This window comes from Lactuca serriola, chromosome 8 (assembly GCF_051521515.1).
Source record: "Lactuca serriola cultivar US96UC23 chromosome 8, Lser_US96UC23_V15, whole genome shotgun sequence".
Taxonomy (NCBI): domain Eukaryota; kingdom Viridiplantae; phylum Streptophyta; class Magnoliopsida; order Asterales; family Asteraceae; genus Lactuca; species Lactuca serriola.
Genome location: NC_136415.1, coordinates 60,607,236 through 60,679,324, shown reverse-complemented (window position 1 = coordinate 60,679,324; position 72,089 = coordinate 60,607,236). Strand labels below are relative to the sequence as shown.

Sequence of the window (72,089 nt, the reverse complement as noted above, 5' to 3'; positions counted from 1 at the left end):
CTTGAGGACGCGTGTGCAATGTCGAAGCGTCATATCTCTGAAGTTACAGGCGCGTGTGGAAATGGAAACGATTTCTCTCTCTGAACCGGCGCTTATTGGGCGGCGTGATCCTAGGAATCTGACACTCTCTCTCCTACGTGATCATCGCACGTCTCAACTGTCATCAATCAGTCACTCCAAAAACACCCGTTTCGTATTTCCATAAGAGATTTGAAACGATCTTTCTCTCTCCTATCACCTACTATAAAAACCCATCAACACCACCTTTTACCTCTTTACTGCCCCATAATTTCCAAAGCAAAAATACTTCCAAACTCTCTCCCGGTTATCTTCTTCTCCAAACCTGCAACAATGGCTGAATCCTCTTCCGTCCATGCTACTTCTCAGATTCTTCCAATCCGTCCTCAGCAATGCCTCGTGATTGATCTCAACCCACTGGCGTATGATTCTTATATGTCGCCAGTCATCGAGTGTCTCAAATACTCCCAGCTCGCTCCTGCACTGTCACGGATTGAAACGGTGCCAATGGTGGCCTTATCTCAGGTCTACGCAACGGCTTACTACGACAAGGCCGTCGACAGGGTCTTTTTCGAAGTGGCGGAACACAAGACGTCGATTTCTCGTCCCCGCTTCTGCACCATGCTTGGGTTTGCTGTTGACCCATCGCGTGTTCACCCGGAGACGATTCCGGTTGGTATGCTCTACAACATGTTCTACAACATGGGCTACACGGAAGTTCTTACCTCTGTCGCAAGGTTCAAGAAGTCCTGCCTACCGCCCCAGTGGAATGGATTATTTACAGTTCTCTTCAAGGGACTGTCAGAAAGGAGCTCAGGATCGGACGGGGCCAGTCGTCTTTTCCTGTCGATTATGTATGGGGTGTACAACGGGATCAATCTGGACTATGGGTTTGTCCTTTGGCAACAACTGATTCAGAGCCTCTCTTCCTCTTCCCGACACTCCGAGGTGTCGCTGGCCCGGTTCTGGATCTTGATCACCAGATGGGCTATGGACAAGTTTAACGTTCCCACAGCCAACGGTGCACCGATGTCTTCTATTGGTACCTTTCATACCAAGAAGATCATCGTATCCGATGCATCGAAATTCTCCTTCATTGGCTCTATCCCGGAGTCGATGTATGCTGATGTGCCAGCAGATAGCAGATTGATCAGAACGATCAAGGAGTTTCACCAAACTGGTCCGAGGGAACTGACACCGGACATGCTGCGATCGATTCATGATTCCGACAAACCGGTGGCCAGGGGCAAAAAGGGTGACAAGGGAAAGCAAGTGTCCAAAGCTCCAAAGGGACCTTCTCCAAAGAAGCGTAAACAACAGAAACCTGCTTCATCCCCACAACCGAAAAGGAGGAAGACCCAACAGAAGCGAAAGCTCGTCCTTCCCTCCTCATCAAGCGAATCTGACGGTGGGAGTTCGGACTCTGAGGGCTCACAAGGAGATGAATCTCCTTTACGAGGCAACACACCCCCTCGGTCCCCAACCCCGGAGATGGAACTTCACCAATCCCCAGTTCCTTCCCCTCCACCCACAATACCTATTTCCATTCCCACCATAAACCCTACTATACCACCAACCTCATTCCCTATACCACCACCCATATTCACCACATCAACCGAAACACCACCTGTAACCGAAACCCCTCCCATAACCGAACCTCCACAAACCGAAACTCATATACCACCACCACCCGAAACTAACCACCCACCCACTCAACCTGAACCAACCAAACCCACAACACCCCCAGCTTCACCACCACCTCAATCTCCAGAAGCCGCCTCCGATGGCGATGATCAATACCTTGGTGGTGATCACATGAACTTTGATTCGGTCTACTATAGTCCGTTTCAAGTTCAGAGTGATGAGGAGGATGATGCTCCAGTGACAAAGAAGCATCTCCGCGATCTTAACGAGAAGGTTGATCAACTTCTCGCCTCCTCCTCCAACCAGCAGTCATCCTTATCTGAAGCTGCCCTTCAGAAGATAGTTGATGCCTTCTCCAGGGCTCAACATGACTCAGTGGCCTCAGCTACTGCTGCGATAGACGCCTCCACCCGAGCCTGTGAGGCTGCGACCGAAAAAGTCGATAAACTATTCTCCGACGCTTCTGACCTGCTGAAGTCTCTGCAGGAAAGCGCCAATGCCACAAAGACAACTCTGGAACCGATTGTTCAGCAATTGGCCAAGTTCGTCTCGACGGAGTTGACTTCGTTCGCTACCCTCCGACAAAATATCAGCGACGACAACTCGGCACTCCGTGCCTCCATCGATGCCCGTCTGGCAAAACTACAAGAGGATCTTGCGGCAGAGAACTCTCTGATGGACGTTCTGGCAAGTAAAACAACTGCCCTAAAGGTCAAGAGCACGCAGCTTTCCAACTCCGAACAACAATTGGAAGCTCTTCGACCCGAGAGGGAAGTCATCAAGACGTGTGTTTCGGATGTCCACGCGGCTCTATCCAACATCCTGGAAGCACACGACCCCATCCTTAATCATTCGGTGAGGCGCACCCTCGCTGAAAAGCTCTCCCCGGCCATGGACCTCTTAAGCAAAATTGAAGGCCTTCCGAGTTTCGTGTCCATTCCGAAACAAGGGGGAGAAGAGAAGAAAGGATCGAAACCACCTCCGTCCTCCAAAGATACTCACACAACCGAACCACCCCCAACTGGTCATGCCTCGGGTTCGGGTGTGAAGGACAAGGGCAAACATATAGAAGAGGATGGAGATGAAGATGAAGATGAAGACAAGGAGACCATTACGGACATGTTAAAAAGAAAGAACAGTCGCAATGCTGAAGACGATGCCAGTCGTGTGGCGCGTGAGGCTGAAGAAGCCGAACGAAAGCAAAAAGAAGCCCACGATCTCCTTGAGAGCCGAAAGTTGCTCTTCCCTGCCTGGACCAGGGATCGTTTGATAAAAGAGGCCATAGAGACTCCAAGCATACTATGGCTCGAGCCGGTGATATCGTTCGACTGCAACAACACCATCGATTCGCAGTTCGATATGCCACTGACTCGAAAGGCGTTCATCTTCCACGCCTTCTCCAACATCTTTGAAGTCCCGCATCCGAACGATGAGCTTGACAGGGAGCTCATTGACTTCTACCTGGAGGCCGCTCGCCCTCAATACCTTACATGGAGCGCCCAGAAGATTGTCAATGTTCGGGTGATGAAGCCTTTTGCCGTGGGGAGATTCACAAACGTCAAGTTCAAGCTTATCCGAGGATCTGCAAGAACTGCTCACATGATCTCTCTGGCGGATCTGCCCAATCTGAACCCTCATGATTGGATAGTCTTGTACAATATCCTGCTGACAAACGAAGCCGAATATGGTCCCATCTTAGACCATGTCAAAAGGATGCTGGCATGCTATATCATGGAGGTGGCCCTAATGGATCAGGAGGTTGCCACAGTTTTTAAGAAGAAACCGAAAGTCAAGCCTGTGGGATCGGCCAGTGATCTGAATCAAATGCAAATGGGCAAGATAGATTCGGGGCGAAACTCTGTGATGTTCACTAGAGCCGAAGGACAGAAATGTCTCTTCGCTTTAGCTGACAAACATCTTTACACTACAACTTGCTTGGAGCACATCTTATTCATCATCAAGCAGTGTAAAGACAATTCGGCTGATGATATCAAGTACTTCAATGATATGATCAATTGGTACATCCGGTTTAGACAGACTATCCTTTCCATAACCAAGTGTCTGTTTAGTACCGTGAAGAAGAAGGTACCAGCTTCAGCCGCCGGCCCAAGTAGGAAGTGAAAGTCTCGCTCCAAATTGACGCAAAGGGGGAGATTGTTGGGCTGAAAAGAGTTTTGATGTTGCGTCTTTTGGGCTCGTTAGATTAGCCTTTTATTCTCCGGTTTGGGCCTGTCCAACCGAGAGCCTTTTATGTATTGTATATAAGTTAAATGCTTGCATGCATATTAGGTTAAGATTCTAGAGATTATCGAAATAGCGATTGATCAAGAGCACTAATAATTTTTCTGTAATCGTTCTTGTAATCTTCTAATCCTTTACAGTTGATGTTCTTAATCGAGCTCTTCTAAGGATTTTATTTAATCATTCGACTCGTTTGATTCAAGCTGTTTGTTCTTATTATTGCGTTTTTACTGTTTTAAATTCATATACTTGTTCAAGATCTAATCGATCTTCTTAGATTAAAAGTTGTTTTAATCCCATCATGGTATGTGGTATTTTGGGGAACCCACTAAGCTTTGTGCTTACGGTTTATGTTTATGTTTCAGATGCTTCTGGTTCCAAAAGGAAGAGCTCGACATTATTTCATCGCATCCACCGGTGTTCTGCATTTTATGACTTTTTTGTACTTTAATAACTATTTGATATATTTCTATACTTTGAAGGGCTTTTAGAATGAATGAATGGTTGTTTTGGTTGTCTTAAGAACATTTTTTTATTTATGGTTTTTGGGATGTTACTAGTTGGTATCAGAGCCTTGGTTTACGAGATTTGGGCACACTCTCGAGTGTATCTAAACTCAAACTGAGGAATTGGTAAATTTTCAAAAGATTATGATTTTCTAAAAGGGTTTTTACAAAAGAAAGGGGTGTGATGCATGTAATCAACGGAGCTCAAGTAATTATTTCACAAAATAGCCATATGTGTTTATTTATTTAAGTATGTGTATATGTGTATGATGGGATGTCAAGACCACCAAGCAAATTACACCCTTTGATTGCTAAATAAACGTAATATAATGGTAAAAAGGAGTATCGATCCTCGGAGAAATGGTTGTATTCAATCACCAATGCAGTTCAATAGAACTAGTGAAATTAAACTAATTAACTACAATTAAACTAAAAGGGGGGTTGTTTGATTACTTGAAAACTAAAATAATTGAATAACTAAAAACCTTGCAATTAAGAAAGTTGATGAGATACTCAAAGGTTGGAAATAATTAGTTAACTAAGGCGATTCAACACAATGAACATTTGTGTGTTTATCATTAGGATCTAATACAAAGCTTATCCTTCATCCCAAATTGGTTATAACAATCATGAAGCATGATATGCCAAGATTCCTCATAGGTAGTATGGAGGTTGGGGAAGCCCACAACACACCTTCTTAATTAAGATCAAGGGTCAATTGAAGCAATTAATTCCAAGAAATCAATTAGCCTTAAGAATGAAGGAATCCCCAATTCCTAGAGGATGTCAAATGCTTACACATCCATAAAGGAGATATGATTCATAAGCTAGAGATGATTTCTACCATCATAAAGCCTTTATTCTAGATAAATTCAACGATCCAATGCAATATCAATGAAATAAATCAACCATTGCTCAATCAAATACTAAGCTCATGATCAAAGCATCAAATAAGCATAAGAATTGCAAACTAGAATCATAAACATGGAATAAATTGATAATCAATATAAATCCTTCAAAACCCACAAACATTCATTGGTTTTCAGCCAAAGTCAACCAAATAAGAGTATTAGCCACTCATGGCAACAAAGTAACAAGAATAATAATCTAATTGCATAAAGAAACTACCTAAGATTTGGAAAGATGAAAGGAAATGATTTCTAGCTCCCAAAATCGCCTCTTGCAGGTCTCCAATGGTGGAAAAACGTGAATGAGCCTCTAGATCTGATCCCTAAGAGTTATGGTGAGCCAAATGACCAAAATGCCCAAACTGGGCAGTTGCGCGGGTACCCGCACGGCGAAAATTCTACCCGCGCAAATGTTGTTGTGTTGCCATTGGTCCACCAAGCCACTCCACCCTTCCACTACCAAAGATTCCTTTGCTCACCCCTTGTCCATGTAATTTGAAATGCACTAATCATCATTTAGCCACCAAATGGATGTTCTAAGCCCAAAATTAGAAATTTATGATCCATCTTCACAAGCCCAAATCCAAGCCAATAACTTTCAAAGCCCAATTCTTCTTCTTTGATTCCGCCAAGCCCAATAATGCCTCGGGAGCCCACTAAGCTCGTCTCTAATCAACCCGCAACCGCAACAAGCACCGAAAAACCTACAAAATATCTCATGCAACATAACAAGCACCCGGTACGATCCATACTAAAGAAAAATAAATAAAATGCAATGCATTAATGATAAAAAGATCTAAAAATCTGAAATAAACTAATAAAAATAAGGAAATAAAATAAGCTATCAAATCACCCCAAGCTTAAACCTAACTTGTCCTCCAGTTAGAACAAGACTAAAAATGAGCTTGAGATGAACTATCTAAAAAGGAAAAAGAAAGATACCATAGAACTTGGTCAACATCAGTCAACATGGTCAGAATTAGTCCTTCAATGGACCCTACGCATCTTCAAAATGTTCCCCGCTTTAGAACCATAAACCACAATCTTAACCACTTGATGGGCGAATGGATCACGGCTGGATGCGGTCGCGGTGTGCAAGACAAAGGAAACAGAGATGCGCCCAGTGGGGGCACTTTAAATCACCAATGTAAACCATAGTGCACGAAGGAAAGGCGCCTCTTCACACACTGTGATTCCTACATTTGTCAGGCCAAAGTGTATAATAATGAAATAGGGTTTTGCAGCATGGCCTCCGGGCAAACATCCGGTTTCAGAGGCTTCTCCCTTGTACTGTCCTTTACTGTCTACCGTCTCATCGTCGGGGCCTTTTCTCACCAAAAATCAAAAATAAAATAAAATAAAATAATAAAAACTCTACTTAACCAAAATCTAAACCTAACAACCTAAATCTTCAATCTTGAACTTCTATTATTGGGTCTTCAATCACATTTGCTGCTTGACATCCAGTTTTTTTTTTTTAATCATATATATAACATGAGTCTTGAACTTGGAATCTTGTTCTTCTTTTTGTGTTGCTCTTTTTCTTCATTTTTCTTCTTTGCTTTTGTTGCTTTTCTTGAATCATCTTTAATAGGCTCTTATTGTCTTCACTTTTTCAAATTTCTTCATTCTTTGTGTTGCTTCTTGGAAGGTCTAAGGAATTTCACCAAGTAACATAGGACTCCAATAGTGAAAATTGAGTGATAGATAGAGGCTAATATGAACACCTAATGATCATCGACAATGTGCCAAGATCAACTAAAAAGGGGTGGGATATGACTCAAAAATGGGTGTTACCGAAAAAATTTGGTCCCAAAAGATGTGAATTGGGGGACCCACTTCAAAGTTCATCAAGCACCTCAATGCAAGGTGTGATAAACAAAATCTATCTAACTATCTACTCTAGACTCCTAAAAAAATAACCTATCTTAAAAAGGTGGTGAGAATCTAACTAAGCAAGGCTCGGACAAGACTCGGGAGTACTAAGGAGTACTCCCTCCAAAACCAAGATGCGAGTCTTCAATATCTTCAATGTCTTCAAAATACCTTACCGGGCTAGTCTTTGCTCGCACACATTGGCATGACCAACCACATCCCTCCGCACCTAGACCCAATCAAGCTACCTGCATCTGACCCCCACACAAGCGGTCTCAAAGTGGTCTGTGAGCCTCAAAATGTGTCCCATTCATCAAATACAAGGAATTCCATATCAAGACCCGGGACCAATGTATGATTCAATACTTATGACTCAGCGCTATGGTATCTGTAGGGATGAGAAGACAAGAGAGAACAAAAATTCATGAACCTAACCTAGAATGCATCTAAAAAGTATGAAAATTAGAAAAGAAAGAAACAAAATATGCAATATTTTTATTTTATTTTTTGGATTTTTTATGCAATTTTTTATGAATGCCCTAAATGACAAACTCTAAATGCAACTATATACAACCTAAATGCAATAAAAATAAAATATTAAATTACCTCACCCCAAGCTTAAAATTAAGCATTGTCCTCAATGCTTAGGATGAGAGTAAGGAAGGATCATACCGGGATCAAGGTGGAGGAGGCCCGCAAGGACGGTATGGAAGCAACACATGGGTCGCATAATGATATATGCTTGGATGGAGTTCTTGGCTGCCTAAATACACATGGATGAAAGCTTGGTCGCGCAAAGGATGCATATGAAATGGCTCGAAATTTTTTTATGAAATGACATATTTGCACGGGTACCCTCGCAAACTTTGCGCGGGTGGGGGGCAGCCGCGCGCATATGTCAGAATACATCCCATGTTGGGGTAATTTGGAACTCAGAATCTGCGCGGCTGGGGGTCGGTCGCGCAAATTCTGTGCGGGCACCCACGTGCAGCAATCAGAGAGCATCCCATGTTGGGGTAATTTGGAACTCGGGACCTGCGCGGCTAGGGTCGGTCGCGCAAAGTCTGCGCGGGCACCCGCTCAAAGGTCAAATTTTTGGAATTTTTCAAACTTCACCAAATCACTACAAGACTTCTATATGCTTATTTTTATGACAACTTCAAGTTTAGAAACACCCAAAACTTCAAGTGGAGATTATTTATTCACAATGCATTTATTTAACGTCTTTGCCAAGACATAGCCCCGCTTCCGTCAACCTTCGTAAATCGGTGTTTCCATTGTTACGTTGTCGAATTCTCCCATGTCAAAGCCTTCATAAAATAGTTTCAAATGGTGCCCATTTACTTTGAAGATTTGGCTTGTTTCCAAACTCTTGATTTCAACCACACTAGGATCAAACACTTTTATAACAATAAAAGGTCCATGCCATCGAGATCGCAATTTTCCCGGGAATAGCTTTAAGCGTCAATGACAAAGAAGAACTTTTTGACCCGGAATAAAGTGTTTTTGGGTTATGTGCTTGTCATGAAATGCCTTTTTCTTCTCTTTGCACCTTTTGAACCTTTTAATTATCTTCTTCTTGACCACTTCCATCATTGGAGGATCCAATCTTCTTTGAGGTTCCCTCTTAGGATTACAATCATATTCCATGATTATCTTGTCTGTGCATACATTAGGTCTTATCCTATTTATTGGCTCAATCACATCAACCCGATACAATGGAGAAATGTTGCTAGGGTACCTCATTCCTTCAAAGATGTTGAAGTGAATGGTTTCTCCATCAAACTCCATAGTTATCTTTCCTTTATGGACATCAATGATTGTGTGAGCGGTATGCATGAAAGGTCTTCCAAGGAGGATCATAGATGATTTGGAAGGAGTCTTCTCTTCAAGATCAATGACATAAAAATCCGCCGGAAAAACAAGTTGATTAACTTGTACTAACACATCCTCCAACACTCCTCTTGGAGACACACTTGACTTGTCTGCTAATTGAATGATGACTCCCATTTCTTCCAAAGGTCCAACATTGAGAGATTGAAAAACCGAATATGGCATCACATTAATCGAGGCTCCAAGATCTAGCATGGCACTTTCGACATGAAAATCACCAATGGTACAAGGGATAGAAAATATTCTCGGATCCTTGCATTTGGGAGGTAACTTCTTTTGGATAACCGCAGACACATTTGCATTCACTTGAATCTTTTCATTTTCCTTGAGTTTTCTCTTCGTGGTGCATAAATCCTTGAGGAATTTTGCATAACTTGGAATTTGCTTAATAGCATTCAATAATGGAATGTTGATTTGGACCTTGCGAAAAGTTTCAAATAATTCATTTTCTTCCTCTATCTTCTTGGAAAAGGCTAACCGGGAAGGGAAGGGAGGTGGTATGACCAATGGTTTGATGGGTTTGTTGGAAGAGTCGGGTTGATCAACGTTTGGCACAACCGGTTCCTTTGGAGGAACTACAAATTTTGGAGATTCACAATGATAACTTCATATTTGACTTCTCTTGAAACTCTTTTAGGTTGACTTTCTCCAAGTGTTTTCCCACTTCACAAGGTGATGGCACTCACATTGGGGTTCTTCTCGGTTTGTCATGGAAGTTTACCCCTTTGTTCTATCTTGTTGAGAGCGGTTGCCAAGTCTCCAATTTGTGCTTGAATGTTGAAGAAAGTATTCTTGGTTTCTTGTTGAAATTGGGTTTGGCTTTGAGCAAGAGAAGTGACAAGTTCTTGAAGGCTCATTTGATGGGTACCACTTGATTGGCCTTGTTATGGAGGTTGTTGGTAATTAGAAGGGTTATAAGAATTTTGTGGATATGGAGGTTTTTGGGATTGGTATTGTGGATGTTGGGGTCTCATCAAAAGATTTGGTGGATTTTGCTTTGGTGGATAAGGGTTTTTTTGGTTATTCCTCCAATTTGGGTTGAAATTGTTTTGAAATCCCGTGGGTCTTAGTTGACCTTGATATCTGCCCATTGCATTCACATCTTCCGGTTCACTTCCAAGTGTGGGACACTTATCCGTATAATGGCCCGCAATTGCACAAATACCACATACCATCAATTGTTGACCACTTCCCACCACCATTTGACTTAACACATTAGCCAAATCCAAGAGCTTTGATTCCAAGTGTTGAGTGTTGCTAACTTCACCAACCACTTGTGTAGAATTTCTCTTCATGTCATTTCGAGTCCCAAAATTCCTTTGATTTTGAGAAATGGTACCAAAAAGTAATCGGATCTCGTGAGGGGTTTTGTTGAAGATGTCACCACCACTTGAAGCATCAATCATCCTCCGATCTTTTTCATTCATACCCTCATAAAATTGTTGAAGAAGTAGTTGTTCAGGTATATTGTGTTGAGGACAACTTGTACACAAATTGTTGAAGTGCTCCCAAAAATCATGAAATGTTTCATTTTCCCCTTGACGAATCCCCAAAATGTCACTTCTTTGACTTGAAATGCGGGAGGTGGGATAGAATTTGCTATTGAAGGCCTTGAGTAGCTCTTCCCATGTGTAAATAGACCCAGTGGTAAGTTGAATAACCACTCTCTAGCTTTGTCTTCCAAGGTGAGCGGGAATGCAGTTAACTTGAAATCATCCAATGTCACATTGTCGGGCAACATGCTAACACATATAATATGAAAGGACTTCAAATGCTTTTGAGGGTCTTCTCTATCCAACCCATGGAATTTGGTTAGTTGATGGATGAAACTTGACTTCAATTCAATCCCTCAGCGGTTTGCGGAATAAACAATAGCAAGAGGTGTATGAGTAACATCCGTTTCCATCATTTGTCTAAGTGTAAACTCTTGTGGGGGATTGGGTGGATTGGGGTTGTTGGGATTTTGTTGCAAGTAATTGGGTGGTTGATGATAAGGTGGATATGGGTATTTTTGGGGATTGTAGATTGGTGGTGGATAAGGTTGGTAGTTAGGGTATTGGTTGTAAGGAGGTTGTTGTTGTGGGTACATTGGGTTTTGGTACATTGGAGGGTGTTGGTAATTGGGTTGATTTGGGTAATGTACTTGTTGAACTTGAAAAGCATTGTTTTGAGGTTGGTTTGTTTTGGTGGAAGTGTTGGTTTTGTAGTTGTGGTGGTGGTTGATAATTGGGTTGGTTGTGAGGAGGGGCTTGATTCCAAGGTGGCATATCAATGACAGGTTCTTGTGGTTGTTGTCTTGGTTGATGGGGTGGGGTATTGGCATCTTGATTGATTGGGTTTGGGTTGGGAATGTGAGGTGGAGTGTGATTCATGGCTATGTGGTTTTCAAACAGAATGTCTTCAAAGGAATGACCAACAATTGGAGAACTCGGTTCGGTGTTGGTATCACTTGAAGTATGAACTTGATCTTCTATGTTGATTAGTGGAGAAGAGGAAGAAGCTTGAACTAGTTGTTGTTGCTTTACTTGTTTGGCTAACTTTTTCAACCTTTTTGCTTCTCTTTCAATTTTCGGATTGTAGAGTAGTTCACCGGTTCTTGTAGACCTAGGCATAAACAATCAAATAACAATAACCAATTTCCCCGGCAATGGCGCCAAAACTTGATGGGATGTCAACACCACCAAGCAAATTACACCCTTTGATTGCTAAATAAACGTAATATAATGGTAAAAAGGGGTATCGATCCTCGGAGAAATGGTTGTATTCAATCACCAATGCAGTTCAATAGAACTAGTGAAATTAAACTAATTAACTACAATTAAACTAAAAGGGGGGTTGTTTGATTACTTGAAAACTAAAATAATTGAATAACTAAAAACCTTGCAATTAAGCAAGTTGATGAGATGCTCAAAGGATGGAAATAATTGGTTAACTAAGGCGATTCAACACAATGAACATTTGTGTGTTTATCATTAGGATCTAATACAAAGCTTATCCTTCATCCCAAATTGGTTATAGCAATCATGAAGCATGATATGCCAAGATTCCTCATAGGTAGTATGGAGGTTGGGGAAGCCCACAACACACCTTCTTAATTAAGATCAAGGGTCAATTGAAGCAATTAATCCCAAGAAATCAATTAGCCTTAAGAATGAAGGAATCCCCAATTCCTAGAGGATGTCAAATGCTTACACATCCATAAAGGAGATATGATTCATAAGCTAGAGATGATTTCTACCATCATAAAGCCTTTGTTCTAGATAAATTCAATGATCCAATGCAAAATCAATGAAATAAATCAACCATTACTCAATCAAATACTAAGCTCATGATCAAAGCATCAAATAAGCATAAGAATTGGAAACTAGAATCATAAACATGGAATAAATTGATAATCAATATAAATCCTTCAAAACCCACAAACATTCATTGGTTTTCAGCCAAAGTCAACCAAATAAGAGTATTAGCCACTCATGGCAACAAAGTAACAAGAACAATAATCTAATTACATAAAGAAACTACCTAAGATTTGGAAAGATGAAAGGAAATGATTTCTAGCTCCCAAAATCGCCTCTTGCAGGTCTCCAATGGTGGAAAAACGTGAATGAGCCTCTAGATCTGATCCCTAAGAGTTATGGTGAGCCAAATGACCAAAATGCCCAAACTGGGCAGTTGCGCGGGTACCCGCGCGGCGAAAATTCTACCCGCGCAAATGTTGTTGTGTTGCCATCGGTCCACCAAGCCACTCCACCCTTCCACTACCAAAGATTCCTTTGCTCACCCCTTGTCCATGTAATTTGAAATGCACTAATCATCATTTAGCCACCAAATGGATGTTCTAAGCCCAAAATTAGAAATTTATGATCCATCTTCACAAGCCCAAATCCAAGCCAATAACTTTCAAAACCCAATTCTTCTTCTTTGATTCCGCCAAGCCCAATAATGCCTCGGGAGCCCACTAAGCTCGTCTCTAATCAACCTGCAACCGCAACAAGCACTGAAAAACCTACAAAATATCTCATGCAACATAACAAGCACCCGGTACGATCCATACTAAAGAAAAATAAATAAAATGCAATGCATTAATGATAAAAATATGTGTATAGCAGGCTAGATTAGGGGTAAGGATCTGCTGAAAATTTCTTGATAGAATGATACGAGAGATGACTTTGTATGTCTATTGTATGAGCCTTTAGAATTGCATTGTAACAACGTAAATTTCAAACAAAATTTTCACTTTTTAAAAATGTAATTTCATTCATAAAGATTTTCAATTCTCAATGTATCACATAACAAATCCATAAAATCACATCCCAAGATAAAAATCTATGAAACTCCAATAGTGTGTACTAATCATGTCGGCACCTTCCCGCGATCCTCACTGGTACCTGAAATACATAACACAAACACTGTAAGCACAAGGCTTAGTGAGTTCCCCAAAATACCACATATAACACATATTAGCCACTCGAGGCTATAACTCTGTGGACCCTCCGGTCCTAACTCTGTGGACCCTCTGGTCCTAACTCTGTGAACCTTCCGGTTCTAACTCTGTAAACTCTGGAACATACACGACATAAATCACATAGAAATAATGCAGTGTATCACAATCAGATATATAGCATACAAGATACTCTGTCATATAACTTTAATTACCACTCTAGGTAAAGTATAGTGAGAAGACTCACCTTGGGTAACTCGGTAAATCTCAAACTCGGTAAAAATCTGGTCTAGCCTCCGCCTAATCACATGGAATAAGTACTCTAATCAATACAACTCTCAAGGCTAGACTAAATCCCTCTCTTAACACTCTCAGAAGGGTAAAAGACCATTTTAATCCACTCATGGCTCAAAGACCCAAACATTGACCAAACCCTAAAAGTCAACAAAAGTCAACTCTCCGGGTTACGATGCGCGTACCAAACCTGTACGATGGCCGTACCCGACAACCTCACAGAATCAGGGAACACGACCCCTACGCTGCGCGTATTGGGATTACGCCCCACGTAAATCCCAATTTCATGCTCCTTTGCTTTTGGGGTCTTAAATGGTTAAGACACACATCCAACTCCCATATCTGACTACCCCTAAGCCTCTTAATCCATAAAGTTGGTGACTTTAAGCCTTTGCATGGCTATGAGAGTCACCAACACCCAAAACATTCCACTTCCAACACTTTAAAGCCCATAAGTCAAACATGACTTCATAATGACGACCAAGCTGGGATTTTTATGGACCAACAAAACTTATAACACTGAAATGGGACAGATCTAGGTCCATGGAGCCCCTTTTGCTCATAAAGTCTCCACCTTTGGGACTTAAACCCTAGAAATGGACCATAAAACACCAAACCAAAATAAAGAGGAAAGTTTTGAGCTTTATACCTCTAAGTGAAGATCCTCCCTTAGAAGAACTCAGATCCAAGATTAAACTCCAAACCTTAGCCTCCACAAGCACCCCTCCTTCTTCTTCACTAGCACACAAGAGCACCTTTAGCTCAAAACACTCACACACAAGCTTTAGGATGAAGGAAATACTCTCTTAGGGTTTCACTCTCTCAAATGGTGGCTGAGGACAAGGCCTTAGCATTCTTTTTATCGTGCACAAGCCACAAATTAGGGTTTGCATCTGGAACCGCTACGCCTAGCGTAACCCTGGGTACGCCCAACGTACCTAGGCGAGTCCGCGTCCAACTTAATCGCATGAGTATGTGCAGCGTACTCTTTAGTACGCCCAGCATACTCATTTGCCCTAATACAACATTTAAGGGCTTAACTTGACTATCTTGGAAAAGAGAAGGGTTTAAGAGACACACCTGAAATTCGGGATGTTACAATTCTCCCCCACTAGAACCAGACTTCGCCCTCCAAGTGTCATGCTGCAAACAACTCCAGATGCTACTCCCGCATCTTTGACTCTGGCTCCCAAGTCAGCTCGGACCCTCTCCAATGTTGCCACTGGTCCTGAACCAGGGGCACCTCCTTGTTCTTAAGAACCTTGATCTTCCGGTCCAAGATCGTGATCGCTCTCTCAACATAATTCAGACTCGCGTCCACCTGGATATCCTCCAACGGCACCACTGCCGACTCGTCGGCTATACACTTCCTCAGTTGAGACACGTGGAAGGTATCATGAATCTGGCTCAACTCCGCAAACACATCCAAACGATATGCTACCTTGCCCATCCTCGCGGACACTTTGAATGGATCAATGTACCGGGGCCCTAGCTTGCCCCTCTTCCTGAATCGGATAACTCCTTTCCAAGGAGACTCCTTCAGGAGTACAAAATCTCCAACCTGAAACTTGAGATCGGATCGTCGCCTATCTGCGTAACTCTTCTAGCGACTCTGAGCTGTCAACAACCTCTGCCTGACCTGTGGTATCTGCTTTTTCGTCTGAAGTACTAATTTAGTGCTACCCAACACTCGCTGCTCGACCTCTCCCCAGCAGATGGGAGTCCGACACCTCCTCCCATACAACAACTCAAAGGGAGGCATATCGATACTCGAATGGTGGCTGTTGTTATAAGAAAACTCAGTCGATGGCAGATACGTGTCCCAACTTCCTCTGAAGTCCAACACACATGCCTTAAGCATGTCCTCAAGCGTCTGAATCGTCCGCTCGCTTTGACCGTCTGTCTGTGGGTGGTATGCGGTATTGAAATGCAGCCTCATACCCAACTCCTCGTGGAATTTCTTCCAGAACCTGGAAGTGAAACGCACATCTCGGTCCGACACGATCGAGATCGGTACTCCATGCCACGATACCACCTCTCTCACATACAACTCTGCCAGCCTTTCCGCAGAAGAGCTCTCACTGATAGCAAGAAAATGAGCGCTCTTTGTCATCCGGTCAACGATCACCCAAATTGCATCGACACCTTTCGCAGTCCTCAGCAATTTGGTGATAAAATCCATGGAAATATGTTCCTACTTCCACTGGGGAATCTCAAGTGGCTGCAGCTTGCCATGCGGTCGCTGGTGCTCGGCATTAACCCTGCGACTGGTCAAGCACCTCTCTACAAACCACGCCACATCCCTCTTCATACAAGGCCACCAATAGTCTCTCTTCAGGTCCAAATACATCTTAGTGGCCCGGGATGGATCGAAAACCTCGATCTGTGCGCCTCCTCCATCAAAATGGTACGTGCCCCGCCCTCAAATGGCACCCAAATCCGGCCTTGGAAGGTCATAAGCCCTCGGCTATCGGCAATGAACTCAGATACTTGCCCGATCACCCGTTCTCTCTTGCGGTTCTCCGGTCTCATGGACTCTACCTAGGCCTCTCGAATGGTGTCCAACATAGGAGTCATCACTGTCAACCTCATACAAACATCCCGAATCGGGGCACTCTCCGCCTTACGACTCAAGGCATTGGCTACAACGTTAGCCTTTCACGAGTGGTACAGGATCTCGCACTTATAATCCTTTACCACATCCAACCATCTCCTCTGGCGCATGTTCAGGTTGGGCTGATCCATTAGATACTTCAAGCTCTTGTGGTCCGTGTATATGGTACACCGAACCCCATACAAACAATGACGCCAGATCTTGAGGGCGAACACCACAACCCCCAACTCCAGGTCGTGAGTAGGATACCTCGTCTCATGAGGCTTCAGCTGCCTCGATGCGTATGATATCACATGCCCCCTCTGCATCAGCACCGCACCCAATCCTGATATCGACGCGTCACAATATACCACAAAATCCTCCATCCCCTCCGGAAGGGCTAATACTGGGGCTTCGCATAATATCTGGCGAAGTGTCTCAAATGAGGCCTGCTGCTCCGGGCCCCAACTGAAAGCCACGCCCTTCCGGGTCAACCTGGTGAGAGGAACAACAATCCTGGAGAAATCCTTGATAAATCTCCGATAATAACTGGCCAACCCTAGAAAACTCCTGATCTACGAAGGGGATATCGGCACCTCCCAACTCATCACAGCCTCAATCTTGGCCGGATCGACCAATATCCCATTCTGGTTGATGAGGTGTCCTAAGAACTGGACCTCTCGTAACCAGAAATCGCACTTGGATAATTTGGCATAAAGCCTCTCCGATCTCAGAACTCTGAGGATCTCCCTCAAATGCTCCTCATGCGTCTCTCTGGATCTCGAATACACCAATATATCATCAATGAACACAATCACCGAACGATCCAACATCGGCCTACACACCCTGTTCATGAGATCCATGAATGTCACCGGTGCATTGGTGAGCCCGAAAGGCATCACCACGAACTCGTAATGCCCATAACGAGTCCTGAACACTATCTTCTGGATATCCTCATCACGCACTCTCATCTGATAATATCCAGACCTCAGATCAATCTTGGGGAACCAAGACGCTCCCTGCAACTGATCGAACAAATCGTCGATCCTCGGTAAGGGGTAACGGTTCTTAACTGTTAGCTTGTTCAACTCCCGGTAATCAATGCACATCCGATGTGAACCATCCTTTCCCTTGACAAAAAGGATCGGCGCTCCCCACGGTGAGCTACTCGGCCGAATAAACCCCTTCCCCAGCAGCTCCTGCAATTGTGAGGATAACTCCTGCATCTCTGGTGGTGCAAGGCGATAGGCACTGCCCCCTGAACCAAATCGATATGGAACTCTACCTGCCTCTCGGGAAGCACTCCCGGCAACTCCTTGGGGAAAACGTCTGGGAACTCACACACTATCGGGACCTCATCGACCGACCTCGGTCGCTCTACATCTACTATCGTATCCACCACATAAGCTACAAACCCACTATAGCCCTGCTGTAGGCTCTGCCTCGCTCTAGCGGCCGAACAAAATGCTGACCCAAAACGAGTACCCTCGCCATAAACTGTAAGAACTCCCCCACTAGGGTCTCTTATAGTCACTATCTGTCGCTCACAGTCGATAACCACTCTAAACCTGCTCGACCAGTCCATGCCAATGATGACACAAACATCTCCCATCGCAATCGGGACCAAATCAATCAGAAACTCAACGCCAAAGATCTCGAATACACATCCTTGAATCACATCAGTGGCATACACTTCTTTCTCATCAGCTATAGAAACTCACAAAGGTCAACTCAATGCCTCACGGTAGATACTGATGTGCTGACAAAAGGCTAACGACACAAAAGACCGACTCGCACCTGAGTCAAATAACACCAAAGCAGGTACAGAACTCACAAGAAATGTACCTACGCATATCATAATATAAGCATAATACCGCAAACACAAAATAAATAGATGAAAGAATACATACCAGCCACAACATCGGGCGTTGCGCGGATCTCCTCCGCTGTCAACTGGAAGGCTCTCCCGCGAGCCTTTGGCGCCTCGTCCTTCACCGGCCGACTCTCTGTAGCTTTTACAGTAGCAGGGGCAGATCCATGTGATGCTCCCTGTGCTGACCCCCACAACTGCGGACACTCGGCCTTTCGGTGTCCGGTCTGGTTGCAATGAAAACAGACTGCAAACCCCTTGGAGCAATCCTTGGCTATGTGCCCCTCCTTGCCACACTTGTAGCAAGACCATGCTCTGCAAATCCCCTCATGAATCTTGCCACACATGCCACAAGTGCGGCCCTTTTGGTTCCATGATCTCGAATCGGCGGACTTTGCCCGCTTGGCTGTCGGCTGGGACTATGTCGGTCGCCGATCCCTCCCCTGAGACTCCACCACCTCCCTGGCCTGAGTTTCTAGCTCAATCTCCCTCTTCCGGGCATTTTCTTGAAGCTCAGAAAATGTCCGGTGCGACGAATTCGCCACGAACTCGCAGATTTCTCTCCTCAAAATGCTCAAATACCGACTCATGCGTTCCTGCTCGGAAGACACGTGCTCAGGGCAGAACATCGCCCTCTCATGAAACATCCTGGTGATGACTGTAACAGACCCGGTACCCTGCTTGAGGGTCAAGAACTCCTGAGCCAAACGTTCCCTTTCCATCGGGGGAACGTACTCATCACGAAACATAGCGGTGAACCTCTCCCAGGTCACCACGGCAAGCTCTGCAGAAGAGTAGTGCGCTGTCACAAACTTCCACCAGTCCTTCGCTCCCAAGCGAAGCTAGTTTATCGCGAACTGAACTCTCAGATGCTTCGGACAAGAACACGTATAGAAGCATCCCTCAATATCAGAAATCCATCTCATCGCAGCGATCGGATCCTGCGTCCCGTCAAACTCTGGTGGCTTCGTGTTGCTGAACTCTCGGTACAGCAACGAGCCACCCCCCTGTGGCCTCGCAGCAGCGACGGCTGCGGTGGCCACAACAACAGTAGCATCAGTAAGAGCAGCGTAACGCTCGTCAAAAGTCTCGATCAGAGTGGTCTTGATAGACCTAAACATCTCCGGTATCTTGGCTCGGATGGCAACAGCCACCTCTTCATGAATCAACCTGTGGATCTCCTCATCACTAACACCACTGCTCTTAGGTGTGTGGCGTGTCCCAACCATGATGTCTCTCTGAAATACTACACAAAATATCAGAGACTCGCTCGAGTATGCACACACTCGATATCCCATTCCTACTCGATCCCTGGTACCCTAATGATTCTTACTTGGGATGCGCACTGATCCGGTGTCTTCAGTAGTACGGGCCCAATACTACCGTCTACACCGCATCAGTATTCACCCCAATTCCTCCTCCTAGGCTCCCAAATTTCGAGTACTCTACTCTCACTATGCATAAGTTACTCTCTAGCAGACCTCTCATAAGCTCCTCGTTGCTACCTACTCACTCTCAAGCGTCTCCTAGCAGCATAATCCCTAAGCTAAGGAATCACAAATCAGGCCACTCTAGTCCTAATAAGAATACCTAGCCTACTCTAACATTCACAACATATCATATCATATCTCGTAACACATAATATAAGGGTATTTTGGGGAAATCATTATTCGGGCGCTAGCTGATCGTACACACTGCTTTGCTCTGCTCTTTTTAAAAACTCTTACTCCTTTAGAAAAATTTTGTGGTTTTATTTTGAAAATCTCTCAAATCCTCAGTTTGAGTTTCGATACGCCCGAAGGTGCACCCGAATCCCTCAAACCAAGGCTCGGATACCAACTTGTAACAACGTAAATTTCAAATAAATTTTTCACTTTTTAAAACTGTAATTTCATTCATAAAGATTTTCAAATCTCAATGTATCACATAACAAATCCATAAAACTACATCCCAAGATCAAAATGTATGAAACTCCAATAGCGTGTACTGATCATGCCAGCACCTTCCCATGATCCTCACTGGTACCTGAAACACATAACACAAACACTGTAAGCGCACGGCTTAGTGAGTTCCCCAAAATACAACATATAACACATATTAGCCACTCGAGGCTATAACTCTGTGGACCCTCCGGTCCTAACTCTGTGGACCCTCTGGTCCTAACTCTGTGAACCTTCTAGTTCTAACTCTGTAAACTCTGGAACATACACGACATAAATCACATAGAAATAATGCAAGGTATCATAATCACATATATAGCATACAAGATACTCTGTCATATAACTCTAATTACCACTCTAGGTAAAGTATAGTGAGAAGACTCAAATAGAAATAATGCAGTGTATCACAATCACAAATTAGGGTTTGCATTTGGACCCGCTACGCCCAGCGTAACCCTGGGTATGCCCAACGTACCTATGCGAGTCCGCATCCAACTTAAGCGCATGAGTACGCGCAACGTACTCTTCAGTAAGCCCAGCGTACTCATTTGCCTTAATACAACATTTAAGGGATTAACTTGACAATCTTGGAAAAGAGAAGGGTTTAAGAGACACACCTGAAATTCAGGATGTTACATGCATGCTAGTATGGGCTACAGAGCTAGAAAGATAGGATTGGCAGATTAGGCAATGCACTAGTTTAGATTCTTAGGCCTCGCAGGGTATTATCTGAGATTTATCCCGAATTTCTCCAAGATGACATTGCCTTTGACCCGTTTGACCAAAAAGAATGTGACTTTTCGGTTAGGGGGCCTGATCAGCAGCTAGCTTTTGAGACTCTAAGGCACAAATTGTGTGAGGCCCCTATTCTCGTGCTTCCTAAGGGTTTGGATGATTTCGTGGTTTATTGTGATGCCTCTATTTCAGCTTTGGGAGTCGTTCTTATGCAGAGGGGTCACGTGATTTCTTACGCTTCAAGGCAGTTAAAGCCTCATGAGGCAAACTACCCTACGCACGATTTGGAGCTGAGGGTCGTGGTTTTTTCCCTCAATATTTGGAGACACTATATGTATGGGGTTCGGCCGGTGTACTATCTACACCGACCATAAGAATTTAAGGTACTTGATGGACCAGTCAAATATAAATATACAGCAGCAGAGATGGTTGGATGTGGTAAATGATTATGATTGTGAGATCTTGTGCCATCCTGGGAAGGCCAATGTGGTGCCCGATTCTTTGAGCCGCAAGGCGGTGAGTTCTTCTATCGGTGATTTTTGATTGAGGATGATTGTCACATCGTCTTTGTTGGATTTGATCAAGAAGGCTTGGGTGGAGGGATTGAAAAAGGAGAATTGGAAGGTTGAGCGGATCAGGGACATATTTCATTATTTGTCAGAGACAGTCAAGGGTTGTTGACTCATTGTGGCAGAGTTTAGGTTCAGGCATCAGGTGGGGTGAGACAAACAGTTCTTGAGGAGGATCATAAGTCAAAGTTTTCTATCCATCCGGGGGCCACGAAGATGTACAAGGATCTGAGGTTGAGCTATTGGTGGCCCTATATGAAGAGGTAGATATCTTGGTTTATTGAGCGATACTTGACTTGCATGAAATTCAAGGTCAAGCATCATAGACCCCACGGAAAGATGCAGCCCTTACCCTTTCCCATTTGGAAGTGGGAAGAGATTACCATGGATTTCATCACAAAATTACCAAGAACAGTACGTGGTGTTAATTATATATGGGTCATTGTTGATAGATTGACCAAGAGTGCGCATTTCATACCGATTTCTAAGAGCATATCCACAGAGAAGTTAGCTGACATCTACGTTCGGGAGGTGGTAGTTTGGCACGGGCTGCCAGTTTAGGTAGTTTCAGACCGAGATGTGCGTTTCACCTCCAGGTTTTGGAGGAAGTTTTAGAAGAGTTGGGCACTTAACTACATTTTAGTACAACATACCATCCCCAAACTCGTGGCCAAAACGAGCGAACGATTCAGACACTCAAAGATATGCTCCGGGCTTGTGTGCTAGATTTTGGAGGGAGTTGGGATACTTACCTTACACTAGCAAATTTCTCCTACAACAAAAACTATCATGCTAGTATTAATCGACCTCCATTCGAGATGTTGTATGGAAGAAGGTGCAGGACTCTAATTTGTTAGGGGGAGGTCGGGCATCGGTTCATGGGGAGTACAGAGGTTGTAATCAAGACTACTAAGTTGATTTAATAGGTGTGCGACAGGTTGCAAGTGGAAATTGGTAGAAGGGTTATGCAGATCGGCGACATTTGGACCTCGAGTTTTAGGTAGGAGACTTGGAGCTTTTGAAAGTGTCACCTTGGAAAGGTGTCATATGATTTCTGAAGCGGAGCAAGCTGGGGCCCAACATCATTGGACCTTTCAGGATTTCAGCTAGGGTGGGAAAGGTTGCATAACGGCTGGATTTTCCTGATGATCTCAGCCATATCCATAACACCTTCCATGTCTCTCAGCTTCGGACCTCCTTTCAAACCCTAATCTATTTTGAGTATTTTGAACTTTTGGAGTGATTTTTGGGCTTTCTTGGTTGTGAAGGAAGATCATCAAGGAAGTGGTTTTGCTCTCAAGACTTTGGATCCATCATTTTCTCTTCATTGTGCATCTTGTGGAGGTAATTGATGGGATTTGAGCATAACATCATTCTTATGGTGTACATGCAACCTCAATTGCTTTGGATCTATGTTTTTCTAATTTGAACATACAACTATGAATACCGAAGCAATAACCCTATGATTAGCATACATATATCGAAAATCACATATGACGAGGGTTAGAATCTTTACATCTCTTGTTATGTAGCAATATCAATTTTAATCCTTCTTGATCTTTTCTTCTGAAAGCCTAGTGCCCCAAGTGTTGCACCTCCAATGGAGTCACAAACACCTAATGCAAGGAGAATGACTTAGGAGAAAAGGATTTCGGCTAGAATTTCTATCTTGAATGCTCAGGCCGAAAACCCCCTTGTATGGGGTCTTTTATATAGTTGTGGCTACTAGGGTTTTCAGTTGGAAACCCTAATACCTAACTTAGGCCACAAGCAGCCCATGAACTCCTTCTTTAGAGCCCATGGACGAAATCTTATGGGCTTCCCCATAAATTTCGTCCACTCCACTCTATGGAGTCAATCAACCTAATTATGCAACTATCAATGATTTGCATAACAGTCCCCCCAATTATTTAATCAGTCTCTTTTGAACACTAAATTAATTTCAAATTAATTTCTGATCAATACTAATTAAATAATATGATTTCCAAACAATATATTCATCTTCTAATATATTAACAAAACCATTTTGAGTACCAATTTATTATTCATATAATAAATCCTACTCTCTCTCCTTTTGTCATCCTATCAAGTTACATGAGTGAAGGCAACCCAAAAGGACCATGCTCATAATCAAATCAAGTACATACCAAAAATAGTTATGGGCTTAGACACCTAATCCAACAGTCTTCCACTTGGATAAGTATAATAACTATTATTGCAACTTTGCAAGTACGCCTTTAGAATTTGATTAGCAATCGTAGCTTTCAAAAGCCACTGTCAAACTCTGATCTTATCAGCAACTCGTCTTTTAGTTAATGGATCATATATTCCTCCATTCTAGATATCGTATGAAATGAGACATGGATTATAATCATTCTCTCTGTTCATGTGTTGTTTCCCGATTTCCGATTTATGATGACTGACTAATTGAACAAATCAAATCAGTCTTGGCTTGGTCAAGCGCTTTAGGGTGTCATCACTAAATCATCGAGGGGCCCAAATATATCGCTTTTATCCCTCCTAGGGTAAAAGGAACGGATAAACTTCGACTCATATGCTTGTACTACTTACTCATCAAATCACACACAACAATATGTTTTATAACACCAAGTTACTGATGCGTTTATGCATTATTAATGCACAACTGACTTGTAAACAACAAATCATATGTCTTTGTTTCAAGAATACAAGATATTATCGTCTCACAATCACTCGTGATAAAATCCATGAAGTGATTCACGTGATCGTAGTTTAATCCAATACTCAAATCTTATTTCAGGAGTACTCATGAACACTGCAATAGACTTTTGCTATGTCTAAACACTTCGGACAATCTATAATCAGATTCATGGCAGTCTTACCCCATTACCTACTTCCAAAGTATGATTGATTGTGGATGTTTGAAAAATCATATTATTCAGGAAGTCAAAACATGGGAAGTCAAACATAAGAATAATCGAATCCAATATGGCCTCAACACTTTGAGTATAAATAAAACCCCTTTTTAGTTAATCACCATATCGATTACACATTATTCATTGTAAAATGTTTCAGATAATCAACTTAATACTTGAATTGAAACAATAGTCATCCCATGCTCCAAGCATGCACACTATGTTTACCTATGGTCCTTACTTTGTGAAATAGATCAATTGAACATATTTCCAATGATGCTCATTTCACAATTCCCAATCCTTATCACAAGTGTAAGAATACCAAATTCTTTTCACTATTAGAATATGTTACATTCTAACATTTTACGCAATGATCCATTTGTAACAACGTAACACCAAAGTCACAAAGACTTTTTCAATGATATTAAAAAGCACTCTATTTAATATTGTTACAAGACAACTCCACATATATGAAGTCTCACATTCAAACTACATTCCTTTGAACATCCTTCTTGCATAAAAGTTTCTAATCTACATAGATTCTTAATATCCAACTCTCACTACAGAAACATTTCCATATTTGCCATATGACAATGCATTCTTAATATAATCCTATCTATTCATAATAATGTCAATATGTTACGTTCAATACTTTTCTTCTAATTGCCCACAAGCGACCAATCCTTAGCAAACCTTTGATCGTCCTTAACAGTTGTTTAACTACTTTAGCCATATCCGGTTCTGGTCCTTTTTCCCCTTAACGCCCTAGGCACTTGGAAAATCAGAATGGTCGAATATTATAGCATATACAATCGATCCTATACCCGAAGCGTATGGGATACGATTCATAACGTCTTACATAAAAACATGATACTTTACCAGTCTCCTACTATAACATTGCTATATATAGAATTTCCTTATGTTGAACCTTTTCAACATAACGTTCATATATGTCCTTTGACTAAATTTGATTAAAATTTCTCGATCTAAGCTTTTAGATTTGAAATGAAGTATAAGTTCCTCTCCCTTAATTATAGCAAAACATCTTTTCAACCTTTGCAACTTTGTGAATTGAAACTTTTGTTTTCTATAATTAATATTGCTAACTCGCAACACTTAACATAATAATCATGCTCCCACTAAAATGATAATTATATCCTTACCAGCATAACACTTATGCTCCCACTAGCTTTGACATGTATTCAGAAATCAGCTGGACTTCTAAAAATCAATGCATATTGATTTCCTTAACCAAAGTTCATATTTCTGATATGCGACGCTTCGATAAGTTTTTATCCAAGCTCATACACCTCTTAGAAAGCTCATATGTGTGTCTAAACATTTTTAGAACTTACAGCAGTACGTTCCAAATGTTTAAACGTTTTTCTATTTCTCACAATTCGAACTATGATGAGGGATGTCGTAATCATAATCGAATTTGAGAATGCAATTTACACAATTGCTACCTCCTTAAAATCTTCTTAGTGGAAGTGTTTCCTTACAATCATTTTCATGAAGCAATGAGAAACCTTACCACTTAGATTTTATGGTGTATGCGTTCCTATCCATGTGAATTTGTCATAACCATTATCACAAGACAATTTTTGTGACAAATCCAAACTCATATGGACTGAACTTGTTCAATCTTTATTTCTTGCCATCTGGCAGCACAAGGACCTACAATGTCTTCCAAGTGGTCAAGCAGCTCACCCATACAGATTAATGAACTTTCTCCAATCAAGGTTCTTTGCATTATGCAATCAATTGGAAACTCTTAGGACTCACATGCATAGTTAACTTAACCGGAATGGCACAGAAAACAAGAATATGTCAACACGATAGGTTATAAACCTCAAGTCGTGTGCTAGTGATAGATAATAGGTTTATTCTTGATTAGTTACTGAAGCTATTCAAGACCATTAAGACTCCACTGACCTCTTGACATATAAGATTCTTTTATCAAGAGACATTCATTGACAAACAAATATTCAAGACTTAGTGTGGGTTCTTATCAAGACAAACACTTCACACAATTGGTCTTAGTTGGTCTTTGTCTTATCCAAGACATCACAATTTACAAATTTCAAATGTATAGGAGTAAGAAAATTTTCTACTCCACATTTGATGAGCGTTATAAACCTTCTTAAGATGATATCACTCAATTCACAATCTTGGAGTATGAATCTAAGACTCGATTTTGGAAAGAAGTATGATTCACCTTTTGATTTAACCATTTCAACAATTACCAATTCCTCTTCTTAGCCATACTAGTGCACTAAGGTGTACTTAGAGAATCAACTATGACACGGTTTCATAATCACTAAGTTAATCATAAAACACGCACTACAAGAAAAAGAGCCATTTACGACGCGCAAACAATGACACTCGGAGATTTATGTTACACAAAAGAGAGTGACGTTAATAAAGTGTCATCTCTTTAAAAAATTTAAGGATCTAGGTCGCGCATTATTGCGTGCCCTTAAATTAGTGTCTCATGTAAAAAATTAAAAATACGGAGGGCACTTTATCTAAAAGGTGTGTCGTCTGTGAATGTCGTTTTATATTTTTTTAAGAAACGCGCTTCTCCTTAGAGGGAAAATGAAATCCCCAAATTTTTTAAACCCCCGACTTCTTCTCCCTCGTCTCCACCCCCTAATCGAAGCTACCAGTTGAACAACCCCTAATCGACACCACCACCTTCTCGTCTCTCCTTCTCCACCAGGTTTTCTCTCATCTCTATCCTCCACCTTCTGGATTGTAAAGGCATCGTTTTATAATTCTTTTACCAAACGCACATCCATTATCCTCAATTACAAAAGGCGTCTAAATCTAGGGCTTTTTTTTCATAAAATCTCATTCCACCTTACCTCATACTCACTTCTACAGAATTGACTGTCACCACCATTCCTACCATCCGCCGCCGCCCTACTATCTCTTCCATCACCACCACTTTCATATGGAAAAACTTTCAAGAAGCCTCGTCGTCCATATGAAAAGAACGACTAGATGCAGACTCAAGCAATGTGTAACGTACATATGATCATGCCTCCTCTACAAATCAAATTGTAAGTTTTTATAATTTATGGAATTGGTTGCTCATACTATTTTGAAAAAAAATGTTTTTACCCTATTATCGTTCCTTAGTTTTGCTTGTATCTGGAAAGTATTAATTTCTTGATGGAGTTTTTGCCATTGTGATTGATTTTATTTCCATGGTGTGAATCGTGATGTTGAACTCCAATATTAGGGTTTTATATGCTTAATTTTTTTCAGAATCTTTTGTTTAAGTAGCTCCTCCTTCAACTCCCAAGAGTAGTAAAGTGATAATGGTTTGTGGGAGATCGTATATAGTGAGTCACCATAAAGTGACGTTGAAGGTTTGCAAGAAGGTTCTCAGGTATGGAAAGTGACCCGACCGACACAGTTTCTTCTCCTTGTAATTTGGGTTAAAAATAACATCCTCATGATCCCCATTTACATGTGCACCCAAATATTTACCGCTTCTCCTTCTTTGCATAAATACTCATGGCCCGTATGGTTTTTAACATAAATACTTTAGGTGAAGAAGCTGTTTAACCTTTTCTAAGAATTTGATTGATTTATTGCGAGTAATATTTGAGGTTCTATTAATTGACTATTCTAATAACTGATTGTTCTATTATAAAGGTTCCTATCAATATAATAATTTTAAATAATAAAATGTGGAGCATGTTACTGAAGCAATCAAGATTTTGACATCAGATGAGAAAATGAAAGCAATAACAGTGAACGTTATTTGAGGAATAATGAAAGCAATCTGATCTGAGTATTAATGAAAAACTCATTATATAAACATGTGTGTGTCTGGTTTCCTATTAAAAGAATTTATTAATATTGTTTTTCTTTAGTTGAATTTAAGCTTCAACTTCTATAGTTGACTGATAAATCCGATATTATAGAGGATTGACGTTTAATAATTGATTTTAAGTTGTTCGAACAAATGTATTTGGTCTAACAATCCTAATATTTATATATTATATTATTGATGATTTTAAGATTTCAGGGTCCTCTTGGAATCGGTAGGACTACAATCATATTAGCTCTTGCTATCTTGAACATAAGTACACATTTTTAGAGCTTAATTCATCAAAAAACACACAGGTATCCAGACTGCTGACTTATTTTTTTACAACCTGTCTGTATATTTTTTTAATCTTACAGTTCTTTTCTATTTTTCCTTTCATAAACATTTATTTTGTAAGAAGAAAATCGGAGTACTATCTTATAAGCACATGGATCGAGCGGCGATTTAAGGATGTCGATGAGGGGCTATATGAAAGAAGAATGATGGGTTCAAATGGTAGTTGGTAGGAGGGAAATGGAAACAAGGAAGAGATCATGTGGGTGGGGGTGTTGTTTGGAGAGGTATTAGGAGAATGGACGACTTTACCCTTGGTAACCATATGATCTCATCCACCAGACATAACCAATTTTTATTGTTGTGTACACACCAACAACTCATTGTCGATGCTGGAGCCCTGCCTCATCTTGTTGCTCTCCTTAAGCGACACAGGGATGCAGCGAATGGTGTTATAACGAGAGTAGCAGATGCAATCACAAACGGGAATAGCAGCATCAAGACCCGTCCTTGTTAGGTCAGTACTTTTCTACCCTTTTTCTGTTACAGTTTTGGGTATTTTTGAGATTGTTTGACATCACATTCTTATTCTTATGTTAAGGGTTGAAGGTGGAATCCCTCTTCTTGTTGAATTGCTTGAAGGTGCAGAGAGCTACTGCAGGACCTTAGCTTTCAAAAATGATGAAAACAAAACTCAGGTTGAATGATTGATATAAAATGTGTTTTGGGGATTGTTTAGACAAAGTTTTCTAACATTGGAACCTTGCCATATCTGCAGTAATGCTTTGCCTACTCTTATTCTAATGCTGCAATACACTATGAAGCAGTTAGTTCTAGTTTTTAAATTCGCTTTTTTTTCTTTTCATCTCATAAGATTGCTTGTGAATGGTATATCTCAGGTTGGTGTGATCGGGAATCTTGTCCGTTCATACTTACATATATTTTGTTTTAATATCCAGAATCTCTTTGGTTTTATCAATCTTAGACTCTATAATTCGTTAAATTTGAAATATCCATCTACCCTTGATCCTTGACAGTAAGCTTTGGCTGCAGGTATGAATTTTCTATCACATTCTAAATTATTATTGGATATTTCATATGTTTTATTAACTTTTTAAAATTTATGCAGATTTATAAGCTTTGACAAGTTATGATGATGCTAAAGACTATAAAAATGGAGCAAATAAGCAAATAATGTGGAATCTAATCTTGGATTAACCCAACTTCCTGCTAATGATCTTGGTGCATTAATGCACTGTGACTTTCATGCTTGTCCAATATAATATGGTAAATTCCTATTTTTTTTTACTTACTAATAGTTTATTTATAATTATTTTTTCATATAAAAATATATGCAATTGATGATTGGTATAGAATTAGAATGAAACGATAAATATCGTTTATTTTTGTTGGTATAGAACATAATGCACAAAGGGCCTCTATTTTATTTTTGTTATATTGAAATTTATAATGGCAGTCCATTGTTTTTAGCCTAACGGACTAGTAAAAGGCCCAATAACTAATGTTATCATGCGCCAAAGGAGCGGGAGCGAGATTACCTGCATTGAGATGTAAATTACCGATTTCCAAGACTCATCAATGATTTTTGGAAACTCCAAACACGTCGTAACGCTTCCACTTCTCCAGGAGAGCCAACGTTTACTTTGATTCCTTTCTTATGCGGTTTCTCACTCTTCTTCTTTCTGATTCCTGAATCCCATTATCTCACATTCCCCTCTGGTCGATCTTCCCTAAAATCTCCCAATCTCCACCACAACTGCCCCCATTTCAGACTTTGATATTGTCAACAAAACTATAGGTCTATAGCCATGCCCAGTTTCCCACAGAAGCAGTTAGATGCATTAGAAAAAGATTAGAATCATCAACATCCAGTGATACACGTAGAGAAAGTAAGCATGGTTGTTAATGTTTATGATGTTATCATCAACATCCAGTCAACAAAACTATAGGTCTATAGCCATGCCCAGTTATGGATCACATACAAGACTTCATCCTCACACATATTGATTTTTAGTTGAAGTGTTTGAATATCATGAAGGGAAGGCAACAAGCATTTAATAATGATATACTGACATTAGATGTTGTTGGTTGTTAATGTTTATGATGTTATCACCACTTTGTAAATCAAATAAAAGTTAAAATTCATCGATTAATTTAACAATTCAATATCTTTGTTATCTTATTCTGCCGTAGATCAAATAGCAGCATGTTAGTACCAACAAACCTGTTTAAAACATTGATTCTTGTCTTAAGTAACAGTAGAGAGGATTGAATTGACGTAATCTTTTAGTACGCTAATGTGAAGAGGGTATTTATGATTTTTTTTCTATTCATATGAGGGTATTTTGGGAATATTTCTATTTGCTAATTCATGCACTTACATTGATAATCCACATATTCAAAGAAAAATCTTTACTTTTGGGGGTTAAAACTTAAAATTTAAAAATGATTTTTATTAGTAGGAAAAACACTATGAGTTCATGTGTTCTTGTTCCTTGTAGGGATAATAAAGGCTACTTTCATGTGTTCTTGTTAGGAGTATAGTCAAGATCAAAGGAGCTTCTTGTGTTAACAGAAAGAATACAGTTGTAGCACAAGCTTCTTATGAAAATGGAGGAAAAAATAGTGCCCACAATGCCCCTGAGAAGTTGGAACCTTTGTGGGATGATGGTTATGGGACACAAACCATGAAAGATTACACTAAAATAGCCATGGATTTAAGGGCGAGTTCACCCACTAACAAGAGCCAACTACCTGGCTTCACCTCCCTTGGTTGTAGCTTACGCACTTGTCGGCACGGTATGTGTAAAATTACTCTTCTATCCTCAAAGAAACACACAACACAAATTCATATCATGTTTTGCATGTTGTGTGTTTTAGGTCGACATCGACTTCAAAAACAAACCAACGGGACCACAAAGGACGGAAAGAATGCCTACTTTAGAGACGTTTGGCCAAGCACCGAAGAAATCGCTCAGTTATATATATATATATATATATATATATATATATATATATATATATATATATATATATATATATATATTATAGCTTACAAACTATAGAATGTGTTCAGTAGTGAATCTCATAGGGACAAAATGGTAAATCTGCAGGTGGTTCAATCAATGTCATTTATTAATATTTGGAATTACAGCCTCTGTATGTTTGACTACAACCTTCTGATTTTGTTGACTTTTTAACTTTGTTTTTGGTTTCATTTAGTAATAAAGTATCAAATATCAACAATTATGTGGTAGTAATCCTTCTGAGGGGGTCTTTGTTGGGATGCTTCTTTCAATGTCATTAACAATAGTGGTAAAAAATGTTGAAATGTTACATTTGTCTACTATTGGAATGATTATTTGTATGACATTAACTTTTGTGCAATGTATTGTATTTTTTGTATATGGTATTTTATTTTCTATTATGAGACATGAAATGCAAATTTAATTTGAAAATCAGTAAATCTATAAATAATTTTTTTTTCTGAAAAAAAAATAAAATTACGATACGCAAAAATGTGTGTCGTCTTCATTTATGACATGACCTTTCTTGACAGGGGCTTCCTTGATACGCATTGCGTGTCATAAAAACGCGCATCGTAAGGTTACGACACGCAAATGCGTGTCATCTTCCTTTATGACAGGGCCTTCCTTGATACGCATTGCGTGTCATAACCGCGCGTCGTAAATGCGCGTCATAAATGCGCGTCGTAAATGCGCGTCGTCTATAGACGACGTGCAAAAGCATGTCGCCTCTCTTTATGACATGGCCTTCCTTGACGCGCATTTGCGCGTCGTCTGAGCGTTTTACGACGCGCAATGAGCGTCGTAAAAGGCTGTTTTTCTAGTAGTGACGATACATAAGTACACTCCCTTCCTTTCAGATTAGAGAAACTTTTATCTTTTTGCCTAATTGATTCTTCTTATTCGTTCTGGCATACACTGAAACTTTTCAATGATTCAGAATTACACTTAATCTTGTAAGAATAACCATATTTACTAAACTTTTAGCAAATCATGACGAATATTCTTATCGTTCTTTGTGGTGGACTTGACCTAGTGCACAACAATGCGTACTAGATCCTTTAGTCCTTCACTTGAATCACATACTTATATGAACATGGAATCAGTCTTAATTTCCCAAGTACGAAGGTTCTCATTCATCATACAACACGAGTTACATGATTCCAAGTTTCTGTCCAATTGAAACTTGGGTGATGAGAATCATTCTTTATTTGGTAAATTTTTGACACTACCACAAACTACATAACTAAGAATCACATCCATTTTCAATATTGCTAACAATAGAAACATACAAACATCAATTCTCACAAAAGTCATTGCAAGGATATATAAATAAGACAAAAAAAAACAAAATTTATTTTATTTATAAAAAACACAGAAAAACTTTTCCTTACAACGCAATTACAAATGAAAACTATGTTACAAAATATTCGTTAGAAATCTATCATAACTCCTATGCAGCAGCTAAAACATTCGATCATTGAACCATGTGATCGAAATCTATCTCTTCGGGATCAGACTCAACATACTTTTCCTTTAAGCTTCCTTTCTTTTCTTCAATCCTATAAAACATCAAAATGCAATCTTATCACATCATGCATTAAAAATCTAAAAATAAGAACTTAATAGAGTTAGATAGTGGATTTTACCTGAAGCAGAGTCATATATCTTGACTCTCCCATCCTTGTGATCTTTCAAGTAAGTATCGCAACTTCGCAACCAATGCCCCTTCTTTTGGCAATAGAAACAAACGGACTCTTTCGGAATAGCACACGGGACAATCTCAGACTTAGCCTTTCTCTTTACCAGTTGGTCAAATGATTTGATCTTGGCCGATCCCTTTCCATTGGGAAGAGAATATTTTTCTGGACTTCCAATGTTGCCATTTTTAATATCCATGGAATTTTGGGATGTTGATTTACCAGATGAATTTGCTAGACCAGTGCGCCAAATCATTGCTGATTCAGTAGCAATTAGCAAATAGAATAGATCGATAATGGTCATGTCGTGGTCTTTCATATAGTAATCTTTTATGAACTCATTATATGAGTCAGGAAGTGATTGAAGAACCAAGTCAACAGCCAGCTTCCTTGAGACATTAACACCAAACATTCCCAACTTGTGAATATGCAACTTCATCCCTAAGACGTGAGCACATATAGACTTTCCATCTTCGTGTTTACTTACCAATAGGTCTTGAGTGACCTTGAACTTTTCAAGTCTTCAAACATGTGGGTCATTGAGAACTATTGGCGAAGGTGGAGGAAGTGAAGAATGATTTCCATTTCATGATCCAATCGTGGAACATCATCTTCATGTCGAAAGCCTTCTCTCAAGGATTCGAGAAGACCATAGTTGTTAGAATTTGACATCTACAAAAAGGGAGAAATTCAAGTTAGTTGATTCCATCCTTAATATAACACCCAAATGAAATATCAAGGGTAGGACCCAACACAATATTCTACAACTCAGAAGAGGGATGTTGTAATCTAGTTGCAAAATATTTGAAGGTAGGTAAATGACGATTTACCAATTTGGCAATTTCCACCATGAAAAACGAAAATGAATATTAGGTTTTAAATGAATTAAAATTCCTAGATCTTTTGAGATTCATTGAACTTTTCAATGCTATGTTTAATATCGATTATGCCCTTCAAGTTTTTGACTGGGTTGTCGAGGATCATAAACAAGATGTGAATAACCATGTAAATTAGCTTGGTACTCTCGAAGATATTTATCACCTAATCAATGTGCCGATTAACCACATACGCTCCATTGATCTATGATAATCTACGAGCTACCCATTGATATCCTTCATTAGTCCCATATTAGTGTGTCGATTAACCACACACGCTCCACTAACGACCAACAAGGTGCAATGTGTAATTTCATGGATTAGCACCAAATTCACACTTTTCCTAAAGTAACTAAGATTTGGGAATTTATAAAAGCATTTAGTTACTTCGTATTTCATTATACTTATTAATGATAGTTTGTGTCCTATCATACCTGTTTGGCTAACGACCCTCCACTAGTCAAGGGTGCGGTGGGTAAAAGTGGATACCCAATGGCGGTCATTTTACAAGCCGCTTTCTTAAACACCCCTTATAGACCAACTTCGTGAATGAGGCCTACTAACGGTAAGACTGACCTTCTACTTATACATATAATATATTAAACTTTTTAATTTTATATAGTATAAGGGTGTATTTTATACATTTAAAATACTAAGTGGTTTAATCTATTAATAAATTAGACCTTTAATTTAATTAAAATTAAACCATATAATTATAGATTTATTAATACTATCTTTTAATTAAACTCTAAATTAATTTAATAAAATCCATAAGGGTGTAATTTGAACTTTTCAAAAAACTAGGGTTTTAGAATTTAATATTTCAAAATTAATACCTTTTAATTAAATTATAAATTCCAAAACTTGAGGAAACTTTTTCAAAAAATATTAGGGTTTAACTATTTAAATTTCAAAAAGTATAACTTTTAATTTCAAATTTAAACTATAAAACCTAAAGGGTGTAATTTAAAAGTTTTTCAAAATTACTAGGTTAAATATTTGAATCAAAATAATCCTATATTATTCATATTTAACCAAATACACCAATTTTGATAAGGATATCTCATACCAATCATAAAAATCGAATTTAAGCAAGAAAAACGAGTTTTGGTAATCATCCTAATAAAAAACTGGTCAAAAAATCGAAAATCATGGCAATAGAACCTTGAACTCGTCGACTTCAAGTAACTCGTCGAGTCCATACATGGACTCATCAAGTAGACCTGTTAGACAATAAAGATTTCGACTTTTTGATCCTTTGGCAGTTCGCTTTTGCATCTGTTCAATAGAAAAATGACCTAGGCTTTGATACCACTAATGGGATTTGAGCATAACATCATTCCTATGGTGTACATGAAACCCTAATTGCTTTGGATTTAGGTTTTTGTAATTTGAACATACAACTATAAATACCAAAGCAATAACCCTATGACTAGCATACATATATCGAAAGTCACATATGATTAGGTTTAGAATCTTTACATCTCTTGTTATGTAGCAATATCAATTTTAATCCTTCTTGATCTTTTCTTCTGAAAGCCTAGTGCCCCAAGTGTTGCACCTCCAATGGAGTCACAAACACCTAATGCAAGGAGAATGACTTAGGAGAAAAGGATTTCGGCTAGAATTTCTATCTTGAATGCTCAGGCCGAAAACCCCCTTGTATGGGGTCTTTTATATAGTTGTGGCTACTAGGGTTTTCAGTTGGAAACCCTAATACCTAACTTAGGCCACAAGCAGCCCATGAACTCCTTCTTTAGAGCCCATGGACGAAATCTTATGGGCTTCCCCATAAATTTCGTCCACTCCACTCTATGGAGTCAATCAACCTAATTATGCAACTATCAATGATTTGCATAACAGTCCCCCCAATTATTTAATCAGTCTCTTTTGTCCACTAAATTAATTTCAAATTTATTTCTGATCAATACTAATTAAATAATATGATTTCCAAATAATATATTAATCTTGTAATATATTAACAAAACCATTTTGAGTACCAATTTATTATTCATATAATGAATCCTACTCTCTCTCCTTTTGTCATCCTATCAAGTTGCATGAGTGAAGGAAACCCAAAAGGACCATGTTCATAATCAAATCAAGTACATACCAAAAATAGTTATCGGCTTAGACACCTAATCCAACAGTAACAAGCTTCAATCTTGGTGTATGTTTCTTATGGATCTAGTTTTAGCTCAAACTTATCACTTTTTTGTCCCAAATTTGGTCTTTGTGAGTATGAGATACTCCAAGACGTTTTGAGTTTTCCTTTTAGAGGTTTTAGGGGTGCTAAGTCATATAAATGTGTTTTGGGGCATTAGTTTCTCTCCATGAATGAGCTAGAGTGTCTTAATGGGTAAAGAAGCTAGGGTTTTTGGAGCTAAGGTCTTAATAGCCATGCTAAACCATAAAGTTGGAAACTTTATGGTTAAGGACATCTTTTGGTGCCTAGATCAAGATATTAAACGTAAATGCTTAAGGATTAAGCACTTAATAGGTAAGGTGGTGAGAAGTCGCGTATGCTGGGTGTACCAAGTGGTACGCTACACGTATGTGGTCAACTCTCCGATCCTTGGTCAACCATGCAGTATGCCCCACATATGTAAGGAGTATGCTATAGTACTTATTGATTTAACTCGGTTGAATCAGTTGACTTTGACCTGGATTTTTCTTGGGTTTAACCTAAGGGTGTTTTAGGTATTTTGACCTATATGCTGAGATTGTGTCATTGAATATATTAAGGTGACTGGTAGAGTTAATCTCGAAGCGGAGTGCTATTCAGTTTGCTTATCTGTCTGTGAGATGAGTTTTCTCACTATATCCATGGGTCGAAGGCACCAATGTCGGCCCACTATTTGTTATGTGGAATGCTAGTTGTCTCTGTGATGCTTGCATGAAAGACCAGGATCTGGCCTCTGGAAATTGCATAAAGACCAGAATTTGTCCCTGACACTTATATGTAAGACCAAGATTTGGCCCTCAGCATTTCAAGGGAAGACCATGGGGGTAGCCCATGACACTTGTATGTAAGACCGCGATTTGGCCCTCAACATTGCAAAGATAGACCATGGGGGAGCTGTAACGCCTGTGTTTCTGGGCTTGTCATTAATGTTGATATGATAGTCTAGGTTAACCTTTGTAACCCGTTTTGAAATAATAGAAGTGTATTATTTGAGTATTATGTGTTTTGTGCTTAATTGCTTAATTATGTGGTTTGATTAATTAAGAATAAAAATAAGCGTCAAAATTAAAGTGTAAAATAAACTTGATATCTTTGGATAATGTTGTAGTAGTGGAAACGAGGTTTCCGAATATATAAAGAACGCCCAAATCTGACTTCGTATGAGGAAGTTACGATTTTCTGAAGTTTCGACTTAGCGGTATGCAGCCTGAAATACTCGATTTGTGATCGAGCGGTTTTTAGCCGAAGCAATCTAAACGAGGATCGAAGGTCTCGTTGTTGATATCGAAGCGATAAAAAGTTAGGCGAGAACGGACGTCAAACGAAGAAGTTATGAATTTATAACGAAGTTTTTTTTTGTCCCGGCCTATTAAAAATAAATAATAAAAATAAGGTTAAAATTAGCCGACGGAGTCTAAAAGAAAGTTGTAGAGCATAGTCTCACCTTCGCGTGGATATAAAGAACGTCGAAAACGGAGTTCGTATGAAGAAGATATGAATTTTCGAAGTTTATTAAATAATTAATAATTAAATTTAATTATTAAATCCGGCGTTATCTGAAGAGGAGTCATCAGACTCATCCGAAGTACGCCCAGCGTACTAGCGTACGCCCCGCGTACAGCGAAGCATGACACGCCTTGCACTCGAGTTCTTCGGATACGTAAGCAGTGACGATTTCGGACCAGTACACCCCGCGTACTGTAGTACGCCCCGCGTACTCCGAGGCTCCAGCCTCCTATAAATAGGATCCGAAGGCAGCCGACTCAATTGCTATTTTTCTCTCTTCTCTCTCCCGTTTTGCATCAATTTGCATGCCAGAAGTACCTCGAAGCCCCGGTAATATTCTCGAGCCCCGAAGCAAGTCCCGAGATCCCGAAGATCCCGAGAAGTGCGGTTCCCGAGCCGAAGCTCTGCCCGCGAGAAGTTCGATTTTTGTGAAGATCTTCCAGATCTGCTGAGGATTAGTGCTTCTGCAAGCCGTAGTGCTGTCCGATCATCTTCTGATCAAGTGAGTGTACACTACCTTTCATAAACACGATAATAATACAAGTATGGTTCGAGTGTATTAAGTATATTGTTGTTTATATGTGTGAGTGCGTAGTTACTTTCTTCTAACGCATGATTATGAAGTATTTTATACGAAATACGTGTTATGTGTATAATTTTGTTGTTATGTGTGTGAATGTATATTCATTCTCTTCCATCTCATAGATCTGAATTGCTTTCTATGAAATACGTGTTATGTGGGTGTGCCTCGTCTGTTATGTGGAATATATATATTGAATGAAAATGCTATATAGGTTTTTAAACTATGTATAAAAATATATATTTTTATCTACTAATATGTTGGGTAGAACATGGGTAGATAGTTGGTGTGAAATAAACAGATGAGAGGCCTCGATGTTGTTGTTGTTGATCTAGTTATTCAGCGGAGTATGGATAACGACCACGGACTCTTTCTAGACAGTCCAGTGGAACGCTAGCAGGTTCATAACCTGTAGGTGTTGTGAACGATGTGTTCACCGGTGTACTCTATCCCCCTCATGGTTGCCTTTAGGATATCTATTGTTGAGGAAACCCCTTAGCAGTAATGTCCGTCCCGATGAAAATCCTAGATTAGGTCCCTTGAGATAGATGTTGTTTTAGGGACGTAAAGTGAGGATAACGGGAATGGGTAATCGGGATAGTGATTGGTTGGTGAAATTAAATATAATTTATTTATTGTGGGTTGAAAACCCTATATGCTCACCAGGCTCCCAAGCCTGACCCACTCAGTTTTATTTATATTACAGGAAGTGGCGCAAGGGCGTAAGATGGATGAATCATCGAGTTGTTTTGTTTACAAGTCTGTATATGTATATATTTGTTGAATGACTTGTAATGATATCGTTTATGCTTTATGGTCTGTATCGGAACATGACATCCCGAGTTTTGATTATATAATGAAAATGCATCTCTTGATGAAATGCTTTGATAAATATTATTTTATCATGTTTTGTTTTGGGAACAAATTCCGCAACACTTTTAAATCAAAAGGATTTACTCTGAAATTATTTTAAAAAGCATAAATGAAAATCGGTCTTTTCTGGCCGAGATTTTGGGGATGTCACAGTTGGTATCAGAGCATTAGTTTAAGCGAACTTGGAATTTGTAGGATTTCTAGACTTAAACTTAGGATGCTAAGTGGAGATTGTGACGTGTGTGCTGTTGGATTTTAGACACGAGCACTAGTTTATTTTAGGAAAGTTGCCTAAAATGCTTTTATGTGCTAAATGTTATATGTTGCCATATATGATATTAATTGTTCGGATCTACGGTCTGTTGTCGACCGGATCTGGAAACCTTATGTGTGTAGGATTCTAAGCGTATGTCTACGGTATTAGAACTAGCATGTAAACGTTTCGGAGTAATAAGGATGATTTGAAATCTATTGTGAATGAAGATCTAAATTTCACCTTATTCGGTGTGTAGATAAAAAATGGTGAGAACAAGGAGTGGCGTTGGAAACGCGGATGAAAACAGGAATCAACCGCCAGTGATTGAGCAAATACTTGTTGTAGCAGCAGCACCAGAACCAATAACAATGGCTGGGGTGCAAGCCATGATTCGGGCTATGTTAGCCGAAAAAAGGGATGAGATGCGACAGATGTTGCATGATAATAGGGACGAACCTATCGTACCTATTGAGGAACCCGAATTGATTCCCGAGCAATCGGAGGAAGGGAACAATAGTCGCATTATGAGTCAAGTTGGGACTCAAGGAGAACGAAGGAACGATCCGGAAAGGAGAAACAACAAGGATGGGCGAATGTACAAGAACTTCTTAGGCGCCAAGCCGCCAAGTCTTTCTGGAAGCCCAAGGCCTATTGAGATAATGGATTGGATCTCCGAAATGGAGATGGTATTTGAAAGTTGCGACTGTAGCAACAAACAGAAGACTGTCTTTGCAGTTAGACAATTGAAGACTGGAGTATTGAGTTGGTGGAAGTTGTTGGCAGATACTATGCCACGAGGAGAAGCCCTGAAAATGTCATGGGAGGAGTTCTTGGAACAACTGAGGGTGCAGTATTGTTCAGAGATAGATCTGATTGATCTGAACAATGAGTTCCAAAACTTGAAGAAGGGGAAAATGAGCATAGACGACTATGCTACTGCATTCACTGAGAAAATGAAGTTATTTCCGTACCTAGTGCCAACGGAACTCTCCAAGATTGAGAGGTTTGCTAATGGACTACCTGCCGACTTTGGTCCAACAGTCAAGATGGCAACTACTCTGAAAACAGCTGTTCGTGCAGCTAAGAATATGGAGGCCCAGCAGAAGGAAAAGGGTCTAGAAAGGATAGATGTTGGTGAAAAGAGGAAGTTCGATGGAACTTCAGGGTCCAATAAGAAAAACAAGTTCTTGAAGTCTGGTTCGAGGGGAGGTGGAGGCGAAGCGAAATGGTGCGACAAATGTAAGAAGAAGCATCATGGAAAATGTGAGGTAGTGGCCACATGCTACAAATGTGGAAAGCCAGGGCACTATGCCAATGAATGTACCCTCTCTAAGAAGGTTTGCTATAGTTGTGGTGAGGAGGGACACATGTCGAGGGACTGCCTGAAGAAGAAGGAGGCAGCTAGACCCAACATTCCGCCAAAGCCAAAGGCGAGAGCATTCCAGATGACACTGGAAGCTGCTAAAGATGAAGCTGATGTCGCTTCAGGTACCTTTCTCGTAAACACATTGCCTGCCCAAATTTTATTTGATTCTGGAGCCAACTACTTCTTTATATCGCATGAATTTGGTAGAAAACTAGCTTTGCCTGTTGTTAGACTAGATAATGCCTTATTAGTCGAAGTTGCTAGTGGCAAGTTTGTACCTGTTAGCCATCGTATGAAAAACATCTTAATTGATCTGAATGGGAATAAGTTCCACGAGGAATTATTGCCTATTGAACTTAACGGTTTCGACATTGTTTTGGGAATGGATTGGCTTAGCGCCAATGATGCCAAAATTTTATGCAAGAAGAAGATAGTTAAAGTAAACCCGCCTGGGAAGGAATCGTTTATGGTGTATGGAGATAAACGCAGAGTAATTCTGGAATCATTTCTCTAATGAAAGCCAGAAAATGTTTGACCAAGGGGTGTACATCATACTTAGCATTCGTGATCGATGATAAGAAGGAAAAGAAGGTGATGCAGAATATTCTCGTTGTGTGTGATTATCCGGAAGTATTTCCCGAAGATCTTCCCGGATTACCGCCTGATCGACAAGTGGAATTTCGTATTGACTTGTTGCTCGAAACAACGCCAATTGCAAAAGCACCTTATCGATTAGCACTGACGGAGATGAATGAGCTGATGATGCAACTTCAGGAGTTATTGGACAAATGTTTCATTAGACCTCGTTCATCGCCCTGGGGAGCTCCGGTGTTATTCGTAAAGAAGAAAGATGGAAGTATGAGAATGTTCATCGATTACAGAGAGCTGAACAAGGAAACAATAAGGAATAGATATCCGTTGCCAAGAATTGATGACCTGTTTGATCAATTGCAAGGTTCGAGCTATTTCTCGAAGATCGATCTTAGGTCAGGATATCATCAGCTAAAAGTAAGAGAGCAAGATATCGAGAAAACTGCATTCAGAACTAGATATGGACACTACGAGTTCTTGGTTATGTCGTTTGGACTAACCCATGCTCCGGCAGCATTCATGGATTTAATGAATAGGGTTTGTAATCCTTTCCTAGATAAATCTGTGATAGTGTTCATAGATGACATTCTGATTTATTCGAAAAGCCAAGAGGAGCATGGCAGACACGTGCGAGAAGTGTTAGAAGTCTTGAAGAAGGAGAAGCTGTATGCTAAGTTCTCCAAATGTGATTTTTGGATCTGTGAAGTCCAATTCTTGGGTCACATGGTCAACCAATAAGGGATAATGGTTTATCCAGCAAAGATTGAAGTTGTAATGAAGTGGGAAGAACCGAAAAGTCCTACGGAGATCCGAAGCTTTCTGGGATTAGCCGGATATTACCGAAGGTTTATCCAAGGCTTTTCTTCAATCGCTAGTCCATTGACAGCTTTGAACCACAAAGGAGCTACTTATGCTTGGAGTGATAAGCATAAAGAAGCATTCGAGAAGCTAAAGAAGAAGCTATGCGAGGCACCGATACTTTCTTTACCCGATGGAGTTGAAGACTTCGCTGTTTATAGCGATGCGTCTGGGGTTGGATTGGGTTGTGTTTTGACCCAAAGAGAAAAGGTGATAGCATATGCGTCTCGACAGCTGAAAGAGCATGAAAAGAACTACCTGACTCATGATTTGGAGTTGGCAGCGGTGGTTTTCGCTCTGAAAATATGGAGGCATTACCTCTATGGCACGAAGTGCAAACTTTTCACTGATCATAAGAGTCTCCAATATCTCTTTAATCAGAAAGAATTAAATATGAGGCAACGACGCTAGCTAGAGTTACTTAAGGACTACGACTGCGAGATACTTTACCACCCCGATAAAGCAAATGTTGTTGTTGATGCTCTCAGTCGGAAAGTCAATCTTGAAAGGAAAAGGCCAAGAGCGTTGAGAATTGAAGTTGTCTCGACCATTGTGGAAAGTATAAAGAAAGCTCAAGAGGAAGCTTCTGAAAAGAATGACCGAAAGGAAGAACGTTTGGGCAAAACGTTGGTGTTCGGTGTAAACAGTCATGGACTGAAGGTGTTCCAAGATCGGATTTGGATACCTAAGACAGGAGGAGTCAGAGATCTTCTGATGGAAGAAGCTCACAAAACCATGTACTCGATTCATCCCGGTAGCACTAAAATGTATAGGGACCTAAAACCCTACTACTGGTGGCCGACAATGAAGCTTGATGTTGCAAAGTATGTGGCTGAGTGTGTGACTTGTGCGAGAGTAAAGGCACAACATCAGAAACCGTATGGGAGTTTAGAACCTTTGCCTGTGCCTATGGGTAAGTGGGAAGACATTGCTATGGATTTTGTCACTAAACTGCCCAGAACAAAAAATGGTCACGACATGATTTGGGTGGTCGTTGATCGATTCACTAAGAGTGCGCATTTCATAGCAGCCAAGGAGAAATGTTCTATGGAGAAGCTTGCAAATTCTTACGTGAAGGAAATTGTGAGGCTTCACGGTGTTCCGCAAACGATCGTGTCGGATCGTGATAGCCTTTTCACCTCGAGGTTTTGGAAAAGTCTACAAGAGGAATTGGGTACCAAGTTGTGTTTAAGTACAGCTTACCATCCGCAGACTAATGGTCAGAGTGAAAGAACGATACAAACACTTGAAGATATGCTGAGAGCATGTACCTTGGAATTTCTAGGTAATTGGGATGAAAATTTACCTTTGGTAGAATTTTCCTACAATAATAGTTTCCACTCGAGCATTAAGATGGCACCTTACCAAGCTTTGTATGGACAGAAGTGTCGTACGCCATCTTGTTGGCTTGAGGCTGGGGAAAAGCAGTTTATGGGACCGGAGATAGTCCATCAAACTGCTGAAAAGTTGAAAATAATTAGGGAAAGAATGTTAGCAGCTCAAGATCGTCAAAAGAGCTATGCTGACAAAAAGCGAAGACCGATGACTTTTGAAGTTGGAGATTCGGTTTTGCTTAAAGTCTCGCCGTGGAAGGGACTTATAAGATTTGGTAAAAGGGGAAAGTTAAGTCCAAGGTTTATTGGACCGTTTAAAGTTCTTCAGAGGATTGGGAACCAAGCTTACAAGCTCGAACTACCAGAAGAACTGAAAGGAATTCATAACACTTTTCATGTGTGTTATTTGAGGAAGTTCACGGGAGAAGTTCCCGACATGATTCCACTTTCGGAGTTGAGAATCGATGAGAACAAAAGGTTGATTGAAGAACCAAAGGCAATTGTTGGCCGAAAGACTAAGAAGTTGCGACGCAAGATGGTCGAGTTAGTGCTTGTCCGATGGAAACACACGAATGGGCCGAATCTCACCTGGGAGACGGAGAGTGACATGATGGGTCGCTATCCGCATTTGTTTGTTGATGTGTGATTCCGGGGACGGAATCATTCTAAGGTGGAGAGAATTGTAATGCCTGTGTTTCTGGGCTTGTCGTTAATGTTGATATGATAGTCTAGGTTAACCTTTGTAACTCGTTTTGAAATAATAGAAGTGTATTATTTGAGTATTATGTGTTTTGTGCTTAATTGCTTAATTATGTGGTTTGATTAATTAAGAATAAAAATAAGCGTCAAAATTAAAGTGTAAAATAAACTTGATATCTTTGGATAATGTTGTAGTAGTGGAAACGAGGTTTCCGAATATATAAAGAACGCCCAAATCTGACTTCGTATGAGGAAGTTACGATTTTCTGAAGTTTCGACTTAGCGGTATGCAGCCTGAAATACTCGATTTGAGATCGAGCGGTTTTTAGCCGAAGCAATCTAAACGAGGATCGAAGGTCTCGTTGTTGATATCGAAGCGATAAAAAGTTAGGCGAGAACGGACGTCAAACGAAGAAGTTATGAATTTATAACGAAGTTTTTTTTGTCCCGGCCTATTAAAAATAAATAACAAAAATAAGGTTAAAATTAGCCGACGGAGTCTAAACGAAAGTTGTAGAGCGTAGTCTCACCTTCGCGTGGATATAAAGAACGTCGAAAACGGAGTTCGTATGAAGAAGATATGAATTTTCGAAGTTTATTAAATATATAATAATTAAATTTAATTATTAAATTCGGCATTATCTGAAGAGGAGTCATCGGACTCATCCGAAGTACGCCCAGCGTACTAGCGTACGCCCCGCGTACAGCGAAGCATGACACGCCTTGCACTCGAGTTCTTCAGATACGTAAGCAGTGACGATTTCGGACCAGTACGCCCCGCGTACTGTAGTACGCCCCGCGTACTCCGAGGCTCCAGCCTCCTATAAATAGGATCCGAAGGCAGCCGACTCAATTGCTATTTTTCTCTCTTCTCTCTCCCGTTTTGCATCAATTTGCGTGCCAGAAGTACCCCGAAGCCCCGGTAATATTCTCGAGCCCCGAAGCAAGTCCCGAGATCCCGAAGATCCCGAGAAGTGCGGTTCCCGAGCCGAAGCTCTGCCCGCGAGAAGTTCGATTTTTGTGAAGATCTTCCAGATCTGCTGAGGATTAGTACTTCTGCAAGCCGTAGTGCTGTCCGATCATCTTCTGATCAAGTGAGTGTATACTACCTTTCATAAACATGATAATAATACAAGTATGGTTCGAGTGTATTAAGTATATTGTTGTTTATATGTGTGAGTGCGTAGTTACTTTCTTCTAACGCATGATTATGAAGTATTTTATACGAAATACGTGTTATGTGTATAATTTTGTTGTTATGTGTGTGAATGTATATTCATTCTCTTCCATCTCATAGATCTGAATTGCTTTCTATGAAATACGTGTTATGTGGGTGTGCCTCGTCTGTTATGTGGAATATATATATTGAATGAAAATGCTATATAGGTTTTTAAACTATGTATAAAAATATATATTTTTATCTACTAATATGTTGGGTAGAACATGGGTAGATAGTTGGTGTGAAATAAACAGATGAGAGGCCTCGATGTTGTTGTTGTTGATCTAGTTATTCAGCGGAGTATGGATAACGACCACGGACTCTTTCTAGACAGTCCAGTGGAACGCTAGCAGGTTCATAACCTGTAGGTGTTGTGAACGATGTGTTCACCGGTGTACTCTATCCCCCTCATGGTTGCCTTTAGGATATCTATTGTTGAGGAAACCCCTTAGCAGTAATGTCCGTCCCGATGAAAATCCTAGATTAGGTCCCTTGAGATAGATGTTGTTTTAGGGACGTAAAGTGAGGATAACGGGAATGGGTAATCGGGATAGTGATTGGTTGGTGAAATTAAATATAATTTATTTATTGTGGGTTGAAAACCCTATATGCTCACCAGGCTCCCAAGCCTGACCCACTCAGTTTTATTTATATTACAGGAAGTGGCGCAAGGGCGTAAGATGGATGAATCATCGAGTTGTTTTGTTTACAAGTCTGTATATGTATATATTTGTTGAATGACTTGTAATGATATCGTTTATGCTTTATGGTCTGTATCGAAACATGACATCCCGAGTTTTGATTATATAATGAAAATGCATCTCTTGATGAAATGCTTTGATAAATATTATTTTATCATGTTTTGTTTTGGGAACAAATTCCGCAACACTTTTAAATCAAAAGGATTTACTCTGAAATTATTTTAAAAAGCATAAATGAAAATCGGTCTTTTCTGGCCGAGATTTTGGGGATGTCATAGTAGCCTATGACACTTATGTGTTTTGGGTATGTGGTATTTTGAGGAATTCACTAAGCTTTGTGCATATAGTTTATGTTTAAGGTTTCAGGTACTTCCGGTTCAAAAAGGAAGGGCTCGGCATGATGGCACAACATCCTCCCCTCATGATTTCCGCATTTGAAATAATTGTTCTCTGATGGTTTGAATATTATGACTTGATGTTGGTTTTGAAAAATTAATGAATGATTTGATAGACTTTTAAACGAAAAATTTTATGACCGTTTTCGGGACGTTACGCTTGGATCTGGTCCTGTTGGAAAATTGAGGATTTTTACCTCAAACTGTTATTCTTACTTAAGAATTTAAACCTTTGGCTTCTGCATCACTTGAACCATCACCGGGAATATGTTTCATCTTCTCTTTTGAATTCAAAGCTGTAAAAACTTCATCTAAGACAAGAGTGTCACGGCTATAGATGATAGTATCATGAAAATGGTTGTAGGATTCGGGCAACGATGGCAGCAAGAATAAAGATAAATCTTCATCTTCATACTAAACATCCATATTTTCTGAATTATTTACTAACTCTTTGAATATAGATAAATGTTCAGATAAAAAACCTCCTTCAATCATTTTAAGATTGAACAACTATTGCTTTAAATGCAACTTGTTTGGTAGACTCTTCGTCATCAACAATTGCTTCAAATTTAACCATAAAGCAACCGTTGCTTCTAATTTAACCATAAAGCAACTGCTGAAGTTCTTTCAAAACATCTTGCAAAACATCATTTAACAAATGCAAATGAATATGGGATTGAGCTTTTAAATATTTTGTCTCTTTTTCTTCTTCCATCCACAAAGCAGACATCTTCTTGGAACTCAGAAGCGCCTTGTGTAAATCCATCTGAATTAGAACATCTTTCATCTTAACTTGCCACATGGGAAATCTGGTGTTTCGATCCAACAAAGGAATATCATACTTAATCTAAGACATGATCAATCACTTGAAAAAATGATCCTAATAAACTAATGTTAAAACCCGGAAGCTCTGATACCAATTGTAGTATACAAAGAGGGTAAGATATACTAAAATGAAAAAGCCCTAATGCATCAAACAACTCAGAAATCCAAATCACGAGAACATTATTAGTTCAAGAGGAATAGAATTAAAATATCAAACCATAATCAATCACATGCAATAAAAAATAACAAGCAAAAAGTAAATCAAAGAGGCACAAATATTTACATGGAAAACCCAAATCGGGAAAAAACCACGGCCGGAGGAAACCGAGATCCAATCTAGTAAAACATTACAGTGTTTACAGAGTTTGATCAAAGAGATTAGAATAAGTTATAGTGATTTAGTGATAAAAGGTTTGAAACCCTAGAAAATGTTGATCCTAAAAAGGAGAAGAAGAAGAAGTTTTCAAATCTCTCTCTTTCTAAATTTTCCTGCGTTCAATGAGATTAAAACTTTTTGCAATTTGGCTAATTTGGTCCTTCAAGAATGAAGCATTTGCATTTTAGGAGCAAGTCCTTTTTAGACCTGAAACACTCATTTTAAACCTAACGCTCTTTTGAATTGATACACCCATTTTAGATATGGATTGCTAGAAAGACAAAATAGCCCTTGATCTAGGCATATTTCCACAATTATCCTCAAAACATAGGTGAGAATGATGGAATAAACACTTGACCAACAACCCTTTTATAAATCATATATACTAAAAACCAAGTACAAAATGAACTAAGATCAAAATAGTTTTGTAATATTATTTTCCTATACCCCTTGTGAGAACAGAACTCTACAATTTGATCTAAGTTTGATAACATAAAGTCATTAATTTAATCATCATTAATGAAAGAAGACGCTAGCGGAATTGTACAAAAGAATCATGCATGTAGATGTATAGGTTATTGTACAAGTTTAGTAAAGTAACAAATTGTGTTGCATAATCCATCATTTAATAAATAACAACTATATATAAAATGGTTATTACAATGTAAAAATATGGCTAGTCCTTTATATAAAAAAGAGGTTTGAGGGGATTAATTATATATTAGGGGATATTAATTAAGTATTAACCAAAGCCTGGAGATTCATTGGCCTCGCGCATTTAGTGTCACCATCCCAGAATGCTTTAGCTAATAGTTCATAAGTATGCTCTGTAGGATGAAAATAATCCCAAAATAAGAAGTCACTAGGTTTCTCACACATCCTAGTACCGTTTAACCCACATTGCACCTTTCCATTTTTGGGTCCAGCCCCACAACATGCCTCATTTACATTGGCAAAACCTATTCCACAATAAGTATTATATATAATATGATTAGACCTTTATTTTCAAATGAACAAGTATACATAATATAATAACTAGAGAATATGTTAAATAAAAATTAGTACCATGACTTTTCGGGTCAGCACGAAGAGTTTGGGTAACATCATACACTGCTCCATAAAGACTTTTTACACCAGGATACTTTTTTGGTATATCGTTTACTACTTTTTGGAGTTCATTATTATATTGCGTCACCATGTTGTTTATCCTATCATTGCATGCAGTTTGAGGTGCAATCGGCAAATGGGGCAAGAGGACTGTAGCAGGAATACATCCCATCGGGCCTACTCCGAAAATGGCTATCCTACGTGCTCCAAGACTGGTGAGTTTGTCAATGACATTCACAACTTGTTTCACTAGTTTATCTACATGGGCTGATGGAAACAACCTTGGAAAGAGAGATATGTGAAAGTCAAAAATGTCATTGGAACCCGACTCTAGTAAGAACAAGGAGTTTTGAATTTGGTCTTTACGTATATGGTTGTTGTCAATAAGGGCTTGGAATTGCTGTAACTGGACTTGGATTGGTGAAATCCCCTGCCCATATATCAAACATCGCAAAGAAAAATTATGGTATAACAAAAGTGTTAATTTCATGAACGACAATTGAAGTCATTAGAGTTTCTATTGCTAAATTAAGTTCATGTTTCAAAAAACTAAAATGTTTTATTTGTCATTTTTTAATAATGTAAAACAGCACACATCAAATAGAGAGCTAACTATATTGAATTACTACATGATTCTAATTTTACCTTTTTCACGTGATAACCATATATTGGAACTTAGTATATGCTATGTTAGCCAAAGTAATAAAAGTTGCTATTAGTAGCGAGTTGAGTATATCATGAATGCACACTAAGAAGGTTATTGTCGATTAAAACAAGTGTAGATGAATCCGTTTACCATTTTACAAATATTAGAGGTACTTTTTTTAATGGAAAATTTGTATATATAACATATACTAAGAAGTAATTTTTAGTAGGATTAAATTTAAGATAACTTCATAATTAGTCATGTGGTTTGCAAATTATCTCACTTTGATGACTTTTATGAAATATGTCGTCCCACTGGTCTCGTGGTTTGAAAAATGTCATTTTAGTTATTTATAGTGTTTGCAAATTTTTTATTTATTAAAAAAAAAAAAAAAAAAAAAAAAAAAAAAAACCTTCAATTTAAAATATTATAACAACTTTTATTCTAGAGTCACTTTCTTAGATGAATTTTTTATTCTTTATTTTAGTCCATTATCAAACAAAGAAAATATTATCTTGAACTTAAACTATTTTAAAAATCTCATATAGAAATAAGACTTAATTTGCAAGTTACATTTTAGAAATATCAGCTAATTTTGCTATTATAATAATTATAAATCACAAATATAACACATCAAAACATTTATTCTCAATAGACATACCATTTGAATTTGTTTAAAATTTTAATTTGTTGTAACGTATATAAAATACCCACTAAAGAAGGAAAAAATATAAAGAAAAAAAGTTGGACCTATGTTACAAATATAAATATAACTTAATTATTTATTTGAGTCTAAATTTAAAAAAAAAAAATACAAAAACCATAAATTAAAAAAGCTCAAACACCAAAATTGTAATATACTCTAATATATTTATACATTTTACACCTTTTGAATAATGTAAAAAAAATGTTATCAAATTGTTGAAAAATAAAATGAAACAACGAAAAAATAAAAATAGGAAAAAATTTAAAAATAATACAGAAAAATTTAAAAGAAATACTAAAAATACCAAAAAAATGTTATTTCTTTGCAGCCCCCGCTCCCGCCCCCGAAATTTCCTTGTTCCCCCGTTCCCGCCCCATCTTAAAACATTATACTAACAATTTAAAAACATGTTTTTTGATGAATTTTGAAAACTCATAACATGTTATGGTTTATTATATTTACATAATTAATATATGTAAATATTAGTGTAATTTATTACCGGGGTCCCATGGGGGTTTCGGGACGGGATTGCCTACCCCTACCCCCGCCCCCGAAATTAAAATGAGGGTTAACCTTGTCCCCTGCCCCCGTCCCCGCTCCCGATTTTTTTAAAAAAATTTCCTCCAAACGGGACGGGCCCCCACGGGAACGGGGTCCCACGGAACTTTTTGATATCCTTATATATATAATTTCATAATTGACAAAGTTACACAAATAGTCCTTGAGGTTTGTAATATATTGCAAATTTTGTATAATAGTCTTTTCATAAAAATTTAACAGCTGAAAAGTTATATTTAATAGCAGAAGGATTATTCATGAAATTTTGCAAACCATAGGGACCAGTGACATTACCATAAAAGTCCTCACAATGAAATATTTTATAAACCACGGGAACCAATTATGAAATTTTATCGAAATTTAATTATACATAAAAGTGTCATAAAAATGAAATTATAAAATATGATTTTATTAACCTTTTTTTAAAATCCTACATGAAATAAAACTGAATGCGTAAAAGTTGTAAAAAAGTAAATTTCTAAAACATTGTAAAATTAGTTCATAACAAAAATAAAATATAAATATACTTTTCTAAAAAAATGCGTTATAAGATTATAGAAAAGTATTTTGTAAAAGTATTAAGTATTATTAAAAAACATATAAAAAAAAAAAAGAAAGAAAAGTTAATTAAAAAAAAGAAAAAAAAGAGTGATGTAATTCAAAATAAAGAGATAGATTCGAACCATTTACATTATATAGATTGTAAAGACAATATCTTATTGATAAGCTGAAGTTACTTTTGTTTAGAAAAAATCATATAATTCTATAGAAATTTTTAAGTTTTTAAAATATTCTCCTAAAATATTTATAAAGTTATCGTTCACATGTCATAAATTATTATGTATATATAATATGTAAAATGATTTATATTTAGTTACTTTTTATTTTATGGAACATATATTTTATTCAAGTTTTTAAAAAATAAAATAAATAATAATAAATAATAAATAAATAAAATTCAAGGCCTTATGAGATATGGAATTATGTCTATAATCAAATAAAGACCGCATTATCGAATAGCAAGCCGCTTATGAGTTATGATATATTGATCTAAAAAACATTTAAAAGATACGTTACTTTGGCGTGTAATTGACCTTTAAATAAAAGATTATATACAAATAATAGCAACCATTTTTCTTTATATAATTTAGGACGTGTTAGGCATAGAGCTTTTGAAAGTATTTTGGGAGCTTCTAAATTTTAGCTTTTGATAAAACGTTCTAGTTTAAACAAAAAGGTTTGTTTGGCAGTACGAGCGTTTAGCTTTTAGTTTTAACAAAATGTTTCGATTCTAAAGGCTACTTCATGTAGCGTTTAACAAAACGCTCCTGAGCTTTTGAAATCAATTTCCATAATTACCCTTAAAAATATATTTATATATTTATTTATTTTTAATCAATTTTCCTTTTATGTAATTTTATATATTTCAAAAGCTTCCAACTACTTTTGCCAAACATTCATATAACAAATAAAAGCTATAGTTTCCCGCTACCCGTTACCTACTACCCGCTACCAACTTACCGCTACCCGCTTCCAGCTAACAACTATTTTTGCCAAACACGCCCTTAGTTATCAGAAGTTGGATCTTACAAATAAACAGTCTTACTATTTTTAGGGCAATTTGGCTGGTGTTTGATTATTTTTATTTGCATTTCATCAGCATAAATTTTTTATCACATAATGATAATCACTTTAGATCATTTTATTTAAAGGGTTAATATTATAAAATAATAATAAATAAATAAACCTAAACTTTTTGTTTTTCAAATAACCCTCAATATATTTTTTTGTTTCGGTCCTTTTAGGTAGCTTTGACTTTCCGAGGAAAAAAAAAACTAGCTAACTTTTTGTTTTTTTTTATAAGTGAGGACTTATTTTCGGAAAAAAAAAAACATTTAAATACAGTTTTTCTTAACAAAAAGTTAGGGTGTTTCTAACTGAAAAAGTAAAAATAAAAATTGTCGATTATCTAAAGTTTATAATAAACCTAATCAAAAAGCTGGAAAAAAAATGACGTTTTTAAATTAAAATAAACAGTATATATTTAATCAGAAAAACCTAAAATGTAGAATGTTTTATAACATTGAACGTATTTTAACTAGTTTTTCTTTTAACTCGAATGTTTTTCATTAGAAATTTCAACTTCGACAACTAAATTAAAGATTAAAATGATTTTTTTATCAAATCTTAAATAATTCCGATTAGTGATCATTGTATAACATATATCCTTTGTTTTTTTGTTTAATATATTTATAAATTATATAAAAGATAACCGCATATTGAAAAATGAATTCATAAATTTGTAAGATTGGTTATCTTACACATTGTTCGTTTGTATTCAGCAATCCACTTCCAGCACTTGCAAAACTGATACCGTTATCTGGAAATTCTTTCCGAGTACCATTTGCTATCTGTTGCCTTAATTCTTGATATGGTAGTTGAAGCTCCATCCCCAAATATTGTGCTGCACAACTTTTCTGGCCCCAAATTAACATTAATTCACAACATAATGTAATTTTAATCCAAATAATTTCATTCAAATATGATGTATATTAGAAATTGGACGTTACCTATATTAAACATTTTCATTTTATAGGTCATGTTGGGTATGACAAAGGTCGTAAAAAGATGCTTTTTTTTCCATTAACAAAAGTAATGACAAGATTAGTTTAATATCGATTAAATAAATGTTAGCGTCTTTAGTTTGTAGAAAACGATCAACTTACAAATGAAATCTGCAACAGTTCGACCATTGGTAAATCGTCCAGTTGGACGCTTAAAGAAAGTTGAGCCATAAGGTGGAAAATCCGCTTGAATTGTACAGTTTTTGGTAAAATGATTATTACCAGGATCAAAAAGCGAGTCTCCAAACGGGAACATTGACTTAACAACATGTGCATTGGCGAAAGTCGATGCCATAAGCAATAAATTGAGGAATATTATCAAATTTGGTAATCTCTCCATCTCAATCACACTTTGGTTACCAATTTTAGTGCATATATGTGAATTTGGTATTAAATAGACTCGGAAGAAGTTGTACCGAACGGATTAAGTTGAAGAAAGGAGCACCAAATTGAATTAAAGAAAAAAAGAAGTGACGTAGGAAATAAAATGAAAAAATAGCATCAATAATTTGTCATTGTTATCAATACTTGGTTTTCACATGTTTGTCACGAACTCACAATACATGAACGGTGATTCAAATATTAGGTGTCACCGTTCTTGCTCGGAAAATATTAGACCAACATGTATACTCTTGTCTTACAATTTCAATATTTTACGACATGTCATTTTTTCTTATTAATCTTTCACACATTTTTTTCGAAGAAATACTCATCTTTCAACATTTCAACTTTTCACCAAATTATAATTATAACATTAAACTAAAACTAAAAGTAAATACCAATAAAACATTAATGATACTTGTTTTTTTCACCAAACAAATTGATTAAAATCTACATAAAATAACATAATTAAGACTATATGAATCGATTAGCATGAATTTATTCCATCAAATTTGAGCAAACGTTATTATGCACTTCTTCGCTACATATTGCTCGTATATTTGTTACATTCACTTCCAGATCAATTTCTTCTGATGATACTAGATCTTCATCCTCAAATTCATCGTAGTTATATTACACACATCATCCATCTTCTAACATCAAACTATGTAATTGTTGGATTATGTGTCTAAGCCCATAACTATAAATGATATATACTTGAATTGATACTAGCACAGTTTTTTTGGATTGACTTCATACTAGCAACTAGACAAGATGACCTATTGAGAAAGAGGAAGAATTTATTATTTGATTAATAAATTGAAATGACTGGTTTTTTAATGTACTATGGAAATAATATATTAATTAATAATCATATTATTTAATTAATATTTAATCATAAATTAGTTTGGAATTAATTTTAGGATTAAATGAATTAATTGAAAGTGTAGGGGCTATTTAGCAATTTATTGATAGTTGTGGATTTGGGCTCTTAGACCACCCTAGAAGTATTGGATGAAAACTTCTAGGGAGGCCCTAGAATTTTCGTCCAAAGCCTTGGATGGGGAGTCTATGGGCTGCTTAGGCCTTAAGCTAAGGAATTAGGGTTTCCTCCAGCAAACCCTAGCTTTGGCTCTAAGCTATCTCAATTATATAAGGAGCTACAACCCTCTAGATTTCGGTCATTCGTACCTTAAGAAGAATAGCCGAAATTTGAAGCTTCCTCCTCCTCTCTCTCATATCATCCTCTTGTTAAGTGTGTTTGTGAGTCATTAGAGATGTTACGTTTGTGACACTAGTTCTCAAGCTTCTACAACAACAAGGAATTGTTTGTTATTACTATGTAACATTCTAAGGTTAGTTTACTATCTCTTGCTGTAAATTTTGAAAATACTAGATGCCTTTTAAAGTTTATTGTTTTGTGTTAAATACTTGTATGTTCAATTAAAGAAAACATAGATCCAAGAATTAGGGTTGCATGCACACATAGAGATTGTTTGTTATGCTCAAAACCCATCAGCAATATGATGCATGCGTACAATATGTGTCTTAATCTTTTGGGTGTCATTGCTCATGCCATGTTACACGTATATGCCAAAATTCCTTAAGGACATCAAATATCCATTCCATGTCTTTCCCTACTGATGCTTACACTTACACTAACTTGAATAGTTTTTGTTTTTCATCTTATGGACATGTGATGATTTCACTAACATTATCATCTCATAATACATGTCATCTTACAAGATAATACTCAAGCTTATATTCCACTTTGTTAACTTCAAACAAACACTAACGTGCTTTTCTATTTTTGAGGTCATTGAAAAGATACGATTGATCAAGGATATAGATGCCATTGTTGGATCCTAGGGCATCAACGAATGCATAGCAGATGTGTACTTTTGTAATTTTGTAAAACTCCTACATCGTGCTTTCCATGATAATCTAAAAATGGAAACTATCTCTTGAAATCATTAGTTATCCATAGGAAATAGATCTTGCATATTTGGTATTGTCATCTAAACTTTTGTGCGTTTAATATAGGATTATTAACAGAGTAATCTCATTTGAGATGATCATACGCGGCTTTACGATCACTATTTATAGTTTTTATTCTTCTTGGATATAAACTGGAACATGCATTTTGCAATAAAAGGTTTGTTGCTTCTATAATTTTATGAAAAAAAAATTGACTTGCATTAGTTATTCAGATGGTATTATCTATAGAAGATTTTGACTGTAACGCCTAGTTCCTGGTATGTATTTAAACTTCTAAATTATTTCATTTTGTAGAGCAACTTGACGAGTTGGTAGCTCCAACTCGTCGTGTTGAGATGTTATGGATTGCGTGTATTAGTGACCAACTCGACGAGTTGGAAGGCCTCAACTCGACGAGTTGTCTGGAATAAATGAAACCCTAATTCCGGGGTTTTGCACCCTATTTAAACAGCTTAAGCCCCATAAGTTGGCCTCATTTCTAGCCTCCACTGTCCTAAACCCTAACCTCGAAACCCTAAGGCATCTTTGAGTGATTGTGAGCCATATTTAAGTGTGTTGTGTGTGTTTGAAGCCATCGGAAGAAAGGGGAGCTTGGAGATACAAGAAGTAGCTACTAGATCTAGAATCCTTGCTTTTTTTTTCGACATCTTTCTTGTAAAAATTCTCAACCTTGCTTTGTTGTTAGATAGATCTTCATCTTAGTGTTCTTTTGCTTGTTTTTGTCCAAATGAAGTGGTCATTGGGAGTTGGACGTCCCATATGGGCAAACCCTTTCAGATCCAAGGTCTTAATGAGTTTTCATGGCATAAAGGTGCCAACTTTATGGCCCTAAGAGCTCCATGCACCTTCTAAGCCCTTGTTTTGGCCTCTTAATATTCATTTGGCCATGCATGTGAGTAAAGTTGAAGACAACTTTTAAGGTCCAGATCTGTGTTCATAAGCTCTCTCTTGAAGATATGGTGGTTTTTGGATTAAGGCATAATCCTTTTAGGATTAGGGTTGAGCTTAATGCCTTTTAGGTGGTTCTTAATGGGTAAAGTTGGAAACTTTACCCTTCTAGACATATGATCAGTCTAGATCTGGAAGATAACGCTTTGGTTAGAAGAATGGTGGATTAATGCATTAAATGGGTTGGTTGATCGAATAACTCGACGAGTTCTTAAGGGAACGTGGCGAGTTGGGTTGGGTTTGTCCCGATCATGTTGAAAAATGGAGGAACTCGACGAGTTAAAGGGAAACTCAGCGAGTTGGGATCGAAATATCGCGATTATGTGCTTAATGGAAACTCGACGAGTTGTGGGATAACTCGACGAGTTGAGTCAACTAGGAGCGTTGAATTTGACTTTAACTTTGGCCAAGTTTGACCTTTAAGGGGTTTCTAATTAGTGATCGGTATCTAAGGGATTGTTTCTATTTAGGTAATTGAGTAGAGTTGTTTCCGGGGTTGGAGATTTATCCTGTTATCTTTCAGCATCCGAGGTGAGTTTCCTCCCCAGGTTATGTGGGTATAAGGCTCCAAGGCCGACCCTTGTTTGATTATGTGGTTATACTTGTTGTCTATGTGATACATGTATATGCTTATATGTGTATGTCTATTGGGCGGGGCCCGTTATATGAATTTGGGCGGGGCCCATATCTCATTTCGATCAGAGTGTCGGTAGGGAGCGTATCTCACTGGGTGGGGTCGTTTCCGAGTGTGGGCGGGGCCCGTATCTCACTATTATTGGAGTATGGGCGGGGCCTGTATCTCATTATTGTTTGATATGTATGGTATGTGGTATTTTGGGGGAACTCACTAAACTTTGTGATTACGGTTTTCAGTTTATGTTTCAGGTACTTCTGGTTCCAAAAGGGAAGAGCTCGGGATGACTGCATCGCACACACCAATAGATTCCGCACTTGCTATTTTACTCTGATTTTAAGATAATCAATACATCTGTTTTTATTTGAGATGATTGGATGTTATTGGAATCACAATTTTATCTTTTATTAAAAACAAAACTTTAGGACCATGTTTTTGAATGTTACATTGACGAGGAGTCCATTAATGACGATGGCGAAGATGATATTTAATTTATAGAAGAGAGTGAGTGGTATATATATATATATATATATATATATATATATATATATATATATATATATATATATATATATATATATATATAGAAAGAAAGAAAAAAAAGTAAAATTTTGCGTTGAATTTAAAAAAAAAAAATTGAAAATTGAAAATTGAAAATTGTCAAAACAAAATAATTAAAATTTCTAGGAAATAGGAAAACAAACATTTCCTTATAAGGGGTGTGGATACCTTCCTTGTCACAACGCGTTTTAAAGTCGTGAGGGCAACATATCCAATAAGAACTCTATAGTTAAGCGTGCCCGGGAGAGAGCCATTCAGGGATAGGTGACCCCTTGGGAAGTTTCCGTGTCGAGAGCCCAAAACAGACAATATTGTGATACGTGCCAGAGGGGATGTTACAAGTTGGTATCATAACCTTGATTTGAGGGATTCGGGCACATCCTCGGGTGTGTCTGAACTCAAACTAAGGATTGGAAGGGAATTTTCAAAAGAAAATAATTTTTATAAAAAGATTTCTAACGGAAAAGGGCGTGGTGCATGCAATCAACCGAGCTCAAGTAAGTTTTCCCAAAATACCCATGCATGTTTATATATGATAAGAATTATGAATTGTGAATCGCATGCTAGAGTATGGCTAATGATCTATGATAGATGCCTTTGTATATATGCCTATTATATGAGCTTATAGATTTGCAAGCTAGTACTAATCAGTCAGTGATAGGATGGCCTGATTAGGTCATGCTCAATTTCTTTTTACTTGATGCTCGAATGTTGCTTGCTGTGTGATTTTAGGAGTTCTTGCTAATCTCAGCTAGTTAGTAAAAAAATATGCTAAGTTACATATTATGGAAACTAAATAATTTCAGAAGGTTAGGTTTAGCTCTATTGCGCAGCACTTGTCTAAGTCCAACCGTTGTAGGAAGAGATCTCTCATTCGAAGAATTATCTAGTTTTTGTAATATGTAATTGTATTCGTGAACTAGTTAGAGGTGGTTAGCATGAGTTCCTTTTGCAGCTGATGGAAGAGAGTGGTGTGGAGTCTGCTTTAGGAGAACCTAGGATGAGATTTAGTGTTGAGAGCCCTAGCTACGAGGGATCTATTAATTATAGAGTAACTTGGCTGAATGAAGGCACTTCTTGAGGAAAGTACAGATAGATGTGGAAGGTAGTATGGGTCCGTACTACTGGAAGCAGAGGATCCATACTCGATTTCAAGGGGGTTGTGATGAAGCCAGGGAGCTTGTGTAGTTATGATTTGTCCGATATGCATCGATGCTTGTTCTAATAGTTTTATGGTCTATTTTCAGTATGGTGGTATTGCGAGGCAGGCCAGTGGACAGTTCCAGTGTCAAGGAGGGATCATGCTCGGGTTCTGGAGTCGGGCAGCTTGACGACCAGACGAGGGAGTTCATCTCGTCTGAGATTACACACAGTATCCTTGATCAAACTCCTATGATTTTTGGATCATTAAAGGAGGGCATTCTGGAGCTTCTTGATGAGAGATTGAGCGCTTTTCGTGCTGAGATTGTGGCTTTGATTGGGGCTCGTTTTTTGACCTTCAGGGAGCTTCGGGCTTGTGGAGCGCCATACTATCATGGGGCTAGGGACCCCATTGCGAGAAGTAGGTGGTTGGCAGGTGTAGCCAACGCCTTCCGTACCAGTCGTTGTCCCGAGGGGGACAAGTTCAGATTAGCATTCTGCCTCCTGAAGGACAGGACTCGTGATTGGTGGGAGGAGGTAGGGCATGTTGTGGGAGGTGACACTATTGATTCGATGACCTGGAGTAATTTCTCGACCAGGTTCTGAGCCGAGTTTGCACTGGTGATCGAGGTGCAGCAGCTGGCACGAGAGTTTCAGGACCTCCGTCAGACTATTGAGACGGTGACTGAGATCACCGCTATATTCAGGGAGAGGACACTTTTGGTTCTGCAGTATGTGGTGGACTAGGAGATGAAAAATTCCCGGTACCATGAGATGTTGAGGAGCGATATCTGGCAGTTTGTGATCTGATCCAGCTGCAAGACACTAGAAGACATGATAACAAGGGCTAGGGAGAGGGAGATTGACTTGGAGATGGAGAAGAAGAGGAAGGCAAATTCTTTGACCAGTGATGAGAGTTCAGGAAACAGGTCGAAGGTGGTTGATACGAGGGGTAAGGGCCATTAAGGCCAAAACCAATGTGGCAAATGCGGTAGATCACACGAGGAAGTGTGCAGGGTGGGTGATTCAGGCTGCTTCAAGTGCAGCCAGATTGGTCATGTCAGCAGGGATTGTACTGCTACCACCACCGTCACCCCGGTATCTGATCTGATTTGCTTTCAGTGCAATCAGAGGGGCCACAAGAGGGCCCAATGTCCGAGTTTGGCTAAAGAAGGACCGGTGTCAGCACCCGCTCCTGCGACATTGAGGATTATTGATGGCCTTCAGGCCCGGGCAAATGGGCCAGCAGCGAAGAGCAGGACATTCCAGCTAACGACAGAGGATGTGCGTGTAGCTCCCAACAATGTGACGGGTATGTATCTACTCTTTATCTCTTTATTTATATTGAAATAGGTGTGAGACCCATGTATTACATGGGTTTATTTAAAAAAATTAAATATGAAATTTTAACAATTTGAAAAGTTTGAATTTATAAAAAAAAATGAGAAAAATTTTGAATTATTAAAATTAATGAGGCTTTAATGTATTGAATACATTACATATATAAACCTTTTCTAATCAATACCTTACATATATATATATATATATATATATATATATATATATATATATATATATATATATATATATTACCTTACATATTAAATGTGGAATTTTAATTTAATAAAATGAATAATACAATAAAATGACAAGTGGAAAATAGAAAATTTAAAAATTCTAGAAAATGTCATGTGTCCAAATAAAGGAGAAGATGACATGTAGCAAAAAATTTATTTATTTATTAGGTAGGATTGTTGCTTATGTTTTTATATTTCATTTTAGAATCGTTCGTCGTGAACGGTATCTCCGCCTTGGTATTATTCGATTTGGGGGCTACCCGATCTTTTGTATCTCTTGCCCTTAGCAAGAGATTTGCTAGAGCTCCAGGGGAGTTGGATCATCGTCTAGATTGGGAGATTGTTGATGATAGGAAGGTTAGGGTGGCAAGGTTTCATTGGGGTTGTACTCTTCAGTTGTTCAGCGAGCAGCAGTTGGTTCGGGTTAGGACCCCAAGTGGGGGAGAGTTGGTGATTCAGGGTGAGAAACTGCAGCGTGGGCTAGTCATGTGTTCTGCAGCAAGGACCGGACGCTACCTTCATCAGGGTTGTACAGGTTTTGTCGCCTATGTCATGGATACCCGGGTTGAGGGAAAGGCGATCGTGGACGATGTGTCGATTGTGCGGGAGTACCCAGATATATTCGAGGAGGATTTGCTTGGGGTACCACCGAAGAGACAAGTGGACTTCAAGATCGATTTGGTTCCAGGTGCAGCTCCAATAGCCAAAGCCCGTATCGGTTGGCTCCTCCCGATATGCCGGGGTTATCCACACAGCTACAGGAGCTGTTAGACAAGGGATTCATTAGACCGAGCATTTTGCCTTGGGGAGCCCCGATTTTGTTTGTGAAGAAGAAGGACGGATCCCATCGGATGTGTATTGACAACCGGGAGTTAAATAAGGTAACGTTGAAGAACCTTTATCCACGCCCGAGTATTGATGATCTTTTCGACCAGCTTCAAGGTGCATCTTGGTTCTCCAAGATTGATTTGTGATCGGGTTATCATTAGATGCGAGTCAGGGACGAGGATGTGCAGAATACAACTTTTTGGACTCGCTATGGCCATTATGAGTTCGTGGTGATGCCATTTGGCTCACCAATGATCCTGCCGCATTGATGGATCTCATGAACCGCATATGCAGACCGATGTTGGATCGCTCTGTGATAGTCTTTATCGATGATATCTTGGTTTATTCCAAGACACAAGAGCAACACAAGGAGCACTTGAAGGAGGTGCTGGAGACATTGAGGAGGGAGAGACTTTTCAGAAAGTTCTCCAAGTATGAGTTCTGGTTGTGCGAGGTGCAGTTTTTGGGGAACCTTGTCAACCAGAAGGGTATTCTGGTCGATCCTGCCAAGGTTAAGGCCGTGATGCAGTGGGAGGTTCTGAGATCTCCATCCGAGATTCAGAGTTTTCTTGGTTTAGCGGGTTATTATCAGAGATTCATCCAGGATTTCTCCAAGATTGCTATGCCATTGACCCGATTGACCAAGAAGTCGGTGACATTTCATCGGGGGCCTTAGCAGCAGGCAGCTTTTGAGACTCTTAAGCAGCGATTGTGCGACGCGACGATTTTGACCCTGCCTGAGGTTTTCGATGATTTTGTGGTCTATTGTGATGCTTTGATCACGGGTTTGGATGCAGTTCTGATGCAGTGGGGGCTTGTGATTGCTTATGCTTCGAGGCAGCTGAAGCCTCATGAGGCGAATTACCCAACGCATGATCTGGAGTTGGGGGCGGTGGTTTTTGCCCTCAAGATTTGGCGGCATTACCTCTATTGGGGTTTGTTGTACTATTTACACGGACCACAAGAGCATAAGGTATTTGATGGATCAGTCGAATCTGAATACGAAAACGTCGTTGGTTGGATGTGGTGAAGGATTATGATTGTGAGATCCTGTACCACCCAAGGAAGGCCAATGTGGTGGCCGATGCTCTCAGCTGTAAGGCGGTTGTGGCTTCGATCAAGGATATATGTTTAAGGATGATAGTGATTACTCCGTTGTTGGAACGAATTCGGGAAGCTTAGGTCGAGGCTATGAAGGAGGAGTGCCGGAAGTGTGAGCAGATTGTGGTTCAGGTGGCTTCCTTCGATTATGATAGTCGTGGATTGTTGACCCTGCATCGGAGGGTCTGAGTTCCTTATTGGGGTGGTGTGCGCCATGTTCTGATGGAGGAGGCTCACAAGTCGAGATTCTCCATCACTTACAACGAGTTTTTATTAAAAACCAGGCTTCGCTTGGAGCAGCGTTTCCGAACCGAAAGACCCTTTTTCTCGGGACTTCGGGAGCCTCGGGCCTCCTTCGGGTGCTAGGGGGTTAACCTAGGCATAGGGGGTTAGGGATCTTAGAGAGAGAAAGTAATTAGAGAGAGAATGGATTTTGGTGCATGGAACTCGGCAGCCTCGTAGCCCTTTTATAGGCCCTCAGCACCTTGGAACGTTGGGTGTTCGGAAATACTATGCGGGGCGTAGCTCGGATAAGACTGCCAAGTGTCGAGGCATCAGTGGGGCGATGTGGGCATTGCTGGACCGAGGAAGGGTTCGCGTATGCAGTGTGTTCTAAGATCGAACACTGAGCGTAATGCGAAGGGCGACGTGTCATCATCTGAAGCGAGCTCATCGGACGGCTGGGATTCGGCCATGTCATCAATCGAGCAACAGGCTTCGCAAATCCGAGTCTAAACTTTAAAAATCCATAACTCTCGCATACGAGCTCCGTTTTGACGTTCTTTACACCCACGCGTAGGCAGGAACGTACTCTACAACTTTTGTTTAGACTCTGTCGGCTAATTTCGAATTTATTTTAAATTTATATTTTTAACAGGCCGGGATATGATTGGTCCGTTAAAAGTCCATAACTTCTTCATCCGACTTCCGTTTTCATCTATCTTTTTATCGTTACGCTACTATTAACAAGATCTTCTATTCTAGTTTAGGTTGTGTTGGCTAAAAACCGTTCGATCTAATATTTGAACTTCGGGTTGTACACTGCTAAGTCGAAACTTCGAAAAATCATAACTTCATCATACGAAGTCAGATTTGGGCGTTCTTTTTATGGACGTTCTCGGTTTAACGTATACTATAAATTTTGTTTAGATAACTAAGGCTAAAAGGTCCTCTATCGTAAATTCACTATTTACGTCTCCCGGTGTCGTGTAGGTTTTGCCGAAAACTTCGACAGGCCATAACTTCTTCGTTATAACTCCGATTTCGGCGTTCTTTATATGTACGGAATCCTTGTAACATATGATAAAATTTTTATTAAGAGTATTCATTTAAAATAGCCTTCTATCAAAAATTTGTTTTCGACACCTATCGTCTCTAAATTGACTAGCGCGGATCTACGTGCGTTACATGCAAGGTCACCAAACATGAGAAACCATGCATGGAAAATCAATACGTGTTCATACCATTTGCATTTTGATAAGTTTGGTTTCCTTGCGTTGTATGTAGTGGAGCTTCTTAATAGAGTACAACGGATCATGCATAACAATGTTATATCCCCTAGATCTATGGATGTAGTCATCAAAAGAATTGGCTTTACAAAAAGGTTTAGCGGCGCAACTTGTTGCCCGTTTGCCTTCTCATTCGTTGTACGATGATAACTAAAAATTAATCTACAATATAAGCTACAAGAGACAAATTGGAGTTTGTCAAAAGGGTTATTGTACCAATCTTTCTCATTTAGCTTGTAATGTTAGTTTTAAAAGTACGTTGCTATAATAGTAAAACTTAGATCCTAGGGTGCATGTACACTTAGGAATATTTTTTATTGCTTCTGTTGCCTTATTTTAGTGTATAGTTGCATAGAAAACCCATCATTTAAACCATTAAGTCACGAACTTGCCACTAAAGACATAAAATTCATATGTTACCCTTTATGGCCTAAGTGCACAATCTAAGTCTTTCTTCTCTTGAACCCACTTATCTCATCTCATAAATGTGACTTAGACTTATCTCGGCTAATTTCATGCAGCTACATCTTCACAATTGTTGAAAATTATCTAAATGACAAAATTACCCTTTTGCCCAAAAACTCTTCAAAGTCAAATCCTTTCTAAATTTCGGGTTCTTACACATCCTTAGAAAGATCAACATACAAAATCATATTATTTGCATCTAACCAAAATGATTCATATTTATTCCTTAAAACTCAGTTAGTACTAGATCTGAAATTTACCATTTTAAACCATTCATAACTAGAGTTAGGTCACAAGAAAAGATGTTAAATGGTTCCTCACTTTAGCACAATATAACATAAAACGTGTACCTACCCAGAAAATTAAAACTAAAGGGTTAGTTTATTTCATGTACATTTAATGAGTGAACAATATGAATATTTCATAATATCTAAACTCACTCACCTACTCCTTATCAAATTGTTTCTCCACTCAAAAGTGTGATGGACTGTTGGTGATTTTATTGTCATCAAGTCTTTTAGTATAATCAGTTCATTTTTAGATATATATTGCAAGCTTGAAAGGTGCAGAGTCTAGGCTCGCATAAGTTAATTTGATCTTGAGAACACAGGGTTTGGGGCAACGCTTTTGGTGGGATTTCAAGGGGAAAAGCCACTTACACTGCTCTTGCTGGTCAAAAAAGCAAGCAGAGTCAAGGGGTGTCTCTTTCGAGACGTGTAGGATGGTTTCTCGACATCGATTGAACTTTCCTTATAATTTTATGCAAATTCTATCTAGTGAAAACATAGAACAAAGCAAGCATTTTGTGGTTGTATATTCGATTTTGCATAAAATTGAGATATTTGGTTTTTGGATTATCCAAAATCTGATTTTATGACCCCAACTTATAAGATCGAAATTATAAAATTAGGAAAATATGTACACATGATCCTTGAATTAGAAAAGTTCCCTTTTTAGGTTAATTAACCAATTTATAACAAGAATTGCCCGTTTATGATATTGATCATATTCCTCCTTAAATGAATTCGATTCTCTTATCAATGTTATCTAGGTCAGACACAAAACACCTATTTTCTATACTTAAATTTGTGTAATTAACAACTTTATCAACTCCAAATCTTCTACAACCAAGGCTCAATTCATGATGCAAAGTCACATGCGATAATGTGTTTTTTAACCGGACACAACATCCACCGACTAGCCACGTCTAATAACAAGTTACATGACACGACTCAAACTAGAAACCACATCTGATAAAACAAATTGTTTAATTACTTTTTAACAATAAACTTTATTGGGTTAATTCTAGTAAATATAACAAAAGATGTATTTGCATTCCCATAGTATACGTGATCAAGAACATGTCAATTAGTAAACTAGTAAATTAAAAACACAATCCACCATCTCAAACATAAACTTATTCAGTAACTATCAACTCTTAAATGTCAATTACAACAATACATTCTATATGCAAAGACTTTAATTAATCCATTTATATAAATAAATCTTTATCTAAGTTAATGACAAGTTGATATTGGCCAAACTCTTCAGATTCATTGGTCTGATTTGATTATTACCTCCATTCCAAAGGGACTCGGACATGAGCTTATAAGTATGTTCTGAAGGATGAAAATAATCCCAAAAAAAGAAGTCATCAGGATTTGAACATTTATCATAACCGTCGGTCCCACATTGCAATATTCCGTTTAGAGGCCCGCCCCCACAACACGCCTTATATACATTGACAAAACCTATTCAAATTCACAAGAAAATGCATAAGTATTACATAAGTAAGATCACAACTTTCATTCTAAAATGAACATATATAATCAAAGATAACATGTTATAGAAAAAGTATACCATAAGATCCAGGGTTAGCACGTATATCTTGTGTAATGTTATACACTAGTCCATAAACACTAATTGCATCACGATAGTTTCTAGGTATATCGTTTACCATATCTTCCAATCCCTTATTATAGTCTTTCACAATGTTGTTTATCTTATCTAAACATTGGTCAATATGTGCATCTGGTAGAAGAACTTTAGCAGGAATACACCCCATGGGGCCTACTGAGAAAATGGCGATCCTACGAGCTCCAACCTCATATATTTTGTCAATGAAGTGGGAAACTTCTTTCAACATGTTGTCTATATATGCTTTTGAACTTATTGTGTGAGGTGACATGAAATAATTAAAAATGTCATTAGAACCTGATTCGAGGAAGAATAGAGAGTTTGAAATTAGGGTTTTGTGTAAGCGGTTTTCATCAATTAGGGTTTGGAGTTGTTGTAGTTGTACTTGGATTGGTGTTACCCCCTATCCATCAGACATGGTTAAAATCAAATGAGAGAAGAAAAGAAGTGTTCAAGTAATATACAATTTGATGCCTTTGACTATTATGAATGACAATTAAACTCCTCTAATTATAAGTTTCTGTTGTTAAAGCTGTATATTTATTCTTTAGAGGTCATTATTCGGAATTGCTAATCTTAATTGTGGTCCATTTTATAATCCTCTTTTACGAATGATTGTTCTTCATGGGATTCCGTTGCCAAAACATAAATTCGGTATATATTTATCATATAAAACATAATTTTTAAATTAACATTTAAAGTTTATTAATATAATATAAAATCGAAGTAAGGTATTCGGTGATTAAATAAATAAGTAATTACCAATAAATCATTTTTTAACTTTCTTCAAATTTCTATGTCGTCATACAATTTGAAAATCATCAACAAAAAAAGGTTAATCCTTAATAGGTCCGTTTAGGGTTATATTGCCCACGTTGACTGTTTATATATGCATTTATGCAAATAACACCAATTAAAATCATTATCTTACATAATTAAAAGCTTTTTCTTGATAATTATCAAACTTCTTTTACCAAATAAAAAATTGAAAGAAAAACAATTCCAATTTTTTTTTCGAATAACACTTAAATAACCAAAAATTGTAGATCAATGCATAATCTCCATACCGATTTTATTCAATATTTGAAATTTTAATATAAATAAATATATATAATTGCGTATTGAAAGCACAAGTAATAAATTTGGTGATCTTACTACATTCTTGTTTGTATACGGCAAAACTCCACTTCCACCGCTGGCGAAGTTGATTCCATTGGCCGGAAAATCTTTCCGACTGCCGTTTGTGAACTCTTGATATACCTCTTGGAATGGTTTTTGGAGCTCAATCCCCAAAAATTGTGCTGCATAAAAAAATATTGTAGTTTTAGTCACAATAAATAAATTTATACATATATGAGAAATATCAAAAACTAAATTTTCATTTTATCATTTTATTGTTTGTATGAAAAACAATAAATGAATATAAGTCTCATGTTTTAATCGTGTAAAAAGGTGACAGATTTACCAATAAAATCTGCGACAGTTCGACCATTGGTGAAGCGTCCAGTGGGTTGGCCAAAGAAATTTGAACCGTATGGTGGAAAATTTGCTTGAGCAGTGCAGTTCTTGACAAAAGGATTGTTACCTGGATCAAAAAGGGAGTCACCAAACACGAACACGGATTTAACAAATTCATTGGCTGATGCTGAAATCATAAGAAATACACTAAGGAATATTATGATCAATTGTGGTGATCTTCCCATAATCTTAATCATAAGTTGGTAACATTTATTTATTTTATTTTATTTGTGTAGAAATGATGTGAATTTGAAGCTAAATAGACTTGAAGAAGAAAGGAAGGGAATAAGTTGAAGAAAAGGAACAAAAAATGGCCAAAGAACGACATAAGAAATGGAACTGAAAACACGAGGAAAGTGCACCATTAGTTTGCCATTATTATCCCGACACTTAAAAGAAATGTTGATTGAAACTTATGCATGGTGTTGTCATTCTATAATACATAAATTTGATTGATTGAGAATAATAGAGGTATTGTTTCTTAATTTTATATGATGAATGAAATCACATGTTTCCTTTGGTTATTTGGTTGGATTTGAAAGTGTGCAATTTCATAATTTCAAATGAAATGCGAAACATTAGGAATCAATCAACAATTATGTTATATAAAGGAAATGTCTTATTCCAAGGGTATTCGACTTTGAATCTATCATGTAATACAAAAGAAGCATCATCGGCATTGGCAATAGCAATAGCAAGACACATATGGTTTTAAAATGTTAAAAAATTATATTGCTGAGATAATATAATATTGGTTCTTAGGCGATGCATAATTTGTAATTAATAGCCGTGTTTGACATGTAGTTTTGAAACCTTCTAGTTTTGAACTTCAAAAAAAAAATTAAAAAACAAAAAAAAAAAACCTTCATTTGTGCGTTTGACAAATTTTGTTTTTATAATTTCACAAATTGACTTAATTACTTTTTTTTTGTAAGATAAATGACTTTAGATAGTTATTTTATGTAATTCTAAATCTTTTAAAAGCTTCAAGCTATTTTTGTTAAACGTTTATATACAAATAAAAGCTACAATTTCTAGCAATAAGCTATCAACTTCGGGAGCATGCCATATATCTCAACTTGAGCCAACCACTTCAATTTATCCACTCATTACTTATGTTTGTCAAACATTATTAATATAAAAATGCATTTTAGTTTATTCATTTATAATATTAATACAAGAGTAAATTACTGAAATGGTCCCTATGGTTTGGTCAAAATTACACGTTTGGTCTCTAACTTTTTTTTTGCACTCGGATCGTCCATGTGGTTTGATTTTGTTGCGTTTTTGAAACCAGAAACACATAAACGTAAGCACAAAGCTTAGTAATTTCCCTAAAATCCCACATACCATACATACATCGGGCCTCCCCTAACATCCATCGGGCCCCGTTGCAGATATGTTAGTAACATTCGATGAGCGCCGCCCAACACTCTCATCAGGCCTTGCCTAGCATAAGGTCCTAGCCAGCATACATACAACTCATAAACAATATGTCACACCCCCGAACCAGAACGACAGAAACGTCCGGGTGTGGGTGACTTCATCTTGTAATATCATCACAATGTATATAAATGAATCAAAGACAACATCATCATCATACATAAAATATAACAACCATCATTGTTTACATCAAGTATTGTATCACATATTACATCCCAAAATATCAAGTGTATGATGGAAATAAAAATACAACAAAAGTCCACATGTTCTTGATGACCGACCTGCTTAACGAGTCCCTGAGAATACAAGTTACTTGGAAAACGTCAACATATATAATATTGGTGAGTTCATAAGCATGTTTGTATAAAAAGTTTTGTATCATTTGTAAACACCATAAAATCCGATATTTTCCGTAAAAATGGTTTGAGAGTTTTGTTTCAAATCTTGTATTATAGCATGTGTGTTCATATTTTTGAAAATGTATAAATGGAGAGTTCCAGAAAATCCTATATTTTCTATTGTAAGTAAAAAGTAATGTATAATGTATTTTCCCAAAAAAATCCGATATTTTCTGCTTGTAAAAGTGTTGTAGTCTTAAAACCCGAAGACCGAAAAATGGTGTTTGTATGGTTTTGTATCAGCATTAAAGTATATATAATCCGTAAATTTTACAGTGTTCGTTAATCTCTATGTGAGTCATTATTACCATGCTTGATATGACTGATCTGCCTGTCATGACGTTTTTCAGGCGTCGACTTGTTTAACGTAAGACATTTGTCACTGTAGACTGGCCTAGTCTAGCTGTAGCGAACAGCTCAGGTGCGCGACTGTCAACCCCGTATAGATCTATACACAAATTCTCGCTCTCCCTCCAGGAGACTCTGGTTATAACTACAGGACTTAAGGTTATACACTAGGTAGGTACGAATGAAAGAACGTCTCACAAGAACCTTAACTAAATTTACACGAATAGTGTATCACATTGTTTACCATTTTAAAATAATGTTTCGAGTATGCATTTGATTATAAAACATTGGTGATGAAAATACCATTTGTTTTTATCAAAGTGTCAAGTATTGTTTGTTATTGGCCCGATTAACTTGAAATGTTTCGTGAGGCCCAATAAGAAAATCAGTGGGCCTAGAAAGCCTAAATAGCATGTAATGAGAACACAAGGCCCAATAAGCATGTAAATAGGTATTTAAGGCCTAATAAACATGAAATGAATATACGAGGCCCATCAAACTTGTAAATGGGTCAATAAGGCCTAATAAACATGTAGATAAGTATTTACGGCCTAATAAACATGAAATGAATATACAAGGCCCATCAAACGTGTAAATGGGCAATAAGGCCCAATAAACATGAAATGAATATACGAGGCCCCATCAAACATATAAATGGGTCAATAAGGCCCAAGAAACATGTAATAAGCATACAAGGCCCAATTAAAGTGAAAATGACGTAATTAGCTCATTTGTTATTATAATGCTTGTTTTGGCTCAATTACTACCAAAGTGACATAAAAAGGCCCACTTTCCTTAGAAATGACCTTTTCGCCCCAAATAATCAAAGATTTTTCAATAAAAGCCCATTTTTGTCAATTTTTTAATTATTTGGCCCACTACAACCAAAATCTACAACAAAGGTCCATTTTCGTTTCATATGACATTTTTAGCCCATTAAAAACTGAAAGTTTGTAAATAAGACTCATTTTGATAAAATGACATTTTAAGCCCATTAAGGCCAAAATTTTACATTTCAAGCCTATGGAACTGGGAATTTCCACATTAGGCCCCTTTTTATGAAAAATGACCATTTTAGCCCATTAAAACCGTGATGGCCCAAAATAAGCCTAATTTGTCAAAAATAACACTTTTGACCCCTACAAAACCGTGAATGTCTTAAAAACCCATTTTTATCCAAAAATGACTCTTTTGGTACTTTCAAAACCGTGAGTTGTCACAATAAGGCTCACTTTTTGTTTATTTGTCGAAAATGGCCCTTTTTACATTATTTCTTTGTTTTTCTAGTAACTTTTGCATGTTTAATATTTTCAACATGATACAAAGTTGCTTCTAAAAGTTTGTATACAATTATCACCGATATTTGGAAGGTATTTCGAATTTTGTGAGGGTTTAGCAAACTTTCATGACATATTCACAACATACAACAGGAAATACACACATACTTGCATAAATACTTAGATCTAACACAAAACCAACTTGTATTCTCCCCCAAAACATAGTAAAAACTGAAAACAAGGGGGTATGAAGCTCACCTTAGTGTTAGTTGGATTTTGAGGAGAAGTTTGAAGGAGTTTTCAGCCCTAGATAACCTCTTGAAGAGGTTTTCGACACTTGATGGGTCTAGAGATCTAAAACATGAAATGAAGCCATGTAAGGAAGTGTTATTTAGCCTATAATGGAAATCAATAACTTATGTATGATGACAACTTACCAATTAGATGATACTTGATGTAAAGCTCTTGATATCACACACAAG

General features: G+C 38.2%; 2 protein-coding genes across 2 annotated transcripts; both read right to left on the bottom strand.

Annotated features, from left to right (window-relative positions):
* Positions 1 to 48,469: 48,469 nt before the first annotated feature.
* LOC145068867 (GDSL esterase/lipase 6-like) lies at positions 48,470 to 53,921 on the bottom strand. Its single transcript, XM_079015838.1, has 4 exons — positions 53,668 to 53,921; positions 53,263 to 53,405; positions 48,990 to 49,461; positions 48,470 to 48,883 (listed from the first exon to the last, which is right to left on the bottom strand). Exons 1-4 carry the CDS (start codon positions 53,903 to 53,905, stop codon positions 48,660 to 48,662), a joined length of 1,077 nt encoding a protein of 358 aa, XP_078871964.1. The 5' UTR covers positions 53,906 to 53,921; the 3' UTR covers positions 48,470 to 48,659.
* A 12,188-nt stretch (positions 53,922 to 66,109) lies between these two features.
* Positions 66,110 to 68,507, bottom strand: LOC145069442 (GDSL esterase/lipase 6-like). The gene is made up of 4 exons (XM_079016381.1): positions 68,089 to 68,507; positions 67,779 to 67,924; positions 66,567 to 67,026; positions 66,110 to 66,457 (listed from the first exon to the last, which is right to left on the bottom strand). The coding sequence occupies exons 1-4, from the start codon at positions 68,336 to 68,338 to the stop codon at positions 66,219 to 66,221; spliced, it is 1,095 nt and encodes a 364-aa protein (XP_078872507.1). The 5' UTR covers positions 68,339 to 68,507; the 3' UTR covers positions 66,110 to 66,218.
* Positions 68,508 to 72,089: the final 3,582 nt, after the last annotated feature.

Bases quoted from the DNA above. Each gene is read 5' to 3' on its own strand.
- LOC145068867 (XM_079015838.1), bottom strand. From the start codon at position 53,905: ATGGAGAGATTACCAAATTTGATAATATTCCTCAATTTATTGCTTATG. The intron at 53,406-53,667 runs GTAAGTTGATCG...AAAGTTGTGCAG, and splicing joins AACTGTTGCAGATTTCATTT to CACAATATTTGGGGATGGAG. The intron at 48,884-48,989 runs GTACTAATTTTT...ATTGTGGAATAG, and splicing joins TGCTGACCCGAAAAGTCATG to GTTTTGCCAATGTAAATGAG.
- LOC145069442 (XM_079016381.1), bottom strand. From the start codon at position 68,338: ATGATTAAGATTATGGGAAGATCACCACAATTGATCATAATATTCCTT. The intron at 67,925-68,088 runs GTAAATCTGTCA...TTTTTTATGCAG, and splicing joins AACTGTCGCAGATTTTATTG to CACAATTTTTGGGGATTGAG. The intron at 66,458-66,566 runs GTATACTTTTTC...GAATTTGAATAG, and splicing joins TGCTAACCCTGGATCTTATG to GTTTTGTCAATGTATATAAG.